The sequence below is a fragment of the Pinus tabuliformis genome, chromosome 1_2 (genome assembly GCF_031772625.1).
Source record: "Pinus tabuliformis cultivar Carrire ecotype Pingquan chromosome 1_2, CPIR1, whole genome shotgun sequence".
Classification (NCBI taxonomy): Eukaryota; Viridiplantae; Streptophyta; class Pinopsida; order Pinales; family Pinaceae; genus Pinus; species Pinus tabuliformis.
This window is the reverse complement of record NC_142298.1, coordinates 846030059-846102147: the sequence shown is the minus strand read 5'-3', so window position 1 is coordinate 846102147 and position 72089 is coordinate 846030059. Positions and strand designations below refer to the sequence as shown.

Sequence of the window (72089 nt, the reverse complement as noted above, 5' to 3'; positions counted from 1 at the left end):
GATTAAGTTAATCCATTATATGTTGGTCTTTAATCAGTGCATTAGAACTTAATTAACCATATAAACAGTAAACGGGAGCAATAAAACAGAACAGATCATCACACATAAGAAACACACATGAACACCATGATATAAGGTGGAAACCCAATGCGAGACAAAAACCACCTGCTACCGTCTTCCTTTAGTATAAGAAAAACCTGTTTAGAATCTTGCACTAGCACAGACTCATACCAGTACGCAGGCACCCACCTGCAGAAGGCTACAACCTTCTCTCGTTCTCCAACTACTACTAGAAGGGAGCTACAACCCCCTGGCTCTTGTACTAGCCGATATGTTTACTAGTACATAGGCGCCAGCCTACTGAAGGCTCCAACCTTCACTCGTTTTCCAGCTGCTACTGGAAGGGAGCTCCAACCCCCTGGCTCTTGTACTGGCCAATACGTTTACCAGTACATAGGCGCCGGCCTACAGAAGGCTACGACCTTCTCTCTTCCTCCAGGGACCACATTTCATAAATTTTCATACTGGACCCATCAACAACATTGAAGCACAAAATTAATCACCAATGCAATACACCCATCAACTACATCTGCATCATCAATCTCTGAATCACCCAACATTGAAACCTTGTCAACAAAACACAATCACCAGAATAAAGAGCAGACCACAGAATTCTGCAACAACCTGATCCAATTGCAACTTCAAATATCATACTTCATACTGTATACGCTACTCTGATGAGTTGATCTAGCGTGTATACGCGCTTTTACCAAAGTGAACCCGCGTACAAATCTGCAAATATTTACTCATAACTTTGCAGCTATTCCAGACATCAGTCATACCCAGATCATAACATTTATACAATAAAAAATGCGTCAATAATTCAGATCTAGTCTATCCATGATCAAACCACATAATGATAATACATTCCAAGCCTTATGATCCCGATCCATCATCCATCATCAACCGCATAGGTACATCCTTGGTTCAGATCAAGCAAAGCATCACAAACACATAACCAGCATACTAGATTTCACACTTCATCAGATATTCATCACTTGCACATTTGCCCTTTGGCCTAATGATCTTATTCTCCTTATATAGGTTTAGGCCTCTCTCAATACCATGGTCCAAAACCACGTAGGACCGATACCTTGGACCCAATACTTGGGGTCAATACCTCAGACCAAATACCATGGATCAATACCAAAATACCATGGACCAAATACCACGAACCAAAACTTAGTTTTCCAACATGTACACGTCTTTCCTTCTGTGAAAGTGCGTGTGTACATTATATGAGCCTTTGTATATAGTGATCCTGTGTGTATACGCGACTTGGTATATAGTGAACCTGCGTATACTTTTTCATATACACGACTTCGTATACAGTGAACCTGCGTGTATACGCGGCTTGATATATAGTGAACCTGCATATACCTTTCTTTTTTCATTCTTGTTGTTTACCTGCTATACTGTGATCTTTCATCTGAGAGAGTTGCCATCAAAGACAACACTTGTGTCATACCTGTATCATAATGCCAACAATCTCCCCCTTTGGACTTGATGGAAACAACCATACCAAGTCACTCTCCCCCTTTAACATCAAGGGCAAAGGGCAGACCAAGATATTCTCTCCCTTGATATACATTCTGCTATCCATACTCCCCCTGAGTACATGTTGAAATCTCTTATTGAACTCCCCTTTGTACATGCCAAGATGTACCAATCTGCCCATGCTCCCCTTGAGCACATGCAAAGTTTGCAAAAATATCTTTCAAAAGAATAACATGACTCTACAACTCAACTAAGTGAGTATGACCTTCCTATCACCAATGACTCATCAATCTCCCGATCAAGTGGGGATACACCATTTTTTACTCATCCACCCAACCAAGTGGGGATATACCAAGTGTTTATACATGACTGGAATAGACATTATTACATCATCCTTCCCATGCAAAGTGGGGTCAAAAATTGTTAAGTTATGGTATGTTCTATGCTTATAACAGTTTACTTATTTTTCTTATAATATTCCACCGATTAGCAATCACATGTACATAAAGTAAAGTGCAGATACAACATCAAACAATCGACAGAAAACAAGCCAAGACAAGAGACGCAAGATGTGGTGGCTAGCCAGGGACAAACCCCACAATGTGTGGGGAAACCCTTTGATCAAATCTTCTTTTATTTTCAATAATTCAGCAGAGAGAAATAGTACAATAAATCTGATTCATATCAGCAGTAGCAAACCCTAGATCAGTAGCATCAACATTAGCGGCTTCATTATCAAAATAGGGCAGACCATATCTCACAAACCGACAATCGGATTGACTTCATTCCACCACCAAAAGTTTCGGCTTCCAGAGGAGGTTCAGATGAACCTACAGTGCAGTTCAGATGAGGAGATCTTCTAGGCCACCAACTTCAGATGGAGCTTCCTTGCTCATCAACTTACCATATCCCAGATGATGTCTATCTGCTAGAGCAATTGACGAATACGGGATTTCTCAATAATTGAATCCCACCTCTGGTTGTTATAGAGAATCACAGTGGTATCCAATGTAAATACAAACAACTCACTGAAGAGCTTTCGCAACCAGACTGCCTCACACGAGGTTATGCTAGCAACAATATATCCTGCTTCGGCGGTGCTCAAAGCTACCGACTTATGTTTCCTGCTCATCCAGGATATCGAAGTAGATCCCAAGGAGAAACAACACCCGGAAGTGCTCTTACGGTCCTCCAGATTGCCTGCCCAGTCAGCATCTGTGTATCCAAATAATCTCACATCTCTAGCAATGTATCTTAACCCATAAGTGATAGTGCCACGAAGATATCTCACCAGATTCTTGGCACCAATCCAGTGAGGCTCAACCAAATATGAGCTCACAATGCTAACTGCAAAACATATGTTCCGACGGAGGTTCACCAAGAACATCAATGCGAATGAGTTTTTGAAATTCAGAGGCATTTCCCAAGTCTGGTCCGACATCACTACCATATAACTTCTAAAAGTTAAGATCCTCGAGGTAGTCACAGGCTTGCAATCCATCATACCGAATCTTTCCAATATATTTACCACATATTTTCCTTGAGATAGGAAAATTTCCCTTGGCTTCTGCCACACTTCAAGTCCTTGGTCCTTCATTTCAAATTCAAAAGCCATCTCCCTCTAACATTTGTGAATGAGAGGGTTTGCACCTGTTAGAAAGAGGTCATCCACATACAATACCAATATAAGAGGCTTGTCATCTTCAACCTTAAAGTAAAGGTTAGGATCGGCTTCACTCCTAGTGAATCCCAGCTTCATCAAGTAGCTATCGGTCCTCTCATACCATGCTCGGGGTGCTTGCTTCAGCCCATAGAGAGCTTTCTTCAACCTGCATACATGAGATTTTCGATCATAAATCTCAAATCCTTCGGGTTGCTCCACATAGACCTCTTCTTTGATCGAGCCATGCAAGAGCGCTGTCTTGACATCCATCTGATGTAGGTTCCATCCTAGTGAATGTCGTGTATCTGGCAACAGGTGCAAATATCATAGTCTATACCTCCCTTCTGGGATAAACCACGAGCAACAAAATGAACCTTATACTTTTCCATACTTCTATTTGCTGCATGCTTTATCTTTTAAAGCCATTTTGAAGTAACAATTGTCTTGTCCAGGGTCTGGGAACTACTTCCCAGACATCATTCTCCATAATAGACTCATATTCTATGGTCATAGCATCCTTCCATAGTTAATGCTTGATGACATCTGAGAATGATGAAGGTTCATTTTGTATGATCGTGCTCATGATGGTCAGGTATCCCTGATAACTGTTAAGTTTCTTACTTTGATGGAAGGTTCCTCAGGGTGCAGCATGTCCTTCAGCATCATCAAGTATCCCCCTAAGCCACGAAGGCCTCTTCCTAGAAGAGGAAGGCTCATGTGAATGAGGATCAATCGGATCCATGGGTTCTTCTACATCAGGCATTGATTCATCATCCTTTTCTTTCGGTTCCCTGGTGTCGGCTTCTTGAGAGCTCCTCAAAGTCAGAAGATTGATCACCTTACGGTGAATTTTTCTTCAGGAGTCTTGGAACCCAATGCTTGATGAGGGCATCGATTTTGTACATATACGGCAGTGTTTGCAGCTTCAGCCCATAGAAACTTAGGAAGACTTTGATCATGTAGCATGGCCCGGACAACTTCCATCATCATGTGGTTCTTCCTTCCTGCCACACCATTCTGCTCAAGAGTATGTGGTGTAGTAGTCTCCCTCTTAATGCCAGCCTCAGATATGCCCGAGTGAACCTACTGTAATACATCGGAGGTCTTGCTTTGGCTTGAGGGGAACGGTCCCCTTTTGAGCTTTCCTTCGACACATCCCAGACATACACCTTCTTTCTCTACTTGGAATTCGGGCATCCCTGTCACCATTTGATTTACACCAAGTAGAGCTTTGTAATGAAGGTGGGCAAACCTCTGATGCCAAAGTTCGGACTGAAGAGTTGTGTCACAAGACATGACACCTAGCGGACTTCCATCGACCTGATATGATGAATCAACACTAAACCCAAGAGTAAAAGCATCTTTAATATTATTTTTCCATATGCGTACCTTACCATCGCTGAAGGTTACCTTATAGCCTTTGTCTTCCATTGCCGAGAAGTGAAGTGTCTTGAGGCACCACTATCAATGAGCCAAATTCCCATTGAGTCCAAAGGAGCGGAGGTAGATAGAGCAGCTGGTAGATAATATTCAGCCTGCTTATCGTCAACAGTGTTAGATTCATACATGGAATTTCTAGCCTTCTTGAATGGTTGCCCTCTTCCTTGATTTCCCGCATTCCTTTTTCCTTTGTTGTTGAATTAACTATTCCTTCGATTACCATGAGAGGGATTTTGATCATAGTCATGGTGAGAGTCCTTTCTACCAGGGCATTCCCTTGCATAGTGACCTGCTTTAATGCAAATGAAGCATCGTCCTTTTCTTCCACCCTTAAATCTAGACTTTCTTTTCGATTTAGACCCAGAATTATTTCTTTTCTTAGCATGAGAAGAAAAAGCAGTAGGAGGACCTTTAGGCAAGGGCATTTCCTGCTCTTCTACCCTTGTTTGTTCTTGAATGCATCTAGCCATTAATTCCTCGAAACTAGGAATTACATTATTGTTCAGAAGAGTAGTCCTGAACACATACCATTCAGATGGTAATCCTCCGAGAGTTGTGAGTGTCATTTCTCTGTCAATAATGGTTTCCCCAATAGATAGGAGATCGTTCTTGATCTCAGTGATTCTTAAGAAGTATGCTTGCATACTATCATCTTTACCCTTCTTGATTTCCCTCAACTTATTTCTAAGAAACAAAACTTGATTTGCATCATTAACTTTAAATAAACTCACCAGTCTGTCGTAGATTTCCTTGGAGGTGTCTAGATCAGAGATGTAGGCCACCAAGCGCTTGTCGATAGAGTCCCGGATGATCTTCTTTGTTTTGACTTCTCCATTTTTCCATTTGTTCCAGGCAGCAGCAGATGCATTTGATGAAGGCTCAACAATATTGCCTCTTACATGGTCCAGCACTCCTTGATCTTCAAGGGTTAGATCGATAGAGATCTTCCATCCGTGATAGTCAGCTTTCTCACGGAGCTTGCCTTCAGCAGGAAAGAGTGTTGAGGACCCCATAGTTCTTTTAGGATAGCCTTGCCAATCTTCTCTTCAATGATTGCTCTTGCTCTTGCTTGGGCTTTGTCTTCACCTCAGCTCCGATACCATGTTAAGTTATGGTATGTTCTATGCTTATAACAGTTTACTTCTTTTTCTTATTATATTCCACCAATTAGCAATCACATGTACATAAAGTAAAGTGCAGATAGAACATTAAACGATCGACAGAAAACAAGCCAAGACAAGAGACACAAGATGTGGCGGCTAGCCAGGAACAAACCCCACAATGTGTGGGGAAACCCTTTGATCAAATCTTCTTTTATCTTCAATAATTCAGCAGAGAGAAATAGTACAATAAATCTGATTCATATCAGCAGTAGAAAACCCTAGATCAGTAGCATCAGCATTAGCGGCTTCATTATCAAACTAGGGCAGACCATATCTCACAAACCGACAGTCAGATTGACTTCATTCCACCACCAAAAGTTTCGGCTTCCAAAGGAGGTTCAGATGAACCTACAGCGCAGTTCAGATGAGGAGATCTTCTAGGCCACGCAAGTCAATCTTTGCTTCTGCAGTTGCAGCTTCAGTTTCAGTAGTTTCCGGCTTCAAACTAGGGCAGTCGATATCTTGCAAACCGTTCGTCGGATTGAATTCATTCCACCACCAAAAGTTGCGGCTTTCAGAGGAGGTTCAGATGAACCTACAACGCAGTTCCAAAGAGGAGATCTTCTAGGCCACGCAAGTCAATCTTTACTTCTACAGTTGCAGCTTCAAATTCAACAACTTTTGGCTTCACATGTGTGAGAGAGAGAGACCCATTTCAGCACAGTAGAGAAGAGACTCATATCTGCGCAGTAGAGAGAGAGAGATGTGATGAAATGAGTGAGTCTAAATGAGGAAAAGTCCTCTTATATTTATACAGAACATTGGTGGGTGAATAGATGCGACTGTTGGGCTTTTGAGCCTACATGAGTTGTAGGTCGGCTTGATAATAATTCCATAATCAAAATAAATTCATATCTCCATGAATACTTATCGAAATTGGATGATCTTTATATCAATCCTACACCTCTCGACGAGAGGAATCTAATAAAAATATTATTATCCATGAATAAGATGACCCACATGAAGTTTTGCCCTGGTTGCCAATTTTAACAAAAATTAGGCCTTTTCATGACCTTTACATCAAATGATATACATGACTTTTATAACAAGGACCAACAATCTAAACAAGACCATGATAGTCATCAACAACTATCATACATCATATATGATCTGCACCTTAGGCATTTGTCAACAGCATCCAGACCTGTAACCTGCAATACCATTCTCTTGACCAACCAACAATAAGTAGCAAGATGTATCATTTAGCCACATAAGAATCATTACCAAAGACTTCTAACCATAATGCCAACAATGCATTATTCGAAGCATATCCTCCCCCTGAACCTGTTCCATTTGTTCACTGTCAGATCTGATCATGCATAAAAGAAGTATCAAGGCATCATCATCAATTAGATAAACATCAAGTTAAGCACTTCTAAATAATCATCTTATGAGTACCAACACATTTCTACACATTATCAGCAAATTGTAACCACCATATAACAGAGCAAATAAATGACTAAACCATATCAGACCCTTTTTCCTGAGTCTGTCCCATTGCTTTTCCTCAAACTAACATATACGCGACTGTGCAGCTTCGAACTCGCATATACACGCGACTTGTCTTTATGAAACTTGCTTATGATATTTAGAACACTGAGGTTCCACACCATCAGCTCCCTCTGAGTCTATCATGTCTGTATACTCTGCTATGCCAAATCTTTCTGACTGTACTTCCTTTTTCTTCCATATCTTCGACTGTGATGATGTTTTCTCCTTTTGGTATGGTGCCCAAAATCTTCTCCTGCATTCCTTTGCTATATGTCCAAGCTTGTTACATGCATAACATCTTACATGTTTCATATTCCTTCTGTAGCAGTGAATGGCTTTGTGACCAAACATATTGCAAGAAAAAAATATCCCTTGAAGTACTTGGAACGTGATGATCTTTCTATGTGACAGTCTTGCACCATTCTACTTCTGCATCTCGCTGCAACATGTCCAAGATTATGACATACATAACACTCAACATTATTCATCTAAGAAAATAACCATCATTTCCATAGTTTGGAGTAAAAGATTTTCTTTAACAGATTTCTTTCCTTGGTTGTTGATGTGGTTGACCTCTTATCTCCTTATTGAGCATTTCAGGTTTTGCATTAGAGTTCCTTGCCTCACCCTGAGAGCTAGATTCACCTTCAATAGATTCATGAAAACCAAGACTAGTTTTGATAGCAGGGGATCTTTGACTGCTAAGGATATTATCCAAAATCTTAGTACTGTCTTGAAATCGTAACAGTTATCCTTTTCTTCTAATTTACCTTTTAAGATATTTACCTCAACCTGATGTTGCTCTTCCTTTTCCAGATGTTGTTTCTTCAAGATTTTTGCAGCCTTTCTCCCTTCTTCCACTTGTTGCCTTAATTTGAGAATCTCATTTTCCTTTTCTTTATCTGCTTCATTCTGCTTATTTTTCAGTGATATCACTTCATCCTGCAGCATTTAACGTACTTTGAAGGCACACTTCAGCTGAGCATTTAATCTGGCAACTTCTTCTTTGAGGGCACACTCCCTTTTGTTAAACAGATCTTGTTGATCTATGATTTTACCTCATGCTTCATTTGCTTGTTCATCTTCAATCTGAGGTGATTTAGAATCTGAATACTTGCTTCCATCTAATGGCAAGTTGTCATTGTTCCTTTGAGTTGTCTTCTTCTTCTGACGCGCTTTCTTTCCCATTGTTCTACGGATCTCCTTCAAGCGATCAAGCTTCTACCAAAGGACCTGCTCTGATACCAATTGTTGGAAATAATACCTGGAGGGGGAAGGGGGGGTGAATCAGTGTTAGCAAATCACTAACTTTTTCATTTCCATAATCAGATTCATATACACTACTTCAGTTAAGGGAACCCGCGTGTACACGCAACTGTGTTTAATGCAACTAGCGTATATCCAGTAAACTTATGATTCAGTTAATCCATTATATGTTGATCTTTAATCAGTGCATCAGAACTTCATTAACCATATAAACAATAAACAGGTGCAGCAAAACATAATAGATCATCACACATAAGAAACACATATGAACACCATGATATAAGGTGGAAACCCAATGCGGGACAAAAACCACCTATTGCCATCTTCCTTTAATATAAGAAAAACCTGTTTACAATCTTGTACTGGCGCAAACTCATACCAGTACGCAGGCACCCACCTGCAGAAGGCTACAACCTTCTCTCGTTCTCCAGCTACTACTGGAAGGGAGCTACAACCCCCTGGCTCTTGTACTAGCCGATATGTTTACTAGTACATAGGCGTCGGCCTACTGAAGGCTCCAACCTTCACTCGTTTTCCAACTGCTACTAGAAGGGAGCTCCAACCCCCTAGCTCTTGTGCTGGCCAATATGTTTACCAATACGTAGGCGCCGGCCTACAGAAGGCTACGACCTTCTCTCTTCCTCCAGGGACCACGTTTCATAAATTTTCATACTGGACCCATCAACAACATTGAAGCACAAAATTAAATCACCACTGCAATACACCCATCAACTAGATCTGCATCATCAATCTCTGAATCACCCAACACTGAAACACTGAAACCCTGTCAACAAAACACAGTCACCAGAATACAGAGCAGACCACAGAATTCTACAACAATAACCAGATCCAACTGCAACTTCAAATATCATACTTCATATTGTATACGCTACTCTGATGCGATGAACTAGCGTGTATACGCGCTTTTACCAAAGTGAACCCGCGTACAGATCTGCAAATATTTACTCATAACTTTGCAGCTATTCTAGACATCAGTCATACCAAGATCATAACATTTATACAATAAAACATGCGTCAGTAATTCAGATCTAGTCTATCCATGATCAAACCACATAATGATAATACATTCCAAGCCTTATGATCCCGATCCATCATCCATCATCAACTGCATAGGTGCATCCTTGGTTCAGATCAAGCAAAGCATCACAAACACATAACCAGCATACTAGATCTCACACTTCATCAGATATTCATCACTTGCATACTTGCCCTTTGGCCTAATGATCTTATTCTCCTTATATAGGTTTAGGCCTCTCTCAATACCATGGTCCAAAATCACGTAGGACCGATACCTTGGACCCAATACATGGGGTCAATACCTCAGACCAAATACCATGGATCAATACCAAAATACCATGGACCAAATAACGCGGACCAAAACTTAGTTTTCCAACATGTACGCACCTTTCCTTTTGTGAAAGTGTGTGTGTACGTTATACGCACCTTTGTATATAGTGATCCTGCGTGTATACGCGACTTGGTATATAGTGAACCTGCGTATACCTTTTCGTATACGCGACTTTGTATACAGTGAACCTGCATGTATACGCAACATGGTATATAGTGAACCTGCGTATACCTTTCTTTCTTCATTCTTGCTGTTTACCTGCTATACTGTGATCTTTCATCTAAGAGAGTTGCCATCAAGACCAACACTTGTGTCATACCTGTATCATAATGCCAACACTTGGAGCAGAAGTTGAGATCTGCTCAATTGCAGAAGGGGGAGTGAGTGGATCCGTTCCTCACAAAGCTGAAAGAGACCTGTGATGATTTGTCAGTCGCAGGGCATACACCTCAGGATTCAGAGTTAGTGAGACTAGCTCTAAATTTTGTCTCGGATGAAGTGTATCCTGGGCAGAGCAGCATTGCCAAATTGGGATGAGATGTGGGCAACTCTAAAACAAGAAGAGCTTAGGAGAGACCTGGTCAAGGTCAAACTTGAAGGGAGCAGCAACAACAGTGGGTCGAAAGCCCAAATTGGAGGAAGAGGATAACGCAGCCCTTCCATCGAAGGGACAGCTGGGGCAACAGAGCAGCATTGCCAAATTGGGATGAGATGTGGGCAACTCTAAAACAAGAAGAGCTTAGGAGAGACCTGGTCAAGGTCAAACTTGAAGGGAGCAGCAACAACAGTGGGTCGAAAGCCCAAATTGGAGGAAGAGGATAACGCAGCCCTTCCATCGAAGGGACAGTTGGGGCAACATAGACATAAGAAGAAAGTTTCCAAGGTGAAGTGCTTCAGATGTGGCGAGATGGGCCACTATGCGTCGTAGCGTCCTTTGAAGAAAAAGGACAAGGATGAGAAGCATGATCCAAAGGTTGTAGCTGCAAAGATTGACGAGGAGGAGTTCACCATGACAGTTGAGATACCTCCAAGAGGGAGGTGGGTTGATATAGAGTTGTAGTCGGGAGGACCGCAAATGGGCAGGATCCTTGAGGAGCCCACCTCTTGGATCATCACCTTGCTACGAGAGCCCATGATCAGTAGTAGCAGGATGGTGGAGTTTCAATTGGTGCCATGGAGTGTTGATTCGACAGATGCAGTAGCTAGGAGAGCCAGAGACTAAGCAGCACAAAGCAGAGAGGCAACAGTGCGAGGAGGCACAGTGCAGAGCTTCAGCAGTGCAGTGGCTTCAAAGGCAGAATGGGACTAGCAGCAAGCAGGATATCAACATCGAGGAGTATCCACTGGATACTTGCCCAATTTTGGGTGTTTTCAGTTGCTTCTCTCAGCAACTAAGTTGTAGTGCAGATGCAGTGTTGGGAGGAATGACCAGCAACAACACAGATGCAGAGGGAGCTGCAATACAAATGTAGCATTGGTAGTGGCAGTGCCAAAGGCAACAATACAGTAGCAGCAGCAACGCAGTGGTTGGTGGACAACAGGTCAGACATCAACAACGCAAAGACGATGCTTCAAAGTCAGAGCATATGCAGAGAGGCAGTGTATTGCTAGAGCACATTCCTCGCTAAGAGGGAGCGCTGATTTGGGGTAGCTCAGATCTGCTCTAAACCTCAAATTTTGCAAGGAGGCTTGGGCATAGGTATTCCAAAGAACCCAGAAATCGTTTTGGGAAATTCCACCCAGAAGTGATTTTATTAAAATAATTAATATTTTTAATGGGGTTCCTAAAAGTCTAAACTTAGGAAAATTAAAACATTAATGGGTATTAATCTAATCAGGGGTGAAACTTCTAGAAAAAGCCATGGATCAAGTCAAAACGATCTGAGCCTTTGATTATGTTTTAATCTAGGTTGTTGGTTGTCCAATAGGAAGATATAAGAAAGGGCTTGAGGGTCATTTGGAAAACACACTGAGAGATTGAGGAAATCGATTTTCTGAAGTGAGAATTTCTCAGGAGGAAAAATCGATTGAAGAGATCTCTTGCAGTTGAGGGGCAGAGATAGCAGCTTCTGGAAGGGCCACGCAGAAGTGACGCAGAGGTTGACGCAGGGCCAAAAGGGCCATGCAGAAGTGATGCAGAGGTAGAGAGAGAAAATCAAAAGTTAGAGCAGAGGGTTAGTTTCAGCAGCCGGAAGCCTGGGTGTAAGACCAGGAGGCTGAGAGCAGTGAGTCTGGGCTACTGATCGATTCCCTAGTTGGGTGACGCTATGCTTGAGAGGGTTGATGCTAGGACAACATAGAGGCAGCGCAGGGATAGCCCAGTGCCTGCTAGGGGCACTTCATCCAACAACCGAATCAGCCAGGACTTTTTTCTCAATGATTGTGTGAGGTAAACTCACAAAGCTTCTGTCAGTATTTCTCTCTGGAACTGAATAACCCTGTGAGGTATTCAGTGATGTATTCAGAATTTGCTATTACTTAATAATAATAAACCCTCAAAGCTGCTGCACTGGTTTTCCCGCATTAGGTTTTTCCGGGGACTTTTGTCCAAAAATAACTGTGTCATATGTGTTTCTATTTTCCTTGCTCTGTTTCTATGTGTCAGAATCATATTTAATTGGTGTAGGCTGCCTCAGTAACTTGCTTTGATATTTCATGAAGAAATCTGAAATAAGTTTGTAACTTAATTTACAATCTAGGAGAAGTAGATTCAGTTGGTTGCAGTAAGATTCCTGAGATTGTTAGATCTAGGAATTTTCACAAGAACCATTAGAAATTGAACCAGGGACCATCTAGAAAAGTATGTCCCATCCAAGGCAATAGAAACATTCTCTTACGGCTTGCACATCTGATTTATTTTTTCAACAAAGCTAGTTGCATTAGGAAATCCTCAAGAAAGACCCAACATAGAAATTTGCTAGAACTGTAGCAGTCCATGTTTTGCACACGGAGAAACTGACCTAACCTTCATTCTTCAGTGTAGCAGAAGCAATACAATAATCTGTTGGATCAATTGACAGAATAGTTCTAATAGGTGATAAGGATGATGATGTGAATCTTTAAAACTCTCTCATATACACCATGTATATGGCTGTTGTGGCTTGAAAATAGTTGCATGTAGCAATTTCGACTTTTTCCAATACTCCTCTGATGGTGAACCACAGATCTTAAATATTTTGTGCTACTGTTCTGCCTCTGTGCATTCATGAATTATTGGTTTCCCTGCCAATAATTCTACTAGGAGGAAACAAACACTCCAAAGATAAATAGTTGCATCATACTCTGTAGCCCCAACAACAGTTCTGGGGATCGATACCAAAGTGTAACTATACTACTAATCATAGGTTGCTTCTGATTGGGATAGTAAAATGTAGCCAATCCAAAATCAGCAATTTTCAAGATGCGTCCATAGTAAAGAAGCAGATTGGAACCCTTCATATTATGATGCAAGACACCTCTATCGCAATATTGTTCAAGCCGTGAAAGCAACTATTGCAAATAGCATTTTACCTGAGGTTTACTAAAAATACTTATTGGAGAAGCTGCAAGATCTACAAGGCCATGCTCCATGTATTCAAATACAAGGTACAAACTACAAGGCATTTTCGAGCTTACCAGTTTCTCCAGTTTGACCAAATTATGATGTTCAAGCCATTGCAAGACCAAAATCTCCCTTGCCATAAACTTTACACTTCCAGATTCCAAATTGTCAAAACGAACCTTCTTTAGGGCAACAATTTTCCCAGTATCTATATATTGAACCTTGTAAATGTTGTTGTATTTCCCCAGTTTTCCCAGTATCTACTATTTTCCCACTATCTATATCTCAATCCTTGTAAATGTTGGTATTTGTCCCTTAACCAATCTTATTGAGTTTCCCAAAGGTGTTAGCTCTACATGGAAACCAGGCTTTAATTACTTCTCTATAAATCGTAGAAAGCCATGTAGGCCACCCGACCACAACTTGTTCACCCTCAATATGCTTTGGAATGTTTCCTGATCTTGTAATCAAGTCCCATAGCACAAACCACCCTTCTCGCTTTTCTTCTCCAATAACCCATCTCCATTTTCAGCTGCCATGTGGCCATCCTACCCATTCTTTTGGTCAATTCCCTCTTTCTAATTCTTAGTATTCTCAAGGTTAAGGGACACATTATCAAATTCCATGATAATCTTGACCCTTGCACTAATAACAATTTGAAAAATAGTATGAGTTTATAATCAATCATATCATAACAGTGCAGAAAGCTCGCTGTATTTGTGGATGATAGCCTCGTCGATATACAATATGATTTACATTAAAAAAAACAACTGAAATACACAGAAACTCCATTCCATGATTTTCATCACTACAAATACAAAACAGCCACAACCATAGTTTCATAAGGTTTGTCCCTGGGTCTTCTTTTTTTCGAACAAAAGACTATCACTAATGGTGCATTCTCTGTCAAATTCAAATCCCATTCATATATGTGGCCTAGTGTTTGCGTGAAGTAGCTTACTCTCGATGAAAATGTGTTTACAATCAGCTGGCTTCCTGTGGATCATGTTAATCAGTCTCCTCCTTTGCCTTACACTGTGCTCTATGTTTTTTATAACCATTGCCTATGACTCTAGTAAATTTGAAGTTAAGATTCCAACAAGACGTGACAAGTTCCCTTTCACCACCAATGCTTGCATGGTTGCATGTAGATAGAACGTGTATGAAAGATATATGATTTGGCATGAAACCTACTTGCAGCACTTTGGCAAATTGTGTAATGGTACTTGAGCAAAATAAAAAGCCTGCCTTATCACTGTCCAGAATCCATTTATAACGTATTTTGCAGTGAAACAGAAAGAGGTTTAAGGAATTGGCACACTGATTATACAGGCAATGGACCAGCGAACAACAGAGGGATGATTGGGCTGCTGTAGGGGATGCTTACGACACACTGCTGGAGGTGTGTACAGTCTGTGTGGCTTGCATATGACTTCATACAATTCTGGTGCAGCTTCAGAAATTACATTTGGTTTGGGGGATGTTTACAGGCTCATGGATGATTGGGCTGTTGTAGGGGATGCTTACGACACACTACTGGAGGTGTGTACAGTCTGTGTGGTTTGCATATGACTTCATACAATTCTGGTGCAGCTTCAGAAATTACATTTGGTTTGGGGGATGTTTACAAGCTCATGGACGTCCAACTATAACCTTGAATTTGCCCAGCAGAAAAAACATTGCTAAGAGGAGAGGGAACCAAACTAGGCAAAATGAAAAACACCCAGCAATTCTAAATATGCCCAACAGTCCACTAGACTCAAGTAAACTGATTTGGAAACCTCCTATGTAAGCACAACGGCTCTGAGATGATTGCCATTGATCTTCAAACTCAGAGTATAATGGATGGAGGAAAATAGTGAGCCGTTGAAATTTATTAAATACTAGTGGGGATTATAGGATGAAACTATTTATCATAACCATGTGTGCAAATGGCACCAACAATACACCATAAATAACAACAATAATCTCACAGAGTACATAACATTAAAACACAGATATGGAGAGATGTTCCTGGAAACCCAACTGGGAAGAAAACTGGCTTGATTGAAGATTTTATTAAGCAGGCAATTAATTACAAAAGGGTGAGCTATACACACATTTAGTGTATTATTACTCATTGACTGGAAATTTGCAGATGGCTATGGCTCAACAACAATCTTCACCCATCACAGGACAGAATCTTCTTTGAGCTCTCATCTCTGCTATTCTCCATTTCCTTGTCATCTCTTCTCTCTATTGAATGCCCTTCTTCTCTAGAGCCTTCATTTTTAACGGACTACCTTTGAAGGCCAACCATTACAATGGTTTGTTTCAACTTCCAAGTGAATTATAGACATTTCCTCAACTTTGCCAAAATAAAAACAATTAAATGCTTGTTACAAAATTTACAAAGAGATTTTGGTAAAGATCCAATTCGGTCAACTTTCCTCTTTCTCCATCTGATCTTGTTTAGTTTTTGCTTGTGGTCTAGGACTTCGCTACTAAGTCAGTTGTAATTTTGTAGCATCTTCTATAACCACTATTTATGCTCTCAACACCTGTAGAACATCGTAATTTTTTAGCTACCCCAATGGTTTCCATCCCCATAGCTTTTGCTTCTTTTAAAATTTGGAGGTAGAGCTCAAATGCTTATCCCCGCGTTCTTTTCCAGAAGCCTTTCCTAATTGCAGAGCTTCAAATGCCATCATTACCAATCATGAAACCCCTTGTAAAATCCACCAAATATATTTCAATATCTAAGAGACCTCGTGCCATGTTGATGTAAGGATACCTTCTATGTTAAAAATTTCATGTACAATTGATGATGTCATGCAGATTAAAGGGTCCCTTGATGCTTTGTTGATGGCTAGATTTTTCCATCCTATTTTAATTTGATATTTGATGACAGAGTTGTTTTCCTGCTTCAAGTTTGGTAAGATTAAAGCTAATGTAGCTTTCTGATGTGTTTCGTTGCTAGCCTAGACAGCATAGACTTATTAATACTACCAAAACACTTTTCATTACACATTACATTGTGGGTACTGTTGACCACTGGAGTGGCACCTGATGATTATATGAAGACTCCATGCCCAAGGATGATCCAAAGGACATTTGTACTATGAGATATCGTTAGTCAACAGAGTTTTTTAACTCTACTTCTATCTTCTCATCATCTTTCTCGTACTCAGATTCCACACCCTACAGGGAATTGTAATAAGTGATACTAGTAATCATGAGTTTTGAGTCTGTAATAGGCCTAGGATGTTAGGACTCGATCAGCAAACAATTACACCTTGGAGTGTTTTTTTATCTGGTTAATTATCCCTTCTTTTTTAGAGGCGGATAATTTTCTAGGTTTTTTCACTCACGTTTTACCCCAAAGCCGAGGTGACGGTTTGAAGATTAAGCCCCTGACACATCGTAGCCTCGTAGCGGTAACTGATATTATTTCTTCTACTTATTATTTCATAAATAAGTTATTCACAATGTTTCTACAACAAATATTAAATTAAATTCTACTGCAGCCTTCACAGTTAAAATACTGCGAAAAGTAAATGCAAGGAAAAATACTAACACAAGTATAATCACAATGACACAGTTATTTTTGGACAATTGTCCCCAGAAAAAGCCAATGTGGGAAAACCGATGCAGTAGATGAGGCTTTCTTTATTGATCTTCAACAAAAATATCATGTACAAGATACAACCAGCAAAATAGAAGAGGAATTTTTGTGAGAAATATTACAGATGATATTCTCAGCTAAATTCTGACTCTAGAGAGGCCCTGTTGCCCCTCTACATTTCACTACGTCGGGACTGCGCAGTCCCAACGTCAATCCCAGCGTCACAACCTCAGCATTGTCCCTCCTTCGCTCTGCGTCTTCTTTCTGCTCCTGCACCTCTCACCTTGATGCCCTCTCTCCTTCTCACCTACAACTCTCCCTCTGATTCAATTTCCTCTCGCCGAACTTTGACCAGTGAGAAAATTGATCTTACTTGAGTAACTGAGTATCTGCCCAGTGTATTTTCCAAATGCCCATCGAAGTCCTTCTTATAATCCTTTAGTTGAGCAATCAACAACCCAAATTAAATTCTAATCAACAGCTTAGATCATATTGACTTCATTCTCGTCTTCTTCTAGAAGTTTCACCTATAGTTTGATTAATACCCTTTAATTATTTTAATTTCCTAAGTTTAGACTTAGGCACCCATTAAAAATAATTAATTATTTTAATAAAATTGTCTCCGGGTGGAAGTTCCCAAAATGATTTTTGGGTATTCTGGAATACATGTGTCCAAGCCTCCCTACAAATTTTGAGGCTTAGAGCACATCCGATGCTACCATAAATCAACATTGTTGGTAGATGTTGTCATAATTATCATGTTAGATGATTGATGGATGAACCTGCATTGTTGAACTTCTCCCATCTTCACAAACAAATCCTAATTTTTTGTAGCTCAATGCAATATAACACCACAAGCAGAGCATTCTTCATGTTGTTTCATTAGATATGGCATTTTCATGGGCTTATATTATAGCCTGAAATATAAAGTAGTCGAGAAAGTGTTTCCTTCAAGCATTACTTCTTGAAATGACATCCATAGTAATCTCTTCCATGTTGGGAGAGCCTTTTCAACATGGGATCAAAACTATCCACAACACTAATATTCCAAAAGCAGTGTCTACATTCTAGATTTACAACCACCAATTTCTTAAGGATATAATTGACAGTTGAAGGTATATCTAATTTTGTACACTAGCTCATGATGTAGTTGGAGAAAATAATGGTACATTGCACTGTCGGAAATGAGAGAACTAAAGAAACAAGTTGAAAAGTTCATGCCCATTTATGGAACTAGAATTCCAAGAACATCTTCATGCAAAGAACATTTAACATCTAATTCTAAAGAGTTGCACGGGCAAGATGGCCTTCTAGATTTGGGAAATACCAATGCTAAAGGAAACTACTCTTTCATCAGGATGATGTAAAATTTGAGCAAACTCAGAAACAAGTATGTAATACAAAGGACCCTGTTGTGAATCCAAGTATTTTAGAAGTAGTTATGGAAACTTGCAATGTCGGCAATGAAGCTTTACTTTCTACACTGCTTTAGCACGATAAAAAATAAATGGCTGAAAATTCCCATATTAAAAAGTAAAGTGCATTTAAAGTGGCAAAGTTGATGAAAAAACTATGAAGATAAGAGGTACCTATGCCCACACGAAGCTACAAAGACTAGTGTAGCGCCAAATGCAGGTTATAAGCCCAAAAACATGGTAAGGTTGTTCTCGTACAAATAAACTCCCTCAACCAAGCAACTGTCTGGCCTTAGAAGTTCAAACATCCACATGTGTGAAGTGAAAAGGGGCTAAATAGGTGGACAACTCCTCCAAAAATGTTCATAAGTCCAATAGAGGGGTTTCCAAGGTAAGAATATATCCTCATAATCATCCAAGCGACCTCGTCAAAATAGATAGAAAAAAACATCTAAAGTGACAAAGTTCATGAAATAGCTATGAAACTACTAGATAGTTATGCCCACTTGTAGCTACCTAGGGTGCAAGAGATATGAAGACTGGTGAAGCACCAATGAAGGCAAGATTTGGAAATACAATCACCATGGTAGCTCTAGCATGAGAAGAAGTGACTTTAGAGAGGCAAAAGCAAAGGATACATCAGACAATGCTAGCACAAAACAAGCAAAGGTGTGAGTTGCAATGAGCTAGTGACATACTAGTGAAGACAAAAAATCTAACATGAGTACGTAGATGCTAAGAGAATGAGACAAGAAGAATGAAAATTATAGAAAAAGGTCGATATAGAATGAGAGAAAATTGGTTACGACAATAGGGTGGTAATAGCTAAGTAAGGGAGCAAAATATTAGAGGAAGGATGTGTTGGATAAATGATTAAGAAATCCCATAGCTATAGTCTACATGATGCAACAACCAAAACCAAGGTTCTAAGGAAGTAACAAGGGAGGAAGGAGCATGTTGACTAGAGCCATCTAGGAAGAAGTATGTTAAGTTGGGCCCTACTCATTGTTAAAATTAAGCAACTACGGTCAAATTCCACCTTGGAAAACTCAGATGACATAGATGATTATTCAATTGAATTCCTCTTTTCGAGAGGACCAAAATTGACCTAAAGATCACCTCATTTGGACAAGCAGAAGTTGGTTTTCGAATTTATGTACCCACTCATGTATATTGGATTAGGTCGGCCCTATGCACATGTACCAATGGACAGGTCGGCCTCAACATCAAGTGGAACCTCATGGAAGCCTATAAATAGAAGAGACCTCAATCTCATTTGGACATAATTGATCAAGCTCTCTTCTCCTCTTCTATTTTGTCTTGGCTTGCACAGGTCTAACGGAAGAAGCTCGCACAAGGGCCCGAAGCTACAAGGTTGATGCTCGCATGAATCTAGGGTTTCTAATTTTCGGATGCTGGCACAAAACTAGGAAATTTCATCCTTGGATGTTGGCATCCTATGGTCAAGACAATGTCCAGGAAGCTATAGATGCTCGCATGCTAACTTGGAGGGAGCATCTAGGACCTCAGAAGGCAAATTGGGCATTTCGGTCCCTGGATGCACGCACAGAGTGGCCCACGTAGCATCCGGGGAGCCTTGGACGCATGCACAACAACTTTAAGGGTGCGTCTAGGGGTTTAAGGCAAAACAAAGAATATTTGTCCCTACATGCACGCACAAAGTCCACTAGGGAGCGTCCAACACTGCTATAGACGCTCGCTCATCTCTTCCTCCATGCGTCCGAGACACAAAGATGAAACTGCAGTACTCCGAAAATTTCGCTCAGTGACAGCAGTGATCAATAGTAGGCTACAGGCAGTGATAGTACATTACAGTTATCAAAATCAGATTTTTGATGTTTAGATGCATTTCATGGATATTCTAGTTGTTGTGAAGATATGGATCATTGTACTCTCTTTTGCTGAATCATTTGATGACAATCTATTAGAAGAAGAATTTGCAAGGGTTTTCCCCATAATGGGTTTTACCTTGGTCTCCGATCAATCCTGGTGTCTCTATGTATGCATGCTTTTCTTCCTGTGTTCCTTTATGTTCCGCTGCATTGATGATGATGTTATTTTTCTTTCTACATATTTGCATATGCTGATGAGTAATGATGTAAATCTGTATAATGTTATGATGCTATAAGGTGAAATTAATGTGTTAATAGAGAAATGCAATTATGAAAGCAAAGAACAATATAGCCCTATGGAAAATATAACGCTCATGACAATGACTTAGAGGGAATCAATCACTAGTGAGGCGACCAAAAATAGAGTTGACAAAACGAGAAAATATAGAGAGACTGGCAAAAAGAGTTAGTTTTTGTAGCATTGGATGTGCTCTAGCCACGAAACTTGGTGGGGAGGCAAGAATACATGAGATCTCTATAACCCAAAAATCGTTTCTGGAAATTCCACTTAGAGATTACTTAATTAGATTATTAACCTATTTTTTAATGTTTCGTAAGTCTTAACTTAGGAAAACTGGTTAATTAATCAAAATTAATTAAGTCAAGGCGAGAATTCTATAGAAACTCAAACGAATCGACAAAAGATTAATTTTAACCCTTGATTAAGATCTAATCTTGGTCATTGGTGGTCCAACCGAGGATTATAAGAGGTCGATGGGAATTTGGAGAAGACATTTGAGAAATTCGATTTCCTTGGCAAATAGATCTCCAGAGAGCAGCAGCAGTTGTCGGAGAGCTAGAGATCGAAGCAGAGACAATGAGGGGCAGGGGCAGTGATCTAGAGGAAGTTTTTCAGATCTAGAGAGACAACAACAAGTGACAGAATGGATCCATGCAGAAGCAGCGCAAGGACTACGCAATAGCTGAAGCAGAGCAGTTTGATTTAGCTAGGGAGGAAGTCGATTCAGCTTCCAAAGGCTGGGAAAGTCTTCTAGAGGGTCGGAGAGTCATTTCCAGTAGCAGAGACATGCAAGACAACTTGTTCAGAGGCTGATCTATGCCACACATGTGAGAGGCAGCGCAATGACTATGCAGAGGGTATACGAAGGGTTTGGAAGGCTAGTTATTCTCGAGGAGCCAGTGCCGAGATTTCTTGTTCTATAATTATTTTTTTTAGATACTTGTTGTTTGGATTTCCAATTGGGCATCCATAGATTGTACTCAGATTTCACTGTTGCATAATGTTAATTTTAGATAACAATGGTATGTTCTATGCTTAAGAGCAATTTTACTTCAATTTTCTTATTAGCCCAGTATTAATATCCAGATTAGCAATCACATCAACATGACAGTAAAATGCAGATAGAACATAAACAACACTAATAGAAGACAAGCCACAACAAGAAGACACAAGATATGGCACCAGAGAGGGACAAACCCCAATGTAAGGAAACTCTTTGATCAATTCTTCTTATTATTCTTCAAGAGTTCAGCAGAGAGAGAGAGTACAATATGCAATATTCACTTGCCGAATCACAGTGAAATATGTCCCAACAAACAACAACTACAGAAAGCCCTAACTAGAAAGTCAACACTGGTCAATAGGGCAGACTTTGACCTCCACAACAGCTCAGTCAAACTTGGTCAACTCAACCTCCAACAACAAATCAAATTAGCCTAAAAATAGTCTGTAAATATCCAGTCAAACCTAGTCAATGAAAGTCAATGCTATAGTCAAACCCTTATGTAGTCAACGTTGGTTAAACAATACGATCTGCTTCGATTTCTGTGCCCAGAAATGCGGCCTGCCCAAACAGAGATAACCCTCACAAAACCGCAATCAAACAGGTCAACATTGCTGGTCAAAAACCCTTCCTGCAACTTCAATCAACATTGGTCAATGCAGGAACAAAACTGCCCTTCTTCGCACGTGTGGAGAGCTACTTCAGAAATCCATACCCAATCAATGAAGGAGAGAGAGATATGTGAGTAAGTGAAGTGTTTAAAAGAGGAGGAGGCACCTTGTATTTATATGCAAACATTGAGGATGAATAGACGTCACTGTTGGGCTTCTGAGCCTACATTAGTTTGTTGGCCGACCTTGACAATTTGTCCATAAACAAAATAAATTCATAATTCCATTTGTACACGTTAGAATGAGATGATCTTTAGATCAATCCTACACCTCTTGGAGAGAGGAATCCAATAAAAATATTAGCTGCCTCATATGAGCTGTCCAAGGTGAAGTTTGGCCCAAGTTGCCAAATTTAACACTCCCTCTCAACTAGGGAGGACTTCACCTGCCAAATTGTTTGACAATCTACACCATCCCTGTCTCTGCTTTGCTTTGCTCTGCTCTACTGAACCATGAAGAAAGAAGAAATGATCGAGAATGTATCATAACATTCTCCATTGACCCAAATTCAGTCTCCAATAATCGGGAGTGTGTCATACCACTCTTAACTGACCCAAAGTCAGTTTCCATTGATCCCATATCAATATCAAACATCTTAGCATAGGGAGTATGGTAGTACACGATGTGTCCATGGTCCCTATCTTCATTTCCCTACTCATTGGCTAGATGAGAGGTACTTCCCATGAGTCCCAAACTGCATGGGTAGGATGTGTTGGCATGAGAAGGTGAACCACTCATCCTGCTCATATGCCATAGGAGAAGGTGAACCACTCATCCTATGCATATCTCAACATGGGGTATCACAGGGGAAGGTGAACCACTCACCCTATACATCGTGCACCATTTGGGGAAGGTGAACCACTCACCCTATGGTCGCTCATCGCTCCAAGAAGTACCCCAAGCCCCTTAGAGCTCCCAGAGCTCAACATCCATCTCATACAGGAAACTCATAAGAGGGTCTCTCCATGACTCCAAGTTGTTCACGGAAGGTTAAGAATTTGACCTTCCCCAGGGGCTTCGTAAGAATATCAACAACCTGATCATTAGTCCCAATATGACGGAGCCTTATTGCTCCCCGTTGTACCATGTCCCTGATAAAGTGGTACCTGATATCAATATGCTTGGAGCAGTCATGAAACACAAGATTCTCAGAAAGACGAATCCCACTTTGGTTGTTACAGTGGATCATGGTGATATCCATCACATGTCCAAACAACTCACTAAAGAGCTTCCTCAACCAAATAGCTTCACAGGAGTCCATACTAGCAGCAATGTATTCAACCTCAGCGATGCTCAAAGAAACCGAATTTTGCTTCCTGCTCATCTAGGATATCGAAGCAGAACCTAGAGAGAAGCAACATCCAGATGTTCTTTTACGATCCACCACACTGCCAGCCCAGTCTGCATCAAAGTAACCATGGAGCCTCACATTCCCGACAATGTATCTCAGTCCATAAGTGATTGTGCCCCAAAGATATCTCAAGAGATTCTTGGCAACAATCCAATGTATGTGATGAGGCGCGACCATAAACTAACTCAAAGTATTCACTGCAAAACATATGTCCAGACAGGCGTTCACCAAGAACATCAAGACCCCCACGAGTTGACGATAGTCAAAAGGATTTCCCAAATCCGTCCCAACAACACTTCCACATAACTTCTTGAAGTTAATTTCCATCGGAGTAGTCACGGACTTGCAGTCCACCATCCCAAATCTTTCGAGTAGCTTCACGATGTATTTTCCTTGAGAAAGGAAAATCTCACCTGGCTTTTGCCAGACCTCTAACCCTAGGAAGTAATGCATCAATCCTAGGTCCTTCATCTCGAATTCAAAAGCCAACTCCCTCTTACATTGTTGAATAAGAGGGTTTGCACCCGTCAGAAAGAGATCGTCCACATAAAGTACCAAGACGAGAGGTCTACTATTCTCAACATTAAAATAAAGATTCAGATCAATGTCACTTCTTATAAATCCCAACTTCATCAGCTAGCTGTCGATCCTCTCATACCAAGCTCAGGGAGCTTGCTTCAACCCATAGAGGGATTTCTTCAATCTGCATACATGTGTCTGACGATCTTGAACTTCGAACCCCTTGGGTTGTTCTACATAGACTTCCTCCTTAATTGAACCATGTAAGAATGCGGTCTTGACATCCATCTGGTGTAGATTCCATCCTTGCGAGGCAGCAAGAGCTATAATCGAACAGATGGTGGTATATCGAGCAACATCTACAAATATCTCATCGCAGTCCACACCTTCCTTTTGAGAGAAGAATCAAGCAACAAATCTAGCCTTGAATTTTTCAGCACTTCCGTCGGCTCCATGCTTGATCTTGTAGAGCCATTTTGAGGTGACAATGGGTTTGTCCTTGGGTCTAGGGACCACATCCCAAACATCATTCTTCAAAATCAACTCATACTCTTCATTCATTGCATCCTTCCAAACTTGGTGCTTTACAGCTTCTTCAAAAGTGCAAGGCTCAGATTGAACAATGGTGCTCATTGCAGTTAAGTACCCTTGGTACCTATTCAACTTCTTACTTTCACGAAATGTCCCCCTAGGTGCAACATGTCTCTCGGCATCTTCGAGAGTTTCCCTAAGCCATGAGGGTCTCCTTTTTTAGGAGGAGGGCTCATGAGGGGGTGGATCAATGGGATCCATTGGTCCTTCAGCATCGAGCATCAGCTCATCCTAGGGTTCTCCCTACTTTCCTGAATCTGCTTCTTTGTCCATCCTTGGAATAAGAAGGTTACTAATCTTCCTAAGGGCAACATCCTCATCAAAGATGACATCATGACTTATCTCCACTTCTCTTTGACCAGGCACATAGATTCTATATGCCTTAGAAGTTTCACTATAGCCCACAAATGTTCCCTTCTTCCCAGAGGCATCCAATTTGCTTCTCTTTTCTTTCGGCACATGAAAATATACAGGGCTACTAGAAATTCTAAAGTGAGAAGCATCAAGTTTCATACTGGTGAAAACTTCTTCGAGAGTTTTGGAGTCCAACACTTGATGAGGGTATCTATTTTAAACATACACAGCAATGTTTGCAGCGTCGGCCCATAAGAACTTCGGAAGGCTTTGATCATGAAGCATGGCACAAGTGGCTTCTATGGTAGAATAGTTCTTCCTTTCAACAAAACCATTTTTCTCAAGAGTATATGCAGTGGTAGTCTCCCTCTTAATGCTAGCTTCTCTACAATAATTATTAAACTCATTTGATTCATATTCGGTTCCATTTTCGGTCCTCAATATTTTGATTTTCTTCCCGAATTGATTTTTGACCAAAGCTTTGAAAGAACGGAACCATGAGAATATTTTGTTCTTCTTCAAGAAATATATCAAAGTCTTGCGAGAGAAATCATCCATAAAGATAGCATAATATAAATATCCTCCCAATGAGTTCATGGGCATCATACCATATAGATCAAAATGAACCAATTGCAATATTTCGGTAGTCTTCCTATCACTTGAGGATAATGGTCCCCTTGTACACTTTCCTTTGGCACACCCCTGACAAACAACTTCATGGTTTGCAGATTACTGTGGTGTGGTTTTTGAATGGAGTTCGGATTTTCCACAGTGTTCATGTTTTTTGGTCGACGTTTCGAGTCTGAAACTAGACTCATCATCAGGACAAAAAGTGAGGAGAAAAGAAGAGAATGTTAGGGCTTTTCTCCTTAACGTTTCGAGTCTGAAACTAGACTCATCATCAGGACAAAAAGTGAGGAGAAAAGAAGAGAATGTTAGGGCTTTTCTCCTTAACGTTTCGAGTCTGAAACTAGACTCATCATCAGGACAAAAAGTGAGGAGAAAAGAAGAGAATGTTAGGGCTTTTCTCCTTAACGTTTCGAGTCTGAAACTAGACTCATCATCAGGACAAAAAGTGAGGAGAAAAGAAGAGAATGTTAGGGCTTTTCTCCTTAACGTTTCGAGTCTGAAAGAGATACGTAATCTCGAAAAAACTAGGGTAAAAATAAGGAGAAAAGAAGCTGTACCTAACATTCCCTTCTTTTCTCCTCACTTTTTGTCCTGATGATGAGTCTAGTTTCAGACTCGAAACGTCGACCAAAAAACATGAACACTGTGGAAAATCCGAACTCCATTCAAAAACAACTTCATGTTCTACTTTAAATTCAGGCATACTTGTCACCATCTTCCTCAGATCGGGTAGAGCCTTATAATGTAGATGAGCAAACCTTCGGTGCCATAATTTGGCTTAAGTGATGTGTCGCAAGACATAGCTCCCAATGGACTTCCTCCAAGTGTAAATGCATCTTTGAAATTTTTATTCCACACACGTACCTTTCCATTGATGAATGCCACCTTGAATCCTTTGTCCTCCATCGCCGAGATAGATACCAGGGTCTTCTTTAAATCGGGTACATATAGTACTTTTTGTAGATGAATGGTGTTACCTTGATTCAATTGAAGAGTAACATTCCCAACTCCCTTCACGGGATAGGTGGCATTGTCTCCAAGGATAACTTCCAAATTTGTATCCTTTTCAATTAAAATTGAAAAAGCTTCCTTATACCCAGTGAAGTGCCTTGAGGCACCAATATCAATCAACCAATTTCCCAAAGTGTCAGAAGGAGATGAAGTAGAGAGGGAAGATATAAGATAAAATTCTTTTTGCTTGTTATCAACAACATTAGATTCATCATACCTAGTGTTTCTTGATCTCTTGGGAGGGCGACCATTTCCTTGATGAGGAGCAGGAGCATTCCTTTTTCCTTGGTTGTTGAATCTGCCATACCTTTGACTGTTGTTGCCCCTGAAAATGTTGTTGTTGTGGTTGTCATCATCATGAGGTGTATCCCTTCTATTAGGACACATTCCTTAGCATAGTGGCCAAACTTGTTGCAAATGAAGCATCTTCCATTCCTTCCATTCTTGAAACCCAGTCTTCCTTGACATTGCTTCTTTGAACCTGCATTGTTCTTCTTTTTAGCATGAGCGGAGAATGCAGTAGGATCAGTCCTATTTGAAGGCATATCTAGTTCCATCATCCTTGTTTCTTCTTGAGAACATCTAGTCAACAATTCTTCAAAATCTGGAATCCTGTCGTTGTTAAGAATAGTAGTGTTGAACACGTGCCATTCACGAGGGAGTCCTCCAAGGGCAATGAGAGTAAGCACTCTACCAGCGATGGCTTCTCCAATCGAAAGAAGATCATTTATGAAATCAGTAATCCTCATGAAGTAGGATTGAATGTCTTCACCTCTTCCCTTATTTATATCCTTCAGCTTGTTTTTGAGAAAGAGAACTTGGTTTGCATTACTAGATTTGAACATGCCAACCAACCTGTCATATATCTCCTTTGATATGTTCAAATCGGAGATGTAAGCAACTAAATGCTTATGAATAAAATCCCAAATTATCTTCTTCGCTTTGACTTCACCCTTCTTGTACTTTGTCTTAGCAGGAGTCGATGCATTAGAAGGAGGTTCCAAAATCTTTCCCTACAAATAGTCCATAACATCTTGATCTTGTTAAGTTATGGTATGTTCTATGCTTATAACAGTTTACTTCCTTTTCATATTATATTCCATCGATTAGCAATCACATGTACATAAAGTAAAGTGCAGATAGAACATTAAACGATCGACAGAAAACAAGCCAAGACAAGAGACACAAGATGTGGCGGCTAGCCAGGGACAAACCCCACAATGTGTGGGGAAACCCTTTGATCAAATCTTCTTTTATCTTCAATAATTCAGCAGAGAGAAATAGTACAATAAATCTGATTCATATCAGCAGTAGCAAACCCTAGATCAGTAGCATCAGCATTAGCGGCTTCAATTATCAAACTAGGGCAGACCATATCTAACAAACCGACAGTCGGATTGACTTCATTCCACCACCAAAAGTAGCATCACAAACCTACAGCGCAGTTCAGATGAGGAGATCTTCTAGGCCACGCAAGTCAATCTTTGTTTCTGCAATTGCAGCTTCAGTTTTAGCAGTTTTTGGCTTCAAACTAGGGCAGTCGATATCTTGCAAACTGTTCGTCGGATTGACTTCATTCCACCACCAAAAGTTGCGGCTTTCAGAGGAGGTTCAGATTAACTTACAACACAGTTCCAAAGAGAAGATCTTCTAGGCCACACAAGTCAATCTTTACTTCTGCAGTTGCAGCTTCAAATTCAACAGCTTCCGGCTTCACATGTGTGAGAGAGAGAGACCCATTTCAGCGCAGTAGAGAAGAGACTCATATCTGCGCAATAGAGAGAGAGAGATGTGATGAGATGAGTCTAAATGAGGAAAAGTCCTCTTATATTTATACACAATGTTGGTGGGTGAATAGATGCGACTGTTGGGCTTCTGAGCCTACATGAGTTGTAGGTCGGCTTGATAATAATTCCATAATCAAAATAAATTCATATCTCCATGAATACTTATCGGAATTGGATGATCTTTATATCAATCCTACACCTCTCGATGAAAGGAATCTAATAAAAATATTATTAGCCATGAATAAGATGACCCACATGAAGTTTTGCCCTGGTTGCCAATTTTAACAGATCTTCTAAAGTCAAATCAAGAGACATCTTCCATGCATGATAATCAAACTTATCATGAAGTTTGTCATTAGACTTGAAGTAGGATGTGGAGGCCATTGAATCTTGTCCTTGATCAAAGGATCTCAGTGGTTTCTCTTCTTAGTGATTGCTCTTTTCACTCTTGCTTGGGCTTTGTCTTCGCCTCAGCTCTGATACCATGTTAATTTTAGATAACAATGGTATGTTCTACACTTAAGAGCAATTTCACTTCAATTTTCTTATTAGCCCAATATCAATATCTAGATTAGCAATCACATCAACATGACAGTAAAATGCAGATATAACATAAACAACAATAGTAGAAGACAAGCCAAGACAAGAGGACACGAGATATGGTACTAGTCAAGGACAAACCACAATGTCGAGAAACCCTTCGATCAATTCTTCTTCTTATTCTTCAAGAGTTCAACAGAGAGAGAGAGTACAATATGCAATATTCACTTGCCCAATCATAGTGAAATCTATCCCAACAAACAACAGCTATAGAAAGTCCTAACCAAAAAGTCAACGTTGGTCAACAGGGCAGAATTTGACCTCCAAAACAGCTCGATAAAACTTGGTCAACTCGGCCTCCAACAGCAAATCAAATCACCACAAATATCCAGACAAACTTGGTCAACAAAAGTCAACGCTACAGTCAAACCCTTTGTAGTCAACGTTGGTCAAATAGTACAGTCTACCTCAATTTCTGTGCCCAAAAATGTGGCCTGACCAAACAGAGATAACACTCACAAAACCACAGTCGAACAAGTCAACGTTGCTGGTCAACACTAGTCAAAAACCCTTCCTGCAACTTCGGTCAACGCTGGAACAAAACTGCCCTTCTTCGCACATGTGGAGAGCTACCTCAGAAATCTGTACCCAATCAATGAAGGAGAGAGAGATATGTGAGTGAGTGAAGTGTCTAAATGAGGAGGAGGGACCTTGTATTTATGTGCAAACATTGAGGATGAATAGATGTGATTGTTGGGCTTTTGAGCCTACATTAGTTCCCTCGCTGACCTTGACAATTTGTCCATAAACAAAATAAATTCATAATTCCATTTGTACATGTCAGAATGAGATGATCTTTAGATCAATCCTACACCTCTCGGAGAGAGGAACCCAATAAAAATATTAGCTTCCTCATATGAGTTGTCCAAGGTGAAATTTGGCCCAAGTTGCCAAATTTAACACTCCCTCTCAACTAGGGAGGACTTAACCTGCCAAACTATCTAACACTCTGTACCATCCCTGTCTTTTCTCTGCTTTGCTCTAATGAACCATGAAGAAAGAAGAAATAATCAAGAATGTATCATACCATTCTCCACAGACCCGAAGTCAGTCTCCAATAATCGGGAGTGTGTCATACCACTCTTAACTGACCCAAATTTAGTTTCCATTGATCCCAGATCAATATCAAACATCCTAGCATAGGGAGTACGATAGTACACGATACGTCCATCGGTAGTACTATGGTCCCTATCCTCATTTCCCTACTCATTGGCCAGCAGGCAACATCCGCGGAAATAAACAAGCTTTCCTCTAGGCCAGAGGAAAAGTTTGCTATGTTCGCAGATATACCTCCAAGAGTGAGGTGGGGTGATTTGGTGTTGTAGCCCCAGAGAGCTACAAAGATGGGCAGGGTCCTTGAGGAGTCCACCTCATGGATCATCGATTAGCTACGAGGGCCCATAGTATTCAGTAGCAGGATGGATCAATGGAAGTTGATGCAATCAGTACTAGAGTGACAGTTGCAGACTAGCAGTAGGCAAATACTAAGGAGTGCAGTGCAGTATTGATAGTAGAGCAAGTGGCTCAATACAGAGTTGGCAGCAACGCGAATTCTTCAATAGCAGTGCAGAGGCTAGTAGTAGCCAGGACTCGGGAGATAGATGCATTATACTGAACACAATTGATACAGTATTTCGGGTGTTGCTTAGTTACAGTTGTTGCAGTTGCAACAACAACAGATGAAAGGGAGTTGCAATTCACATGCAGAGTTAGGAGCAGTATGTCAGTGTCAGCAGCAATACAGGTGCAATGTTAGAGTCACGCAGTAGCTCGTGGGCATCAACAGCGTGACAGAGGACGATACAGAGATAAAGTGTTGTCGGAGGGTGTGCAACACTAGAACCAATGTGGAAAAAGTGGGCAAAAAGTCCCAATTAATCGCCAAAATCCGATTTTTTGGGTTGGCCGATTTAATCGGCCGACTTTGTGTTGACTATTTCACTGCTGAAGAACTCAAGTTTTAATCGTAAAAGTCGTGTCTTTATCGAGGGTCGACCTACAAAGTTGTTGAGCCCGCCCAGGCCGTGAATAAGTGGTGGAAAAAGGAAAAAAATAGTCATTTCTCACTCTTTTTGCTGCCATTCATCCCTATGGAGAGGGGAGGTGTTTTCCAAGGTTGAAGAGGAGGAGATTTGCTAGTTTTGTGGTGTGGATTTAGAGATTTGTCCACTGCTCAACGTGAGAGATTCAAGGTGTCGATTTGTTGCTGCCAGGTATCTACTTTAATTTCTCTCTTAGTCTTTGTTACACAAATGGCTTGTTAAATCTTTCTATAATTCTATTAGCTTGTTTTTATCTTATTTTTGCTTTAGAAATTTGAATCAAAACATTGTTTAGAATCTAGATTGAATAAAAACTTCAACTTTCAAGAATCAAATGACAAAAATTCAAACCCTTGTTTAGTGAATTTGAGTTTGTTCAAGCAAGTGAGAAGAGGCATTTAAAATTTAAAATCAACAATTACATTTGTGTTTGCTTCTTATGTGATGGGAAATTTTAATTTTTTGAAGTTTTTTTGTGCCCGGGTTCAAATTCAAGTTCAAAGTTTCAAACAAAATGCCAAGGATTTTGGACCCTATGTAGGAATATGGTGAACCTGATACTATACCCGAATTTGGGGGGGTCAATAGAATGTATTTGATTTGCAAGTTGTGTGGCAAGCATATGTAACGAGGTGTCAACAGATTAAAATTCCAATTGGGGAAAATTCTGGGGTAAAATATAGAACTTTTCCCAAATCCGACTCCAGAAATCATCTGACAGGCCATTAAATCGTTGATGGATAAAGAGGTGGGAAAAAACACTAGGAAAGCACTAAAAAATGAAATTGTAGGGGCCTAAAGTGTGGGGGGAAGTGAGAGTTGTTCTTCAGCATCTCCTTCCACACCATCATGTCCCAACCCCTCATCTTTCTCATATTTATTTGTTCCTAGAACCACACCTGGTTCACAACCTGGCATCAAATCGACACTTTAAAAAGAAAAGGAAAAGGTAGAAGCTGACAGGCTGGTCAGTAAGTGTCTTCTACGAAGTGATGTTCCTTTCAACATTGCCAAGAAAAACCCATTCTACCAAACTATGTTTGATGTTGTTGTTCTCGTTGGCCCTGGGTACAAAGACTCTACCTTTGCAGAGTTGAGAGGGCCTCTTCTTCAAGATGAAAAAATTGATTGCACTGCTAGATTGGAGGAGTTTAGGGCATCATGGGAACACACTGGATGCACAGTCATGTCAAATGGTTGGACTAACTAGAAGGGTAGGACCCTTCTTAACTTCTTGGTTAGTTGTCCCAAGGAGAAAATGTTTATGAAATCTGTTGATGCATTTGCACACATTAAAGATGCACATTTATTATGTGAGTTGTCGAACATCTTCATTTAGGAAGTAGGCCCAAAAAATATTGTCCAAGTCATAACAAACAACGCTGCAAATTATATTGCAGCTGGCAGGTTGCTTATGGAGAGGTATCCTAACTTGTTTTGGACAACTTGTGTTGCTCATTGTATTGACTTCATGTTGGAGGATATACGTAATATTCCTCTTGTGAGGGATATTGTTGAGTCATCCAAGAGCATAACAAAATTTATATATAATCATTCATTTGTGCTTAGCTTGATGAGAAGATTCACCAACAACAAAGAGTTGGTGCATCCTGCCATTACACGATTTGCCACTACTTTCATCTCTCTTCAATCCCTGTTGAATTCTATGTGGGATGTGAAGAGCATGTTTCTTTCATAGGATTGGTGTGCTTTATCTATTAGCTGCAAACCAAATGGAGAGGGCATATGCAAACTAGTTTCATATGATCAGAGCAGGAGTAGAGGTGTGTGCCATTTCAGAACCTTTGGCAAGGGTTCTTCATTTGGTTGATGGATACAAGCCCGCAATGAGCTACTCGTATGAGGCCATTGATAGGGCCAAAGAAGCAATTCATGCTTATTATGAAGATAAGGGAGGCAAGGGGTTAGAGAAATAATAGGCCATATGGAGAGTGATTGATGAGCGATGGAATAATAACCTCCATTGCCCCATTCATGCTGCAGGTGTCTACCTCAACCCCACATTTTCTTACTCCCGTGGTTTCAGATTTCATGCCGAGGTGATGGATGGATTCTTCACTTGTGTTGAGAGGATGGTGTCATCTGAGCAAGAACGTGAAGATATTTCTAAAGAAATGGAGATATATAGGATGGCAGGTATCACATTTGGTTTTACCATGGCTATTAAGAATAGGAAAACCAAAATGCAAGGTAAGCTTCAATTTGTTTCAACCTTCAACTTTCAAATTTCATAATTCATTGCCTCTTCATAATTTGCTTCAAGTTTAGAATTTCAATGTTTTAACTTTTTCTTTTTTATGTTTCTCATTTTTCTTTTAACTTGTAGATGCTTGGGGGACAAGCTATGGTGGCAGAGTACCCAATCTCCAAAAGCTTTCCATTCGACTGCTCAGCGAAACATGCAGTTCCTTTGGGTGTGAGCACAACAGCAGTGTATTTGACAAAATACACAGCAAAAAGCGCAACCGGTAAAAAACTTTAAAATTAAATATTGAATTCAATTGATTATTTTTAATATTTAAATTTTCTATGTACTAATTTACAATCTATGACCCTAATACAGATTGGAGTCCCAACGCCTCAATGACATCGTCTACGTCTACAACAATCTTCGATTGTGGGTGAGACAACTTCAGAAAACTCCTGATGTGGAAGCCATCTCATTGGACAATAGTGATACCACCGATGCATGGAGGGTCGAGACTAAGAGGCCGACCATGGACTCGATCCCTGATTGGTTAGATGTGGATCCAGAGGCACTAGCGACAAAGGAGGTAGCAGTTGCAGGGGAGGGAGAGTCAGAGGTCGAGGAGGAGGTAGCAGTTCTAGGGGAAGGGAGAGCAAGAGGAGGAGAAGGAGGAGGAGGAGGTGACACCATCTAGTATGGGCAACAATAGAGGACAGAGGCCACCTCTTTTATTGGCTTCTAGAGGACGACTGAGTCCATTTGTATCCCCAGGGGCAGGGCCTTCTTCCTCTAGAGGAAAAGGCAAAGCCATTCCCTATTCCAGAAAAAGGGGCAGAGGATCTCAGTGACTGATTACTTTATGACATGTACATGACTCATGCTATACGTTTATTATATTTTTTGTTGATATTTTGACTCTTGAGAGTTGAGACTGAGACAGGACTCAAGATTCAGGACTTGATTCACTATTTTGATATGTGATGTAGCACTAGACTTCATATAAATATTATATATTAGTTTTCTTTATATGTTTATGTGGAAATGCATTTATTTGATGTTGTGGACACTTTAGATGCTAATTTTTTTTCTTTAAATGAACATTTTTGTATTTTTTTAATTTTTCCAACTTTTTCAAAAACCTTCGTACTTTAATGAGTTTTTCAATTTCTGGACCCTTGTCAATTTAATCTCGACTTCGACTTTTTCCACATTGACTAGAACACAGTGCTCGCTAATAGGGGGTGTTATTTTCTGTGGCATCAGATGTGTTCTAGTCACGAAACTTGGTGGAGAGGCTAGAATACATGAGATCTCCATAATCCAAAAGTCATTTCCGGAAATTCCACCTACAGATGACTCAATTAGATTATTAGCCTATTTTTTAATGTTTCCTAAGTCTAAACTTAGGAAAACTGGTTAATTAATCAGAATTAATTAAGTCAAGGTGAGAATTCTCAAGAAACTCACACGGATTGACAGAAGATTAATTTGGGCCCTTGATTAAGAACTAATCTTGGTCGTTGGTGCCCCAACAGAGGATTATAAGAAGAAGTCAATGCGCACTTGGAGAGGGCACTTGGAGAAGGCACTTGAGCAGTTCGATTTCCTTGGCAGATCAATATCCAGAGAGCAGTAGCAGTTATAGTGAGGGGTAGGGACAGTGATCTGAAGGAATTTTTCCAAATTTGGAGAGGCTACAGCAACTAACAAAAGTGATCCACGCAAAAGTAGCGCAAGGACTGTGCAGTAGCTAAAGTAGAGCAGTTCAATTTAACTCTGGAGGGAGTCGATTCAACTTCCATAGGTCGGGAAAGTCTTCCAGAGGGCAGGAGAGTCACTTCAAGTAACAGAGATCAGCAAGACGACTTGTTCAGAGGCTGATCTAAGCTACACATGTGAGAGGCAGTGCAAACACTGCGCAAAGGGCCTACAAAAGGGTTTGGATGGCTAGTTTTTCTGGAGGAGCCAATGTCAGGATTGCTTGTGGAGTGTGAGAATTTCTTCTCTCTAATTATTTTTCTCAAATACTTGTTTGGATTGCCAGTTGGGCATCCATAGATTGCACTTACATTTCATTGTTGCATAATAATACAAAACCCTCAGCTACTACACTAGTTTTCCCAAGTTGGGTTTTTTCGAGGACTATTGTCCAAAATAACTTTGTAAATTTTGAGTGTGTGCTAGATTTTCTTAGTTTCCAGCGCTATTTTCTTTTGTAGTTTTATTTGTGAAGTTTGCAGTAGTGATTAATTCATTGTTGCCGTAAGAAATAAACTACATAAATAAATTATAGTTAGAATAAGTAATTCCAGTCACTGCAATAACAATTCGCAGCGAAATTTTCTCAGCTGCAGAATAATTTCGTAGCGCGAAATTTTCACAAAAAGAAAAAAATGGAAAAGACTAATTCCCATGGCCATGAATGATTCATAGGTGGGAGATTATTATTGCATGCTAAAAAATCAAACATGCTAATCTCATTGTCCAAGCAAGCTATATACCTCCACTGATAATATTTTTGGGCTGGCTCAAGTTGAGGGAAAGGCAACACCAACTTAGCCTAGAAAATTTACAAGAAAGTCACATGTCATCCACAATGTAAAGGAGACTTATGACAATAAGCAAAGTATGCCAAATGTAAACAAAACCATCGAAGATAAAGGGTTGTCCCCCAAAGGATGAAATCTTTTAGGATCAAGAGGTCCAATATCCCTCCCGAAGGCATGGTAGAAGCCTAAAAACATGGTGAGGTTTCCCTCTTAGAAATAACCTCCCTCAGGCAAGCCAATGTCTAGCCTAAAAAACATGGTGAGGTTTCCCCCCTACAAATAACTTCCCTTAGGCAAGCCAATGTCTAGCCTCAAAATCAGGGTGTCAATCCACCTAGGTGCACCTCTATGAGCTTCCTGAGTCCCCAAAGGTGAGTGGCACTGATGCGCTTTCTCCTCAACGATGAAACCAACTTGAGTTTACTAATGCTCATACTATGCCTCTAGCTCATGTACCTATACCAAGACAAATATCTTATACTTGCGAAATTGGTGTTCAATCAAATCTCACAACAATAGCCACTTTAAAACTTAACTTAAATTATAGTTTACTTCAATTAACTTAAGTTCAACAATAATCACATTCATTCATAAACAACACAAATCATGTACATAAATAACACTTTAATAAATGAGAGGGGGAACTCCCAAAACAATTTCCCAACTTCTCTTTGACTAAAACTTCAATATACAAAACCACGGTTTATAATGGACTTTGGTTCGGCTGGGAGGAACTCCAAACAATTTGCTGCCAGAACCCTTCACAGATACAAATATACAATAACAGAGATACAACCTTAATACACAAATAGCCCACGGTGTACCACCCTCGACAATACTTCGTTCCACAAGCTTTCCCAACTTCCTTCCACAACTTGCTTTAGAGAGTGAGCTCCTTCGTGAGACCCAACTCTATTCTTCCTTCATTGTCTCCTCCTTTTATTGCGATGACAGGTTGTTGATCTTCGGTTGATTGGAATTCTAACTCCTCTCCTATCATCTTATATATATGAGTCACCCTCCATGAACAGTCGTGTCTCTTCCAAGGGACATGTCGGTTGGGCATCCGAGTCGACCTTCCTTCATTTGATCCGACCATAAACTCCAAATTATGTTGCATCATTTGTTGTATACAAACTTTCCTTTACTTCACCATCAATCGTGTCCCTTCGCATCTCATCCTCATTTGTGTACCTTCACAACTCGGGCGGGCACGTCTCAGCTTGGTATGCCTTACATTCGGTTCGTCTCGTCTCGGCTGGGCGCACCTTGTCTTTGATCGGGTGCTCCTCGTCTAGCAAACCTTTTCGTGCAAACTGTCAACATTGTTCCAATAAATCCACCAAACTCATCTCAGGCGCATTCTTCGTGCACTCGTCTCACCAAAGTCTTTCCATCGAACTCGTCTCAAGCACGCACTTCGTGCCAACCAACTTGTTCCATCGAACTCGATTTGGCCTAACTCAGGTATGCCCATGTGCCTAGCCAAAGGGCTTGACAACCTCCCCCACATCAAAAATGGTTTTCATCCTTGACACTACACCCATCGGTAAACTTCTTAACCAAATCTTGAAGACTTTCCTCATCTTGAACAACCTTTGCAGCAACTGTCTTCATCAATACAAAATAATCTCGTCTCTAACATATATCCCATGTCTATGCATGTACCGCAACATGTAAGAATGACATGTGTTGGATCCCCTCGTGCAATCGACTAGTAAGTAGCTAATCTAACCATAGCATCAACTCCACAAGAACACATGCACCAAAAATGTGCAAACATTGTCACCTCTTTCCATGTCACACAATCTTTCCTCTGATTATGCTCATCATGAGGCACCATTCAATAGCATCTAAACCTGCCAGGGATCTCACCATCTCGTGTGAAAATTCCTAGATCTAACAATCTTTGGAATCCTACTGCAACCAGCTAAATCCACTTCACCTAGATCGTAAATTACATTACAAACTTATTTCAGATTTCTTCCTAAAATATTGAAGTAAATTACTAAAGCAACCTACACCATATTAAATATGATTCTGAAACATAAAAACTGAGCAAGGAAATGCAAACACATAGGACACTGTTATTTTGGACAAATGTCCCCGAAAAAACCCAATGCGGGAAAACCGGTACAACAATGCTGAGGATTTCATTATTATGTAGGAGATATTTTGAGTATAATTCTAGGATGCTCAACAAGCAAATCCAATACAAAGAGAATACTGGACAAAAGAATGGTGAAATGATCTCACTCTGTCACTGGGAGAATCAATGACTAATCTTGTTGAATTGGAGGCTCTATGTCACCCTCTGCGCAGAACTTCGTCACTCCCGACATTTTCTGCGTCACCCCTGTTGGGTATTATGCTACCCCTCTTCCAGATCCTCTGTTGGTTGAGAAAATCGATCTTCTGCATCCTGGACTCACATCCCAGCTCCTAGCAACTGAAACTCGACTTCCCTTAGCAGAAAACTCGACTTCCCCTCAAGGACTATGCTGCCTCTGTGTCAACACTGCGTGGGCCAGCGTCAACCTTTCTCTGGAAGTCTTTTTATCCTCCCTCTGCCTTGTACTATCTGGAAATTCCTTCCTCCGGATTCTCACTGGCCCTCTGCTGCAAGAATTCTCTTCAATCGATTTTTCCTCTTGAGAACTCCTCACTTCAGAAAATCAATTTCTTGATCTCTCTTGGTGTGTTTTCCAAATGATGCTCAAGCCCCTTCTTATATCTTCCTGTTGGAGAACCAACGACCTAAATTAACTCCTAATCGAAGGCTCAAATCGTTTTGACTTGATCTCTGTCTTTATCTAGAAGATTCACCCACAATTAGATTAATACCCATTAATATTTTAATTTTCCTAAGTTTAGACTTAGGAACCCCATTAAAATATTAATTATTTTCATAAAATCGTCTCTAGGTAGAATTTCCCAAAACAGTTTATGGGTTCTTTGGAATGCATTTTGCCCAAGCCTCCCTGCAAAATTTGAGGCATAGAGCACATCCGATGCTACCCCAAATCAACACTCCATCTTAGCAAGGAATGTGCTTTAGCAATATACTGCTACTGCATACTGCTCTGACTCTGAAGCATCGTGCTCTACACAGTTGATGTTCGACATGTTGTCCACCAACTACTGCACTGCTGCTGCAACTGTACTGCTACCTTTGACACAACCACTGCCAGTGCTACATATGTACTACAACTCCCTCCCGAATGTTGCATCTGCTATGCTGCTAGCTTTGCCACTGCTAACACTACATCCGTACTGCAACTCAGTTGCTGAGAGAAGCAAATGAAAACACCCAAAAACTGGACAAGTATCTAGTGGATACACCTTGCTGTTGAAAGCCTGACTACTACTAGTCCCACGCTATTTTTTGAAGCCACTACGCTGTTGAAGCTCTGCACTGGGCCTCCACGCATTGTTGCCTCTTTGCTCTTCACTGCTCAAGTTTTGGCGTTGCTAACTGTTGCATCTGTCGCTCCAACACTCCATGGCACCAACTGAAAACTCCTCTATCTCGCAACTACTGATCAAGGGCTCTCGTAGCAATGTGATGATCCAAGAGGTGGGCTCCTCAAGGATCCTGCCCATCTGTAGCTCTATCAAACTACAGTTCTATATCAGCTCACCTCCCTCCTGGAGGTATCTTGGCTGACATGGCAAACTCCTCCTCTTGTTCGATCTTTGTGGCTATAACCTTAGGATTGTGCTTCTCATCCTTGTCCTTTTTCTTCAAAGGACATTGGGATGCATAGTGGCCCATCTCGCCACATCTGAGACACTTCACCTTGGAGATGTCCTTCTTTCATCTTTGTTGCCCCTACTGCCCCTTCGATGCAAGGGCTGCATTATCCTCCTCCTCAACTTTGGGCTTCGAACCATTGTTGTTGCTGCTTTCGTCAAGTTTGACCTTCACTAGGTCTCTCCTCAACTCTTCTTGTTTTAAACATGCCCACATCTCATCCCAATTTGGCAATGCTGCTCTGCCCAGGATACTCTAGACAAAGACTTGGGATTCATCCAAGATAGAATTTAGAGTCAGTCTCACTAACTCTGAATCCTGAGGTGTATGCCCCGCAGCCGACAACTCATCACAGGTCTCTTTCAGCTTCGTGAGGAATGGATCCACACGTTCTCCCTTTTACATCTAAGTAGATCTCAGCTTCTATTCCAAATACACCTTTTGCTGCTCAGAAGATCCTTGATACAACGTGGCCAAGGCATCCCACATTTCCTTCGCAGTTCCTATATTAGCAACGTGACACACCACATGATCCTTGACTCCATCCAAGATCTTCCTCTTGGCCTTTGCCATCTCAGCCTTGTACTTCTTCAGCGGATCTGCATCTGTAGGTTCAACTACCACACTATCAACATACGTCTTAAGTTGCAACAACAACAGATGAAAGGGAGTTGCAGTGCAGATGCAGAGTTCAATATACAAAACTACGATTTATAATGGACTTCAGTTCAGTTGGGAGGAACTCCAAACAATTTGCTGCCAAAACCCTTCACAGATACAAATATACAATAATTGAGATACAAACCTTCAACTAGTAACCCACAACCAAACCTAATAAATAACCATGTTGAGGCCCTTCGACCCACACACAACCTCAATACACAAATACCCCATGGTGTACCACCATCGACAATACTTCGTTCCACAAGATTTCCCAACTTCCTTCCACAGCTTGCTTTAGAGAGAGCTTGTTCGTGAGACCCAGCTTTGTTCTTCCTTCGTTGTCTCCTCCTTTCATTGCGACGACAGGTTCTTGATCTTCAGTTGATTGGAGTTCTAACTCCTCTCATATCATCTTATATATATGAGTCACCCTCCATGACCAGTTGTGTCTCTTCCAAGGGACGTGTCGGTTGGGCATTCGAGTCAACCTTCTTTTGTTCGATCTGACCATAAACTCCAAATTATATTGCATCATCTGCGTATACAAACTTTCCTTTACTTCACCATCAATCGTGTCCCTTCGCATCTCATCCTCGTCTGTGTACCTTCACAACTCGGGCGAGCGTGTCTCAACTTGGCATGCCTTACCTTCGATCCGTCTCGTCTCAGCTGGGCGCACCTTGTCTTCGATTGGGTGCACCTTGGCTAGCAAACCTTTTCATGCAGACTGTCAACATTGTTCCAATAAATCCACCAAACTCATCTCAAGTGCATTCTTCATGCGCTCGTCTCACCAAAGTCTTTCCATCGAACTCGTCTCAGGCACGCACTTCGTGCCAACCAAGTTGTTCCACCGAACTCGATTTGGTCTAACTCAGGCATGCTCGTGTGCCTAGCCAAAGGGCTTGACAACCTCCCCCACATCAAAAATGGTTTTCGTCCTTGACACTACACCCATCGGTAAACTTCTTAACCAAATCTTGAAGACTTTCCTCATCATGAACAACCTTTGTATCAACTGTATTCATCAATACAAAAGAATCTCGTCTCTAACATATATCCCATGTTTATGCATGTATCGCAACATGTAAGAATGATGTGTTGGATCCCCTCGTGCAATCGACTAGTCAGGTAGCTAATCTAACCGTAGCATCAACTCCACAAGAACACATGCACCCAAAAATGTGCAAACATTTTCACCTCTTTCCATGTCACACAATCTTTCCTCTGATTATGCTCATCGTGAGGCACCATTCAATATCATCTAAACCTCCCAGGGGTCTCACCATCTCGTGTGGAAACTCCTAGATCTAAAAATCTTTGGAATCCTACTGCAACCAACTGAATCCACTTCACCTAGATCGTAAATTACATTACAAACTTATTTCAGATTTCTTCTTGAAATATTGAAGTAAATTACTGAAGCAGCCTACACCAAATTAAATATGATTCTGAAACATAGAAACTGAGCAAGGAAATGCAAACACATAGGACACTATTATTTTTGGACAAATGTCCCCAGAAAAACCCAATGCGGGAAAACCTATACAGCAGCGCTAAGGGTTTTATTATTATGCAAGAGAAATTCTAAGTACAATTCTAGGGTGCTCAACTAGCAATCCAATACAGAGAGAATACTGGACAAAAGAATGGTGAAATGATCTCACCCTGTCACTGGGAGAATCAATGACTAATCTTGCTGAACTGGAGGCTCTGTTTCACCCTATGCGTGGCCTCTGCGCAGAATTGCATCACTCCCGGTAGTTTCTGCGTCACCCCTGTCGGGTATTACGCTGCCCCTCTTTCGGATCCTCTGTTCGCTGAGAAAATCGATCTTCTGCCCCCCGGACTCACACCCTGGCTCCCGGTAACTGAAACTTGACTTCCCTTAGCAGAAAACTCGACTTCCCCTCAAGGATTGTGCTGCCTTTGCGTCAGCACTGCGTGGGCCAGCATCATCCTTTCTCTGGACGTCTTTCTGTCCTCCCTCTGCCTTGTACTCTTTGGAAATTCCTTCTTCTGAATTCTCATTGCCCCTCCGCTGCAAGAAATCTCCGTAATCGATTTTTCCTCCTGAGAACTTCTCACTTCAGAAAATCAATTTCGTGATCTCTCTTGGTGTGTTTTCTAAATGACCCTCAAGCCCCTTCTTATATCTTCATGTTGAAGAATCAATGACCTCAATTAACTCCTAATCGAAGGCTCAAACCGTTTTGACTTGATATCTGTCTTTATCTAGAAGATTCACCCACAATTAGATTAATACCCATCAATATTTTAATTTTCATAAGTTTAGACTTAGGAACCCCATTAAAAATATTAATTATTTTAATAAAATCATCTCTATGTGGAATTTCCCAAAACGGTTTTTGGGTTCTTTGGAATGCATTTGCCCAAGCCTCCCTGCAAAATTTGAGGCTTAGATCACATCCGATGCTACCCCAAATCAACACTCCATCTTAGCGAGGAATGTGCTCTAGCAATATACTGCTACTGCACACTGCTCTGACTCCGAATCATCGTCCTCTGGGATGTTGATGTCCAACATGCTGTCCACCAACTACTACGCTGTTGCTGCAACTATACTGCTGCCTTTGACACTGCCACTGCCAATGCTACATCTGTACTACAACTCCTTCTCAAATGTTGCATCTGCTATGCTGCTAACACTGCATCCGTACTGCAACTCAGTCACTGAGAGAAGCAACTGAAAACACCCAAAAACTGGACAAGTATCCAGTGGATACACCTTGGTGTTGAAATCCTGACTGTTGCTAGTCCCACGCTGTCTTCTGAAGCCACTGCGCTACTGAAGCTCTACATTGTGCCTCCACGCACTGTTGCCTCTCTGCTCTGCGTTGCTAACTGTTGCATCTGTCGCTCCAACACTCCATGGCACCAACTTAAAACTCCTCCATCTCGCTACTACTGATCATGGGCTCCTAAGAGGTGGGTTCCTGAAGGATATTGCCCATTTCTAGCTCTATCGAACTACAATTTTATATCAGCCCACCTCCCTCCTAGAGGTATCTTGGCTGACATGGCGAACTCCTCCTCTTGTTCATCTTTGTCGCTACAACCTTAGGATCGTGCTTCTCATCCTTGTCCTTTTTCTTCAAAGTACACTGGGATGCATAGTGGCCCATCTCGCCACATCTGAAACACTTCACCTTGGAGACGTCCTTCTTTCGTCTTTGTTGCCCCTTCGATGCAAGAGCTACATTATCCTCTTCCTCAACTTTGGGCTTTGACCCACTGTCGCTGCTACTTCCGTCAAGTTTGACCTTGACCAGGTCTCTCCTCAACTCTTCTTTTTTTAGAGTTGCGAACATCTCATCCCAATTTTGCAATGTTGCTCTGCCTAGGATACTCTGGACAAAGACTTGCCATTCATCCGAGACAGAATTTAGAGCCAGTCTCACTAACTCCGAATCCTGAGCTGTATGCCCCGCAGCAGACAACTCATCACGGGTCTCTTTCAACTTCGCGAGGAATGGATCCACACGTACTCCCTTTTGCTTTGGAGTGGATCTTAGCTTCTGTTCCAAGTACATCTTTTGCTGCTCGGAAGATACCTGATACAACGTGGCCAAGGCATCCCACATTTCCTTAGCAGTTCCTTTGCTAGCAACGTGACACACCACATGATCCTTGACTCCATCTAAGATCATCCTCCTAGCCTTCGCCATCTCAGCCTTGTACTTCTTCAGCAGATCTGCATCCGTAGGTTCAACTACCACAATATCAACAGATGTCTTGAGTTGCAACAACAACAGATGAAAGGGAGTTGAAGTGCAGATGCAAAGTTAGCAGCAGTATGGCAGTGTCAGCAGCAACACAGGTGCAATGTAGAGTCGCGCAGTAGTTGGTGGGCTGCAACAGCTAAACATCAGCAGGGTGACAGAGGATGATACAGAGACAAAGTGTTCTCGCAAGGTATGAAACACTAGAACCAGTGTGGAAAAAGTCGGCAAAAAGTCCCAATTAAATCGCCAAAATCCAATTCTGCTGAAGAAGTCAAGATTTAATCATAAAAGCCCTGACTTTATCGGGGTCAACCCAAAAAGTTGTTGAGACCACCCAGTCCGTGAATAAGTGGCGGAAAAAGGAAAAAAATAGTCATTTCTCACTCTTTTTGTTGCCATTCATCCCTATGGAGAGTGAAGGTCTTTTCCAAGGTTGAAGAAGAGGAGATTTGCTAGTTTTGTGGTGTGTGTTGTCACGCAGATTGACACGACAACCCTCAGACCGGGGGCTGTCACTCTGATCCCCGATCTCTCCGTTTAAGCCTGTCTCCCGCGGCTAAGGGGGGTAGACCCTATAATATAACGATGACCAACTGTCGACCAGTTGGTTGGGAGACACGATATGAAAAGCGCTGAATGGATTTAGAAGTTAAAAGACCAGTGCCTTGTGGGTTTGAATTTTAAACGATCACTTAGTAAATAAAAATGTAAACCATGTGTAGCAATCATTTATCATCAAATGACTAGAACAGATGCAGGATATTCGATAAACACACAGAGTTCTTATAATGACCAGAGCTTCAATAACGATATCCAGTGATTTTAAAAAAAAATTGAAGAGATGAATGCTTTTGCAAAATCATGAATCATTAACCAGATACTATGTGTAGCGAATCTTTAAGACGATCATTCATGTGCAGACTTAAAAATGACAAACATTTATTCCACATCGGATAATTCCCCGAGAACCACTGGATCTGGCCAAAAGAAAATTTCCACAATATTTTTTTTTATCCCTTTTTCAAATTTATTTATTTATTCATTTATTTTATTTTTATTTTTTTTTTATTTTTAAATATTAAATATTAAACAAAACCCAAAATTAAAAAAAAATAAATAAATAAAAAAAAATATATCTAAATTTAATTTAATCTAAAACCTAACTATAAAAAATTAAAACTAAATCTAAAATCTAAAGAAATATTATAAATGAATCTTTTTATTTTTATTTTTCATAACAAAATCTAAAAATAAAAATCTACTCTAAAGGAAAACTAAAATTACAAAAATTTCGAAAAATATTAAAACTAAAATCAAAACTTTGAAAAGCTAATAAAACTAAAAAAAATTTAAAGTAAAATATAAACATTAAATCTAAATCTAAAATCTAAAGATAACCTATGTCTGACCCTTAGCTTAAATCCCAAAAGCCTGACTATGCAAACGAATATATCATAAGACAAAATTTAAAATAATCGAAAATAAATATAACTAAACGTTGATTAACAAGATCTAATCCTATCGAAGAAAGGAATATCCTAACCCTAGCTTAACAGAAAATGAAAAAAACTGAACGCGTGAGTAAACCGGACTTCGCCGCGAAATCGATTCGAAGCTTGCTGAAGGGGACCAAAATTTCAACTGAGCTTGGGTTTTGTTTTGTTACCTGGCGTTCGATGCAGAGAAAGCTGAACGCTCATTTCATGAATCACCTTACCAAAACTTGTAAATCACTTGGCCCGAAAAGATCGAGCATACGCAGGGAGAAACCTTGGGACCACAGCTCGACGGAGGATGACAGTTACATAAATCAGCTTGATACTTACCTGTCAGCGGCTCGAAATCAATTTTGAGCTTTAACGCAGACGTGTGAAAGAATTTACCTCACGCGTGTTAGAAACCCTGCTCTGCGTGTGGATAGATTCGACCTGAGATTTTCCGATTATTTTCCCGCAGGTAATGTGAGCTAAGTACTATGCAAAAGGACGCGGGTTCAACAGATCTACGCAGGTGTACTGATCCGCAGGCTCATGTCAACGTTTGTAAATGGAACGAACAAATCTGGAGATGATGAATAAAAATGTCCAGGCTTAAGCGCAGTTGATGGCGACCAAAAATCGTAACTCTGTCTGCGGGTTGGATATTCTCAACAGCGGCGCATTGATAAGCTGGATTTGTGACGACAGATCCTTCTGTGGCAACGTTTTAGATAGAAAGCTTATGCCAGATTTGTGACTGTGCTGAATGCTTTTAATTCTCAACCCGCAGATTAACTGTATCTATTTGCTGCCGCTGGGGAGTACTTGGTAAGACCAATGCAGTGATCTGGAGGAATTGACGTGGGTTTCTAACACCAGACAGCAGCAAAAACGCCTTTGCAGTCATGTTTCTCCAACGGTGATTAATAAGACGCATCGATATTTTTCTTTCCTCATGATTTTGACCCGTATATGAGTGTTCTCACTGTCTCTGTACAAGATCAGGCAGCTGGATGCTATGTAGTGCAGGCTTAAACAGTGTATAACCCCAGAAAGGAGTTCTCGTTTTATTAGTCGCTCACCAAATAACAGATCATCACAATATGTAATGCCCTAGGGCATCTAAAACCTCGAGCTGAGTGTGGAAGGACTGCTGGCGAAATAAGGTGTGGGTGAGGGCCTTAGAAATTTTTAACAATCCTGCAACCTGAAAAGGACAGATCATCCAAAAATGATATATACATAAAACCAAAACTGAAAACCCTAATTAAAGCTGTATAAAGCAAAAATTTGAAACCCTAGATCAGCTTGATTAATTTACAGAATTTTGGCCCCTTAACAGCCAGATTTAGCAATAAGAACAGAAATATTTTTAAAGAATAAAAATTTTAGGTTTTCACTGTGAAGAACTTCAGAAAATCTCTCATGCAAATTAGAAAAAATAAACTGAATGATAGACCCAGGATCAAATCCAACTGGGCTCAGCAAAAAAAATGCTTGCCGGAGTTGGCTGGTTCAGCCGAGAACTTCCCCAAACGCCCACCAATTCTTCTTCAGTAAGAGTTTTCCTGCACAGCTCACTTCAACCATCAATAAAGAGGGCAAAAATGCTGCTAGATCTCAAAAAGTAATGGAGATACCTGCCATTACTTCAGAAACCCTAACAACACTCAAACCCTAGCAAGTGAACAAGATCCCTGTGCTCACAATACTCTACAATATGCTATTATTAATGGCTGAAAAATAAAATATGCAGAAACTAAATTAGCTCACAGCACTTCCAGAGAGTAACACCAGCAAGATTTGGACCCCAAAGTCTTCTTTTATTAACCAGAAAACAGATTACAAGAGAGCTTCTTCAGTACCAGACTCACAGATCCTATGATCTGAAATGACCCCTAGCACCCTATTTAAAGGAAATGATCCCAACGGCTAGTTCGGGTGATCCATGTCGGGATGATCTCGACTGTCGATGAGGATCAAGACATCTCTTAATCTCATCCGTCGATTTATTAAAAAATGATATTTTGCATGCATTCACAAAAAATATTATTATTTTATTATTTAGGGTTTTTGCTTTATTTTATAATTTTTTATTTATTTCATTTTTTAATTTTTTAATTTTTTTAATTTTTATTTATTTTATTATTTTATTTATTTTCTTAAATGGATCATCGAACTAAGCCTTTGGAAACATCACCTAGGACCTAGGACTTAGGACTCATGAGGGGACTAAAACATTTTTCAACCCTCAAGACACATTACATCATGACTTTTACAATTTACATCTTAAGGGGACAAACCCACTTTAACATAGACCCTCATAAACCACCCAGTTCTGCGACACAACTATAATCTAGCAGATTAACACACTAGGATTCTCCTAAAGTTCTAATAACAAAATGCATCCCGGCTTTGGGGTCAGGTTGAAGGAAAACTCTGCCGATCGTAGATCGGTGAGACGAAAAACCTTCCGGGACGTAGATTATCATTAGAAAGTTAGGTCCACCTAGGCAATTTACATACATGACTCAGGTCTGCTAAGATTATTTACAATTCATACATGCAGACTGGGTTTACAATTGAATTGATCAAGCTGCTGATGACTGCAGGATGGCTCGGACATGTCGATCAAGTGCTACCCTTTTTCTTGGCAAAAAGGGGGTGTACTGCATGGGTAGTTGACCGGTAGTGGTCAACATCTGGCTCTACTTGGGGACACGTTGCTGCTCTGTAGGAATGTGAGAATCCAGAATCTGCTTCCACGCAACACACAAATAAGTAGCGTCCATCCAAAAATCATCATATACATTAAGCACAGGAAAGATAAAAGCTCTTCCTTTATTAACTATCTAGAAAAGTAAATCTAATCCTAAAACAAAAATGAAATGCGGAAAAAACAAGGAGTAGGGTTAGAAATACGATACAAAGGATGCCCCATGGCATTAGATGTGTTCAATATAGTGCATACTGAGCATTTGCCTGCTTTCAGGCAAATCTGTCGGCTGCTTATCGGATGTGCCATGTCCAATTCTGCATATGGTAGGACTTTTTCCTATCCGAAAATCAAGCTGCTCGCGGCCGTCTGATGCATCAAATCTTCGTCTCATTTTCTTTCTTTTGCGCTTCTTCTTTCTGGCAGGTTGAATTACTGATGACCTGGAACTTTCTGTTTCAAAACTATCAGATGAAGTATGCGTGATATGTTTTTCTTTATCCTGTATCTGATCTTTGTCGTTTTTAAGTCTATCTGGATCACCTTCAATTAACCATCTTTCAATTGAACCAATGACCTCCTCATAATAAGATGGAACTTGTTGTGACAAATGAGAAGGCTCCTGATCTGTTGATGTCCCCTGGTTTCTCTTATCCTCTGACCATTGTTGAAACTTTTGAACCTGTATTTTAATGGCATCCATCTGACTAGAGTGTTCAACCTTTATAGCACTGATTTGTCTGGCATGATGTTCTTCCATGTCTTTTATTACTTTATCGTTCTTTTCCTTCATGTTCATCAAGCAATGCTGCATGGAATTTATTTCTTCTCTATGATTTGCTTGCATGTTAGCCAACTGATTATTATGATTGAACGTCATGATAGTCATTTCTTCATCCATAGTTAATAACTTGTTTTGCATGGAATCAATTTCCCTATCATGATCAGCTTTCATGGTCATCATATTTTCTTCTAAGCCTGACATTTTGCTGTGCATGAATCTAATTTCTGTTTCATGATTAGTCTTCATGGCCTCAATTTCTTTAGTATGCTGATTTTGCATGATCTCCATCTCCCTATTACGTTTTTCCAGGTGGGTGCATAAAGTTTTGACATCATTAACGTAATTATTTTGATTGCTCTCCATATTTTTCACTAGCGTCATTAGATCTTGCATAATTTGCTTTTGCTCCTCCTTTTCATTGTCATTTGCCCTTGATTTTCCACTATCATGAACTTGGTCTGCGATATTTCCGGTGGATGACACATTCTGATCTTGAAAACTTTCTTCAACAGCTGGACCTTTTATAAGATTACTTTCTTTCTTTTGCACAATTTTAGGGGCAGAAGGCACGCTGTTTGGATAACCATATCTATCTTTAAAAGCTTCGACAATGTCTTGTAAAGAAGTGAAAGAATCCTTAGGAAAATTGTTAAACCAATTCAAAGCATCATCTTCTAAAGAAAGGACAAATAGACGCATTTTGATATCTTCATGATTAAACTGAGGGGGTCTACAATATATGACCATTATGCGAGTAAACAAGCCTAGATGCCTTCTAACAGCGATTGAATCACCACCCGAGAAAATAGGTAATTTAGAAATGGCCTCTTCCGGAAAATCATGGAGACGTTCAGTAAAACGACATGGCTTAAATGAATAATCCATGATGAATGATAAGGGATTAAAAGGATGATAGAACTAGATATCTGCTCAAGAAAATCAATAGATGAAAACAGTGGAGTCGCCACTTGAACAATGAATCTGATTCTAAGATCCAAAAAGGAATCACAAGCAGATATGAGGAAGGCTTCTTGTCTGGGAAAAATGAGAAAATGGAGTCGCCACCCAAACAAGAAACACACCGAAGAGATACTGATGATATGACGAAAAATAAGGCAATGAAAGATCCAAATGATAACCCCAAAGGTCGAATCTGCCAGCTCAAATGAGAGATGAGAAAGATGAGAAGATGAATGTCGATGAAACTCCAGGAACAGAAAAACTCTGTCCCCGGCAACGGCGCCAAAAAATGTCGTCACGCAGATTGACACGACAACCCTCAGATCGGGGGCTGTCACTCTGATCCCCAATCTCTCCGTTTAAGCCTGTCTCCCGTGGCTAAGGGGGGTAGACCCTATAATATAACGATGACCAACTGTCGATCAGTTGGTTGGGAGACACAATATGAAAAGCGCTGAATGGATTTAGAAGTTAAAAGACCAGTGCCTTGTGGGTTTGAATTTTAAACGATCACTTAGTAAATAACAATGTAAACCATTTGTAGCAATAATTTATCATCAAATGACTAGAACAGATGCAGGATATTCGATAAACACACAGAGTTCTTATAATGACAAGAGCTTCAATAACGATATCCAGTGATTTTAAAAAAAAAATGAAGAGATGAATTCTTTTGCAAAATCATGAATCATTAACCAGATACTATGTGCAGCGAATCTTTAAGACGATCATTCATGTGCAGACTTAAAAATGACAAACATTTATTCCACATCGGATAATTCCCCGAGAACCACTGGATTTGGCCAAAAGAAAATTTCCACAATATTTTTTTTTATCCCTTTTTCAATTTTTTTTTTTAATATTAAATATTAAACAAAACCCAAAATTAAAAAAAAAAAAAATATATATATATATATATATATATATCTAAATTTAATTTAATCTAAAACCTAACTATAAAAATTTAAAACTAAATCTAAAATCTAAAGAAATATTATAAATGAATCTTTTTATTTTTATTTTTCATAACAAAATCTAAAAATAAAAATCTACTCTAAACGCAAACTAAAATTACAAAAATTTCGAAAAATATTAAAACTAAAATCAAAACTTTGAAAAGCTAATAAAACTAAAAAAAATTTAAAGTAAAATATAAACATTAAATCTAAATCTAAAATCTAAAGATAACCTATGTCTGACCCTTAGCTTAAATCCCAAAAGCCTGACTATGCAAACGAATATATCATAAGACTGAATTTAAAATAATCGAAAATAAATATAACTAAACGCTGGTTAACAAGATCTAATCCTATCAAAGAAAGGAATATCCTAACCCTAGCTTAACAGAAAATGGAAAAGACTGAACGCGTGAGTAAACCGGACTTCGCCGCGAGAGCAGGTGACGGTGGTAGAAATTGAAATCGATTCGAAGCTTGCTGAAGGGGACCAAAATTTCGACTGAGCTTGGGTTTTGTTTTGTTACCTGGCGTTCGATGCAGAGAAAGTTGAACGCTCATTTCATGAATCACCTTACCAAAACTTGTAAATCACTTGGCCCGAAAAGATCGAGCATACGCAGGGAGAAACCTTGGGATCACAGCTCGACGAAGGATGACAGTTACATAAATCAGCTTGATACTTACCTATCAGCGGTTCGAAATCGATTTTGAGCTTTAACGCAGACGTGTGAAAGAATTTACCTCACGCGTGTTAGAAACCCTGCTCTGCGTGTGGATAGATTCGACCTGAGATTTTCCGATTATTTTCCTGCAGGTAATGTGAGCTAAGTACTATGCAAAAGGACGCGGGTTCAACAGATCTACGCAGGTGTGCTGATCCGCAAGCTCATGTCAACATTTGTAAATGGAACGATCAAATCTGGAGATGATGAATACGAATGTCCAGGCTTAAGCGCAGTTGATGGCGACCAAAAATCGTAACTCTGTCTGCGGGTTGGATATTCTCAACAGCGACGCATTGATAAGCTGGATTTGTGACGGCGGATCTTTCTGCGGCAACGTTTTAGATAGAAAGCTTATGCCGGATTTGTGACTGTGCTGAATGCTTTTAATTCTCAACCCGCAGATTAACTGTATCTATTTGCTGCCGCTGCAGAGTACTTGGTAAGACCAATGCAGTGATCTGGAGGAATTGACGCGGGTTTCTAACACCAGACAGCAGCAAAAACGCCTTTGCAGTCACGTTTCTCCAGCGGTGATTAATAAAACGCGTCGATATTTTTCTTTCTTCATTGGTTTGTAAATGATTTTGACCCGTATATGAGTTTTCTCACTGTCTTTATACAAGATCTGGCAGCTGGATGCTATGTAGTGCAGGCTTAAACAGTGTATAACCCCAGAAAGGAGTTCTCGTTTTATTAGTCGCTCACCAAATAACAGATCAGCACAATATGTAATGCCCTAGGGCATCTGAAACCTCGAGCTGAGTGTGGAAGGACTGCTGGCGAAATAAGGTGTGGGTGAGGGCCTTAGAAATTTTTAACAATCCTGCAACCTGAAAAGGACAGATAATCCAAAAATGATATATACATAAAACCAAAACTGAAAACCCTAATTAAAGCTGTATAAAGCAAAAATTTGAAACCCTCGATCAGCTTGATTAATTTACAGAATTTTGGCCCCTTAACAGCCAGATTTAGCAATAAGAACAGAAATATTTTTAAAGAATAAAAATTTCAAGTTTTCACTGTGAAGAACTTCAGAAAATCTCTCATGCAAATTAGAAAAAATAAACTGAATGATAGACCCAGGATCAAATCCAACTGGGCTCAGCAAAAAAAATGCTTGCGGGAGTTGGCTGGTTCAGCCGAGAACTTCCCCAAACGCCCACCAATTCTTCTTCAGTAAGAGTTTTCCTGCACAGCTCACTTCAACCATCAGTAAAGAGGGCAAAAATGTTGCTAGAACTCAAAAAGTAATGGAGATACCTGCCATTACTTCAGAAACCCTAACAACACTCAAACCCTAGCAAGTGAACAAGATACCTGTGCTCACAATACTCTACAATACGCTATTATTAATGGCTGAAAAAAAAATATGCAGAAACTAAATTAGCTCACAACACTTCCAGAGAGTAACACCAGCAAGATTTGGACCCCAAAGTCTTCTTTTATTAACCAGAAAACAGATTACAAGAGAGCTTCTTCAGTACCAGACTCACAGATCCTATGATCTGAAATGACCCCTAGCACCCTATTTAAAGGAAATGATCCCAACGGCTAGTTCGAGTGATCCATGTCGAAATGATCTCGACCGTCGATGAGGATCAAGACATCTCTTAATCTCATCCGTCGATTTATTAAAAAATGATATTTTGCATGCATTCACAAAAAATATTATTATTTTATTATTTAGGGTTTTTGCTTTATTTTATAATTTTTTATTATTTTTTATTTATTTCATTTTTTAATTTTTTAATTTTTTAATTTTTATTTATTTTATTATTTTATTTATTTTCTTAAATGGATCATCGAACTAAGCCTTTGGAAACATCACCTAGGACCTAGGACTTAGGACTCATGAGGGGACTAAAACATTTTTCAACCCTCAAGACACATTACATCATGACTTTTACAATTTACATCTTAAGGGGACAAACCCACTTTAACATAGACCCTCATAAACCACCCAGTTCTGCGACACAACTATAATCTAGCAGATTAACACACTAGGATTCTCCTAAAGTTCTAATAACAAAATGCATCCCGGCTTTGGGGTCAGGTTGAAGGAAAACTCTGTCGATCGTAGATCGGTGAGACGAAAAACCTTTCGAGACGTAGATTATCATTAGAAAGTTAGGTCCACCTAGGCAATTTACATACGTGACTCAGGTCTACTAAGATTATTTACAATTCATACATGCAGACTGGGTTTACAATTGAATCGATCAAGCTGCTGATGACTGCAGGATGGCTCAGACATGTCGATCAAGTGCTACCCTTTTTCTTGGCAAAAAGGAGGTGTACTGCATGGGTAGTTGACTGGTAGTGGTCAACAGTGTGGATTTAGGGATTTGTCCACTGCTCAACATGAGAGATTCAAGGTGTCGATTTGCTGCTGCCAGGTATGTACTTTAATTTCTGTCTTCGTCTTTGTTGCACAAATGGCTTCTTAAATCTTTCTATGATTCTATTAGCTTGTTTTTATCTTATTTTTGCTTAGAAATTTGAATCAAAACATTGTTTATAATCTAGATTGAATCAAAACTTCAAGTTTCAAGAATCAAATGACAAAAATTCAAACCCTTGTTTAGTGAATCTGAGTGTGTTCAAGTGAGTGAGAAGAGGCATTTAAAATTTAAAATCAACAATTACATTTGTGTTTGCTTCTTATGTGATGGGAAATTTTTTATTTTTTTCAATTTTTTTTGTGCCCAAGTTCAAATTCAAGTTCAAAGTATCAAACAAAATGCCAAGGCTTTTGGACCCTGTTGACCACTACGTATCAACGACCCATAGCAGTACACCCCCTTTTTTCACAAAAGGGATAGCACCTGATCGATATGTTCGTGTCGTCCAGCTATCATCATCAGCTTGATTGTCATGTTATAATGTAAACCCATTCTGCATATATGTGATGTAAATAATCTCAGCAGATCTGTGTCATGTATGTAATTGCCTACGTAAACCTATTTTTCTGATAACAATCTACATTCCGGGAGGCTTTTTGTCTTACCGATCCATTCTCGGATGGTCAACAGAGTTTTCCTTTAACCCTACCCCAAAGCCAAAATGAATTTTGTCACCAAGATCCTAGGCAAGTCCTAGTGTTATAGATTGAGTCTATGTAAAAGTGATTTGGGAATAATTCTAAATATTTGGTTATTTTATTTTATTACAAATTGCTTAGTTTGTGGGATTATATTTGTGTCACAGAAATGGGTAGTCTGTGAAGGTCCTTTTCAGATGGGTTTTCCCCCTTGAGATGTAAAAAATGTAAAAATCATGATGTAAAGTGTTTTGAGGGTTAGAAAAATAATTTATCCCCTTATAGGTTAATTAATTAAATTTTCTGGACAAAACTAATTAAAATCCTAAGCCAGAAATTTAATTAATTATAGGTCTTAGGTAGATTTAAATTTTCCAAAGGCAAAATTTGGGGGTCCTTTAAAAAATTAAATTTTAAGAGGTCCAGAGACTAAGGTTAATTGATTATTTTGCTAAATTTTAAGCCTTTGGTCCCTGGGGTTAAGTCAAAGTCAAAATTTTGAGGAAATTAATTCAAAAATTTAATTTTTGAATTAGTTAAAATGCATTTAATTGAAAAATTCGAAATTTCCTCAATATTTAAAATTTCGACGGATGAGATTAAAATAAATTTTGATCATCATCAACGATCGAGATTACTTTGACAAGGATCACTCGAACTAGCTGTTGGAAGATTTATCTTTAAATAGGAGGTCAGTTGTCAGTAGATATCATCCGATCTCTGAATCGTGTAATAAGCTCTCAAGCTCTCTTGTATACTTTTTTGAATTAATGCAAAAGTCTTTGGGGTTTCAACGTGCTGTAGTGTTCCTCTTCATGAATTTATGGTAACATTGTTTTAATTTTTTCTTAATATTATGTGAAAGCTATCAATCAATAGCTCCCTTAGAATAATCTGAATGCAGGTATCTTATTTAGTTTGTTGGATCTAAAGTAACATTTTTAATTTTGATTGAAGTAGTAGTTATCTCTATTTCTTCATAATTTTATTGTTGTTCTATTTCTCTACTTGATTTGATGGTTGATATAGTGTTTGCATAAGATCTCTCAGGCTCTCATTGAGCGTTTGGGGATAGTCTTCGGTTGGACCAGCCAACTCTCAACACATATTTTCTGAAGAGCCTATTTCATATAGGCCTCAAGATTTTTCTAATGATAATCTTTTTTCTGCAGTGTGTTTTTGGGCTAGTACCTCTAAAATTTCAAAATCTTTTAAACATTTTGTGGAAATTTTGATAGATCTGGCTATTAAGAGCCTTAGATTATCAGATCTGGGAGCGGAGTTGGACTCATACTCCTCAGATCTGATAGATCTATACATTATTTGTATAGATCTGTTATTTACTTGTATAGATTTGAAATTTTGTAACATAATTCTGAATTTTAACACTTGGGCTTTTGGGATTTTCTCTATTTTTGTACATATTGGGTATTGGGTTTTTTTCTTTTCACTTGTGCAGAAATAGATCTGAGAAATCAGCCAAGAAAATCTTCAGATCTGAGCTAGATCTAGATCCTGGAGGGCAAGATCTGGACTCAAAGATTGTTTGCGAGATAGATATGAGAAATCAGCCAAGTAAATCTTCAAATCTGAGCTAGATATAGACCCTAGAGGGCAAGATCTGGGCTCAAAGATTGTTTGCAGTAATAGATTTAAGAAATCAGCCAAGTAATTCTTCAGATCTGAGATTTTTCAAGCATATCTAGGGGTTTTGAGACAGATCTAGGCCCTGGAGGGTAATATCTTATCCCAAATATTTTTACAAAGCCAGTCATTAAAGATTTTGCAATAAATCTGAATATCTAAAGCAAAATAATTTTTTTCAAAACAAGGGTTTCAAGTTTTGGGGCTCTTAAGCCCAGATCTACCTTCTCCTAGCCCAATGCTAGTTCTATTGGCCCTAGTGCTAGCTCTCATTGGCCCAAGATTTCCCTTGCTCCATTTCTGATCTAAATATTTAATTTTCTGAAGCTAATCATTGGTGGGCTTTTGTAGAAAATTTGCTAAAAATTTGTGTTTCAAGTATTGAATTTTTTTTTACAACTTGGGCAAGTGATCTTCAAGCCCTAGGGCCTAAGGGTTTGATCTCTAAACCATCTTTTTCCTCACTATTTGCTACAACAGTCATATACCTTTCTAATAGTGGTGAAAAACACATCTAAGTGATTTGAAATTAACTAAAAAATTGCTAAATATATTAATAAGTCATTTATGTTTGATGTGTGTCAAGAATTTGGCCTAGATCTACATTTTGGGTCATTGTTATCATTAAATAATTCTGTTTCTAAAGTCTAAAATATAACAGTGGAAACATTTCATGTGGGTTAGCCTAAAATCAGTTCCTAAGTTGCCTAATACATTAAGGAATTAATTTCTTGAGTTGGGCATTCATCGTTACGCTTATTTCATGTTTTAATTGATGGTTGTAATAAGTATATCAAATCTGATATAATTCCAAAAATCACATCACAACAGGCTGAAAATTTCTGATACTTCATGTGGGCAAGTTTGGAAAAATTTCGGTAAATTTTTGGCATAAAGATATCATTGATAGCTTACTGTTTTCATTGTCATATTGCTATTGTCATAAAGTTTTTCTTACTGCTGTCCTAAAAATTAATTTCTGAAAATTAAGTACTCTGTCATGGAATTGTGATAAAATGCATATCCTTTGTTTCATAAACTGAGTATTTTTTTTTAGCATCTGTTGACATTGATATCAAATTGCAAAGTTGTTTTTGTTCTCTTTGAGCTAAATTGTATCAAGAAGATTTGAAATAAGCTGGTGTTTTAACTATAGTATCTTCAAAAGTTTATTTTCCAAGTCTTCATCTAAAAAAAGGTGAGCATTCCATTTGGGTAATTGAGGGCTTTCACGGTGTAAGTGTTTTCCCATTCTCGAGTCTAACTTCATCTCATATTCCGATGCATTTGCATATAAGTTAACTTTGCATAGATAAAATTTACTTCCAAGCATAAGCTTGGTCAATAGACAGATAGATCTTCATCCGTTTTTTCTTGAGAAACCTGTTTTAATAGTACTTAAAACGGTGACCTTGCAGTCGTCAGAGCCACAATTCTCTGCAGCCCCAGAAGCACCGGGTATGTTAGAATTTCAAAAAGGGTATCGTTAATCACACCTTAGTGTGCTTCTCCTGATCTTCTCTCTACCAATTATTATGAAATCAGGCTCAACACGGAAAGGATTGAAGGGTTCACATTTAAATAAGCATTTAACTAAAATTAACCAAGATTCTTGCATCTCACATTAGTTTTAAGATCTGCATTTCATATAAAATAGTTATTCATCTAAGCAACAGTTGTTAATCGATTACTTGGTCTTAATTTCCCTAGCAAGATCGTTGACTCCAAAAGGCACTGGTATCAATCATTTAAAATCTAATCAAATCCTATAAGTCTTGTTAAATCTTAATCAAGTACTTGATCGCTTCACTGTGTCTCCCGAACTAGCTGGTTCCATAGTTTTTAAAACCGTTTTGAAAAACCGGTAACCGGTCAAACCGGCCGGTTAGATAGCTGGCCGGTCCGAACCGGCCAAAAAACCCGGTCCAACCTTGCATTTCGCCAGATTTGATGCCCTAACCGGTGAAAACCGGCCGGTTTAGGACAAAACCGGCTGGTTTGTATCAAACCGGCCGGTTTTGTCCTAAACCGGCCGGTTTTAGGCACGCCCAGTGAAACATGCAAAAAGGTGGATTTTGACTGTGGTTTAGGGGTTTTGGGGGGGAAGTAAAGGTGTTTTCCCTCCAAAAGGCTATATAAATCAATGTAAGGGTATATAAATGAATGTAGGCTATTTGAAAATAGAACCAGCCCAAAACACCATAGAACCAAGAAATTTTAGCTGTGATTGTTGGCTTAAACAAAAAGAAAGATATGGTGCACCTTAGAAGAGCAGCAAAAGAATACTTGTAGATTCCACCAGTACCCATAACTGTATAGACATCAACTAAGCTAAGCAACTGAACCTAATTGTGTACCCCACTCCATAGTTAAAATCATTGATCGATAAAAGGTCAAGACAGTAAAAAGATTCCATAAAGTCATGGTTCAAATACAAGAATTGGAACATTTAACACAACTCTATGCTCTTCAGCTCAATGAGATGGGTAGGGTACTAGGTGTTGAATAGTTGATGCAGTGGGGTGCTTATAACATTAACCTTGAAGAATAGTTCAAGTAATTTAACTGGAAAAGACAACATTATGAACTATATGGGTTGAAAGTTCCCATCACAAATGATCTACAACTAATAGAAAGGGGGCAAGAAACACAGACAAACATATAACCACAAAGAAAGTATGTTACCATGGATTATCAAGGTTTCACATTGAATAACTAGGCCAAAAGACTTTAGAATATGATGTGCACACTGCAAAGGAACCTCACCATCACTCAAATCAAGAACTGAGTCAAACTCCCACAACCAAATAAAGATGATGCTACCAAGAAAGCATGTTCAGCAAGAGAAAATCTCATTTACTATGCTTTGAGAACAAAACATTCTTAAGAGGGTGGCAATGTAGTAGGAACAGTACTAATTATGCCAATGAAAGGTCAAAGGCCACACACCTCGAGACCAATCACTGTATATCTAGATTCTATACACAGTCAAGAGGCCCAATGTTGATATCATTCTTAATAAATTCTTATCAATCAATCATTATCCAGTATTTTAATTTACAATTGCAGATATACTCTATCAATCTTAGTAATAAACATGGACTATTTATTCCAGTCTCCATCCATGAGGTACATGGACTATTTATTCCAGTCTCCATCCATGAGGTGGTTATGGGACCCCACATCAGTGCTTACAGCAACCTTAGTAACCTAAACTAATTTAAAATAATGGTCAGCTCTTAAACCATAGCAATACAAGTAATGACGGTGCAAAAAGGCGGATTTTGACTGTGGTTTAGGGGTTTTGGGGGGGAAGTAAAGGTGTTTTGATATATTCACCTTTACATGGTATATAAATGAGCAAACTTTGCATATTTTGTCTCTATTGGCTTGGAATCATGGTTTTACATCTTAAAAATAGTTTTGTTTCATTAAAAATTAATTATTTAATGTATTTTTTTAAAACCGGTTCGTTTAGACCAAACCAGTCCCGGTTAGACCGGTTCCGGTCGGTAAACCGGTTCATTAGGTGGACCGGTCCGGTCACCGGTTCCGGTTTTAAAAACACAAGCTGGTTCCCAACTAGTTCTTCTTCATTCCACTTTTCCATAGGGTCTACCCCCTTAGCCTGCTATAGGGAGACAGCTTAAACAGAGAGATTGGGGATCAGGGTGACAGCCCCCGATCTGAGTCGTTGTCGCGGTGCCTATACATTATGTGCAACAACAGACCCTATGTGGGAATATGGTGAACCTGATACTATACCCAAATCTAGGGTGCTCAATAGAATGCATTTGACTTGCAAGTTGTGTGGCAAGCATATGCAATGGGGTGTCAACAGATTAAAATTCCATTTGGGGGAAATTCTGGGGCAAAATATAGAACTTTTCCCAGATCCAACTGCAGAAATCATCCGACGGGCCATTAAATCGTTGATGGATAAAGAGGTGGGCAAAGACACCAGGGCAGCACTAAAAACAAACTTGTAGGGGCCTAAAGAGTAAGGGGAAGTGAGAGTGGTTCTTCAGCATCTCCTTCCACACCCTCATGTCCCAACCCCTCAGCTTTCTCATATTTATTTGTTCCTAGAACCACACCTGGTGCATAACTTGGCATCAAATCAACACTTAAGAAAAAAAAAAGGAAACGGCAAAAGTTGATAGGTTGGTCAGTAAGTGTCTTCTATGGAGTGATGTTCCTTTCAACATTGCCAAGACAAACCCATTCTACCAACCTATGTTTAATGTTCTTGTTGTTGTTGGCCGGGGTACAAAAACTCTACCTTTGCAGAGTTGAGAGGGACTCATCTTCAAGATGAAAAAAATGATTGCACTGCTAGATTGGAGGAGTTTAAGGCATGATGGGAACACACTGGATACACAATTATGTCAGATGGTTGGACTGACCAGAAGGGTAGGACTCTTCTTAACTTCTTGGTTAGTTGTCCCAAGGGGACAATGTTTATGAAATCTATTGATGCATCTACACACATTAAAGATGCACATTTATTATGTGAGTTGTTGGACATCTTCATTTAGGAAGTAGGCCCAAAAAATGTTGTCCAAGTCATAACGGACAATGCTGCAAATTATGTTGCAACTGGCAGGTTGCTTATGGAGAGGTATCCTAACTTGTTTCGGACACCTTGTGCTTCTCATTGTATTGACTTCATGTTGCAGATATACGTAAGATTCCTCTTGTGAGGGATATTGTTGAATCATCCAAGAGCATAACAAAATTTATATATAATCATGCATTTGTGCTTAGCTTGATGAGAAGATTCACCAACAACAAAGAGTTGGTGCATCCTGCCATTACACGATTTGCCACTACTTTCATATCTCTTCAGTGTCTGTTGAATTATATGTGGGATGTGAAGACCATGTTTCTTTCATAGGATTGGCGTGCTTTATCTATTAGCCGCAAACCAAATGGAGAGGGCATATGCAGACTAGTTTCATTATTTCATATGATCAGAGCTTTTGGGCATGAGTAGAGGAGGTGTGTGCCATTGATGGAGATGGGCCCGCAATGGGCTAATCGTATGAGGCCATTGATAGGGCCAAAGAAGCCATTCATGCTTATTATGAAGATAAGGGAGACAAGGGGTTGGAGAAACAACAAGTCATATGGAGAGTGATTGATGAGCGATGGAACAATACCCTCCATCGCCCCATTCATGCTGCAAGTATCTACCTCAACCCCACATTTTCTTACTCCTGTGGTTTCAAATTTCATGGCGAGGTGATGGATGGATTCTTCACTTGTGTTGAGAGGATGGTGTCATCTGAGCAAGAATGTGAAGATATTTCTAAAGAAATGGAGATATATAGGATGGCAGGTATCACATTTGGTTTTACCATGGCTATTAAGAATAGGACAACCAAAATGCCAGGTAACCTTCAATTTGTTTCATCCTTCAACTTTCAAATTTCATAATTCATTGCATCTTCATAATTTGCTTCAAGTTAAGAATTTCAATGTTTTAACTTCTTCTTTTTTATGTTTCTCATTTTTCTTTAGTTCAAATTGGCAACCAGGGCAAAACTTCATGTGGGTCATTTTATTCATGGCTGATAATATTTTTATTAGATTCCTCTCGTCGAGAGGTGTAGGATTGATATAAAGATCATCCGATTCCGATAAGTATTCATGGAGATATGAATTTATTTTGATTATGGAATTATTATCAAGCCGACCTACAACTCATGTAGGCTCAAAAGCCCAATACTCGCATCTATTCACCCACCAACGTTGTGTATAAATATAAGAGGACTTTTCCTCATTTGGACTCACTCATCTCATCACCTCTCTCTCTCTACTACGCAGAAATGAGTCTCTTCTCTACTACACTGAAATGGGTCTCTCTCTCACACATGTAAAGCCGGAAGCTGTTGAATTTGAAGCTGCAACTGCAGAAGTAAAGATTGACTGGCGTGGCCTAGAAGATCTCCTCTTTGGAACTGCGTTGTAGGTTCATCTAAACCTCCTCTGAAAGCCACAACTTTTGGTGGTGGAATGAAGTCAATCCGATGAACGGTTTGCAAGATATCGACTGCCCTAGTTTGAAGCTGGAAACTGCTGAAACCGACGCTGCAACTGCAGAAGTAAATATTGCCCTGCGTGGCCTAAAAGATCTCCTCTTTGGAACTGCACTGTAGGTTCATCTAAACCTCCTCTGAAAGCCGCAACTTTTGGTGGTGGAATGAAGTCAATCCGATGAACGGTTTGCAAGATATCGACTGCCCTAGTTTGAAGCCGGAAACTGCTGAAAATGAAGCTGCAACTGCAGAAGTAAAGATTGACCTGCGTGGCCTAGAAGATCTCCTCTTTGGAACTGCACTGTAGGTTCATTGGAACCTCCTCTGAAAGCTGCAACTTTTGGTGGTGGAATGAAGTCAATCCGACGAACGGTTTGCAAGATATCGTCTACCCTAGTTTGATAATGAAGCCGCTAATGCTGATGCTATTGATCTAGGGTTTGCTACTGCTGATATGAATCAAATTTATTGTACTATTTCTCTCTGCTGAATTATTGATGATAAAAGAAGATTTGATCAAAGGGTTTCCTCACACATTGTGGGGTTTGTCCCTGGCTAGCCGCCACATCTTGTGTCTCTTGTCTTGGCTTGTTTTCTGTCGATCGTTTAATGTTCTATCTGCACTTTACTTTATGTACGTGTGATTGCTAATCTTTGGAATATAATAAGGAAAAGAAGTAAATTGTTATAAGCATATAACATACCATAACTTAACATCTTTTAACTTGTAGATGTTTGGGGGACAAGCTATGGTGGCAGAGTATCCCATCTCCAAAAGCTTGCCATTCGAGTGCTCAGCCAAACATGCAGTTCCTTTGGGTGTGAGTGCAACTGGAGTGTATTTGACAAAATACACAGCGAAAAGCGAAACAGGTAAAAAAACTTTCAGATTAAATTTTTGAATTCATTTGATTATTTTTAATATTTAATTTTTCCAAGTACTAATTTACAATCCATGACCCTAATACAGATTGGAGTCCCAACGCCTCAATGACATGGTCTACGTCTACTACAATCTTCGATTGTGGGGGAGACAAATTCAAAAACTCCTGATGTGGAAGCCATCTCATTGGACAATATTGATACCACTAATGCATGGAGGGTCGAGACTAAGAGGCCGGCCATGGACTCGATCCCTGATTGGTTAGATGTGGATCCAGAGACACTAGTGACAAAGGAGGTAGCGGTTGCAGGGGAGGGAGAGCTAGAGGTAGAGGAGGAGGTAGCAGTTGCAAGGGAGGGAGAGCAGGAGGAAGACGAGGAGGAGGAGGTGACACCATCTAGTATGGGCAAGGACAGAGGACAGAGGCCACCTCTTTTATTGGCTTCTAGAGGACGATTGAGTCCATTTGTATCCCCAGGGGCAGGGCCTTCTTCCTGTAGAGGGAAAGGCAAAGACATTCCCTATTCCATTAAAAGGGGTAGAGGATCTCAGTGACTAATTACTTTATGACATGTAGATGACTCATGATATACGTTTATTATATTTTTTGTTGATATTTTGACTCTTGAGAGTTGAGACTGAGACAGGGCTCAAGATTCAAACTTGATTCACTATTTTGATATGTTTATGTGGAAATGCATTTATTTGATGTTGTGGATACTTTAGATGCTAAATTTTTTTTTAAATGAACATTTTTTAATTTTTTAATTTTTCCAACTTTTTCAAAAATCTCCGGACTTAACAACTTTTTCAATTTCTGGACCCATGTCGATTTAATCTCTACTTCAACTTTTTCCACATTGACTAGAACACAGTCCTTGCTAATGGGGAGTGTTATTTCCTGTGGCGTCGGATGTATTCTAGTCACGAAACTTGGTGGAAAGGCTAGAATACATGAGATCTCCATAATCCAAAAATGATTTCCGGAAATTCCACCTAGAGATGACTCAATTAGATGATTAGCCTATTTTTTAATGTTTCCTAAGTCTAAACATAGGAAAACTAGTTAATTAATCAGAATTAATTAAGTCAAGGTGAGAATTCTCTAGAAACTCACAGAGGATTATAAGAAGAAGTCGATGGGCACTTGGAGAAGGCACTTGAGCAGTTCGATTTCCTTGGCAGATCGATTTCAAGAGAGCTGTAGCAGTTATAGTGAGGGGTAGGGACAGTAATCAGAAGGAATTTTTCCAGATTTGGAGAGGCAGCAACAAGTGACAAAAGTGATCCACGCAAAAGCAACGCAAGGACTGTGCAGTAGCTAAAGCAAAGCAGTTCGATTTCGCTAGGGAGGGAGCCGATTCAGCTTCCATAGGTCGGAAAAGTTTTCTAGAGGGCAGGAGAGTCACTTCAAGCAACAGAGACCAGAAAGACGGCTTGTTTAGAGGCTGATCTAAGCCACACGTGTGAGAGGCAGTGCAAGGACTGCGCAGAGGGCCTACACAAGGGTTTGGACGACTAGTTTTTCCGGAGGAGCCAGTGTCAGGATTGCTTGTGGAGTGTGAGAATTTCTTCTCTCTAATTATTTTTCTCAAATACTTGTTTGGATTGCCAGTTGGGCATCCATAGATTGTACTCAAATTTCATTGTTGCATAATAATATAAAACCCTTAGTTGCTACACTGGTTTTCCCAAGTTGGCTTTTTCCGAGGACTATTGTCCAAAAATAACTTTGTAAATTTTGTGTGTGCTATAGATTTTCTTAGTTTCCAACGCTATTTCCTTGTGTAGTTTTATTTGTGAAGTTTGCAGTAGTGATTAATTCATTGTTGACGTAAGCAATAAACTACGTAATTAAATTATAGTTAGAATAATTAATTCCAGTCGCTGCAATAAAAATTCGTAGCAAATTTTTCTCAACTGCAGAATAATTTCGTAGTGCGAAATTTTCACAAAAAGAAAAAAATGGAAAAGACTAATTACCGCCATGGCCATGAATGATTCAGAAGTGGGAGATTATTATTGCATGCTAAAAATTCAAACACGGTAATCTCATTGTCCAAGCAAGCTATATATCTCCACTGATAATATTTTTGGGTTGGTTCAAGTAGAGGGAAAGGCAACACCAACTTAGCCTAGAAAATTTACAAGAAAGTCATATGTCATCCACAAGGTAAAGGAGACTTATGACAATAAGCAAAGTATGCCAAATGTAAACAAAACCAACGAAGATAAAGGATTGTCCCCCAAAGGATGAAATATTTTAAGATCAAGAGGTTCAATATCCCTCCCGAAGGCATGGTAGAAGCCTCAAAACATGGTGAGGTTTCCCTCCTAGAAATAACTTCCCTCAGGAAGCCAATGTCTAGCCTGAAAAACATGGTGAGGTTTCCCTCCTAGAAATAACTTCCCTCAAGCAAGCCAATGTCTAGCCTCAAAATCAAGGTGTCAATCCACCTAGGTGCACTTCTATGAGCTTCCCGAGTCCCCAAAGGTGAGTGGCACTGATGCGCTTTCTCCTCAATAGTGCAACCAACTTGAGTTTACTAATGCTCATACTATGCCTCTAGCTCATGTACCTATACCAAGACAAATATCTTATACTTGTGAAATTGGTGTTCAATCAAATCTCACTACAATGGCCACTTTAAAACTTAACTTAAATTATATTTTACTTCAATTAACTTAAGTTCAGCAATAATCACATTCATTCATAAACAACACAAATCATGTACATAGATAACACTTTAATAAATGAGAGGGGAAACTCCCAAAACAATTTCCCAACTTCTCTTTGACTATAAAACTTCAATATACAAAACTATGGCTTATAATGGACTTCGGTTCGGCTGGGAGGGACTCTGAACAATTTGCTGCAAAAACCCTTCATAGATACAAATATACAATAACTGAGATACAACCCTTCAACTAGTAACCCACAACCAAACCTAATAAATAACCATGTTGAGGCCCTTCGACCCACACACAACCTCAATACACAAACACCCCACGGTGTACCACCCTCGACAATACTTCGTTCCACCAGCTTTCCCAACTTCCTTCCGCGGCTTGCTTTAGAGAGTGAGCTCCTTCGTGAGACCAAACTCTCTTCTTCCTTCATTGTCTCCTCCTTTTATTGCGATGACAGGTTGTTGATCTTCAGTTGATTGGAGTTCTAACTCCTCTCCTATCATCTTATATATATGAGTCACCCTCCATGAACAGTCATGTCTCTTCCAAGGGACGTGTCGGTTGGGCATTCGAGTCGACCTTCCTTCGTTTGATCCGACCATAAACTCCAAATTATGTTGCATCATTTGTCGTATACAAACTTTACTTTAGTTCACCATCAATCGTGTCCCTTCGCATCTCATCCTCGTTTGTGTACCTTCACAACTCGGGAGGGCGCGTCTCAGCTTGGTACGCCTTACCTTCTGTCAGTCTCGTCTCGGCTGGGCGCACCATGTCTTTAGTCGGGTGCACCTTGGCTAGCAAACCTTTTCGTGCAAACTGTCAACATTGTTCCAGTAAATCCACCAAACTCATCTCAAGCGCATTCTTCGTGCATTCGTCTCACCAAAGTCTTTCCATCAAACTCGTCTCAGGCACGCACTTCATGCCAGCCAAGTTCTTCTACCGAAGTCAGTTTGGCCTAACTCAACCATGCTTGTGTGCCTAGCCAAAGGGCTTCACAACCTCCCCCACATCAAAAATGGCTTTCGTCCTTGACATTGCACCCATCGGTAAACTTCTTAACCAAATCTTGAAGACTTTCCTCATCATGAACAACCTTCACATCAACTGTCTTCATTAATACAAAAGAATCTCGTCTCTAACATATATTCCATGTCTATGCATGTATCGCAACATGTAATAATGACATGTGTTGGATCCCCTCGTGCAATCGACTAGTCAGGTAGCTAATCTAACCGTAGCATCAACTCCACAAGAACACATGCACCCAAAAATGTGCAAACATTGTCACCTCTTTCCATGTCACACAATCTTTCCCCTGATTATGCTCATCATGAGGCACCATTCAATAGCATCTAAACCTCCCAAGGGTCTCACCGTCTTGTGTGAAAATTCCTAGATCTAACAATCTCTGGAATCCTACTACAACCATCAGAATCCACTTCACCTAGATCATAAATTACATTACAAACTTATTTCAAATTTCTTCTTGAAATATTGAAGTAAATTACTGAAGCAACCTACACCAAATTAAATATGATTATGAAACATAGAAACTGAGCAAGGATATGCAAACATATAGGACACCGTTATTTTTGGACAAATGTCCCCAGAAAAACCCAATGCGGGAAAACCAGTACAACAAGGCTGAGGGTTTGATTATTATGCAGGAGAAATTCTGAGTATAATTCTAGGATGGTCAACTAGCAATCCAATACAGAGAGAATACTAGACAAAATAGTGGTGAAATGATCTCACCCTGTCACTGGGAGAATCAGGGACTAATCTTGCTAAACTGGAGGCTCTGTTTCACCCTCTGTGTGGCCTCTGTGCAGAATTGCATCACTCCCGGCAGTTTATGCATCACCCTTGCAGGGTATTACGCTGTCCCTCTTCCGGATCCTTTGTTGGTGGAGAAAATCGATCTTCTGCCTCCCGGACTCACACCCTGGCTCCTGACAACTGAAACTCGACTTCCCTTAGCAGAAAACTCGACTTCCCTCAAGGACTGCGCTGCCTCTGCGTCAGCACTGCGTGGGCCAGTGTCAGCCTTTCTCTATACGTCTTTCTGTCCTCCCTCTGTGTCGTACTATCTGAAAATTCCTTCTCCTAGATTCTCACTACCCCTCTGCTGCAAGAAATCTCCTTAATCGATTTTTCCTCCTAAGAACTTCTCACTTCAGAAAATCAATTTCTTGATCTCTCTTTGTGTATTTTCCAAATGCCCCTCAAGCCCCTTCTTCTATCTTCCTATTGGAGAACCAACGACCTATATTAGCTCCTAATCGAAGGCTCAAATCGTTTTGACTTGATCTCCGTCTTTATCTAGAAGATTCACCCACAATTAGATTAATACCCATTAATATTTTAATTTTCCTAAGTTTAGACTTGGGAACCCCATTAAAAATACTAATTATTTTAATAAAATCGTCTATGGGTGGAATTTCTCAAAACATTTTCTGGGTTCTTTGAAATGCATGTGCCCAAGCCTCCCTGCAAAATTTGAGGCATAGAGCACATCCAATGCTACCCCAAATCAACACTCCCTCTTAGCGAGGAATGTGCTCTAACAATATACTGCTACTGCATACTGCTCTGAGTCAGAAGCATCGTCCTCTGCGCTGCTGATGTCCGACATGCTGTCCACCAACTATTGTGCTACTGCTACAACTGTACTGCTGCCTTTGACACTGCCACTACCACTGCCAATGCTACATCTCCCTCTCAAATGTTGCATCTTCTATGCTGCTAGCACTGCCACTACTAACACTGCATTTGTACTACAACTCAGTCGTTGAGAGAAGCAAATGAAAACACCCAAAAACTGGACAAGTATCCAATGGATACACCTTGGCGCTGAAAGCCTGACTACTGCTAGTCCCACACTGTCTTCTGAAGCTGTGTTGCCGAAGCTCTGCACTGTGCCTCCACGCACTGCTGCCTCTCTACTCTGTGCTGCTCAAATTTTAGCGTTGTTAACTGCTGCATCTGTTGCTCCAACACTCCATGGCATCAATTGAAAACTCCTCCATCTTGCTACTACTGATCATGGGCTCCCATAGAAATGTGATGATCCAAGAGGTGGGCTCCTGAAGGATCCTGCCCATTTGTAGCTCTATCGAACTACAGTTCTATATCAGCCCACTTCCCTCCTGGAGGTATCTTGGCTGACATGGCGAACTCCTCCTCTTGTTCAATCTTTGTCGCTGCAACCTTAGGATCGTGCTTCTCATCCTTGTCCATTTTCTTCAAAGTACACTAGGATGCATAGTGGCCCATCTCGCCACATCTGAAACACTTCACCTTAGAGACATCCTTCTTTCATCTTTGTTGCCCCTGCTGCCCCTTCGATGCAAGGACTGCATTATTCTCCTCCTCAACTTTGGGCTTCGACCCACTATTGTTGCTGCTTCCATCAAATTTGACCTTGTCCAGGTCTCTCCTCAGCTCTTTTGTCTTTAGAGCTGCCCACATCTCATCCCAATTTGGCGATGCTGCTCTGCCCAGGATACTCTGGACAAAGACTTGCCATTCATCCAAGACAAAATTTAGAGCCAACCTCACTAACTCCGAATCCTGAGGTGTATGCCCCGCAGCCGACAACTCATCATGGGTCTCTTTCAACTTTGTGAGGAATGGATCCACACGTTCCCCTTTTGCATCTAAGTACTCCATTTTGCATCTAAGTAGATCTCAGCTTCTATTCCAAGTACATCTTTTATTGCTCGGAAGATCCCTGATACAACGTGGCCAAGGCATCCCACATTTCCTTAGCAGTTCCTCTGCTAGCAATGTGACACACCACATGATCCTTGATTCCATCCAGGATCATCATCTTCGCCTTTTCCATGCCAGCCTTTTACTTCTTCAGCGGATCTGCATCCGCAAGTTTAGCTACCACACTATCAACATACGTCTTGAAGGCATGCTCATCTAGAAGGAAAGATATTCTAGCCTTCCAGATGATGTAGTTGGAAGCTCCATCCAACTTTTCTTGATCCCTCAAGCCATTGGTTTCCATATCCTCCGAAAATTGTCGAACAACTCCCTCTTTCTCCCTACTGCGTAGCTTCTAGGTTGGCTTACGTACTCCCTGATGGAGGTGGTAAGTCTGTTGCTCCTCTCCTGCCCAACAAATGAGAAATACTAATTTCCTCGTCAAGAAATCACCAAGGAAGTATTCCCTCACTATGCGATCTGCGTCCTTTTTCCAACGGCTTTTCTGCCCATCACTTAGCTTGCAAAAACTGCGTCCCTCTAACTCTGCGTTGAGGCTTTGCCTGGCTCCCTCTACCTTGGCAAATTCTCGATCTGGTAGTCTTACCCCTCTGTCCGCTCATTCAGAGAGAGACAACCCCGAAAATATAGCCCTCCTAACTAGAACTGCGCAATCCCTCAGGGGACTCGAATTGCAGCAAGTTGGCCCTTGCTTCAGTGCTAGATCTTCTCTTCCTGTTTCACATCAACAACTCTAATACCATGTGAAAATTCCTAGATCTAACAATATCTGGAATCCTACTGCAACTAGCTGAATCTAATTCACCTAAATCGTAAATTACATTACAAACTTATTTCAGATTTCTTCTTGAAATATTGAAGTAAATTATTGAAGCAGCCTACACCAAATTAAATATGATTCTGAAACATAGAAACTGAGCAAGGAAATACAAACACATAGGACAGTGTTATTTTTAGACAAATGTCCCTGGAAAAACCTAATGCGGAAAAACCGATGCAGTAGCTCTAAGGGTTTTATGATTATGCACAAGAAATTCTTAGTACAAGTCTAGGATGCTCCACTAGCAATCCAATACAAAGAGAATAATGGACAAAAGAATTGTGAAATTATCTCGCCTTGTCACCGGGAGAATCAGTGACTGATCTTGCTGAACTGCCTCACTTCCGACAGTTTTTGCGTCACCCTCTCCGTGGCCTCTGCACAAGACTGCGTCACTTCCGACAGTTTTTGTGTCACCCTCTACGTGGCCTCTGTGCAAAATTGCGTCACTTCCGTAGTTTCTGCGTCACCCCTGCTGGGTATTACGCTGCCCCTCTTTCGGATCCTTTACTAGCTGAGAAAATCGATCTTCTGCCTCCCGAACTCACACCTCGGCTCCTGGCAATTGAAACTTGACTTCCCCTCAAGGACTGCACTACCTCTGCTTCAGCACTGCATGGGCAAGCGTCAACCTTTCTCTAGATGTCTTTCTGTCCTCCCTCTGCCCCATACTCTCTGGAAATTCCGTCTTTCGAATTCTCACTGCCCCTCTGCTGCAAGAAATATCCTCAATCAATTTATAATCTTGAGAACTTCTCACTTCAGAAAATCGATTTCTTGATCTCTCTTGGTGTGTTTTCCAAATGACCCTCAAGCCCCTTCTTATATCTTCATGTTGGTCAACCAACGACCTAAATTAACTCTTAATCGAAGGCTCAGATCGTTTTGACTTGATCTCCGTCTTTATTTAGAAGATTCACCCACAATTAGATTAATACCCATTAATATTTTAATTTTCCTAAGTTTAGACTTAAGAACCCCATTAAAAATATTAATTATTTTAATAAAATCGTCTCTAGGTGGAATTTCCCAAAATGGTTTCTGGGTTCTTTGGGATGCATGTGCCTAAGCCTCCCTGCAAAATTTGAGGCATAGAGCACATCTAATGCTACCCCAAATCAACATCTCGAGCAAGTGACAGTAAGCCCATCTCCTTCATGACCTTCAAAATGATGATGGTGTGGGGAAGTCATACGAATTCCCTTTCTACATCAAAAGGCCATCTCTCCTCATCTTCGATAAGAATCCACCCATACCTCCTATGAAATCTCCATACTTCTTTGCAGTATACTCTTCTTCAAGTTGATCCTCGGTCGTGCGTGTTGTCGCCTGGATTGTACAGTCACTGCGACGACCGCTCAGGGTGGGGGTTGTCACTCTGATCCCCGCCCACTCCGTTCTAGTTGTCTCCAAACAAAAGAGTATGGGGGGTAGTCCCTACGGAATGAGGTGAAGGAAAAC

General features: G+C 40.1%; 1 pseudogene; it reads right to left on the bottom strand.

Moving 5' to 3' along the window:
• Positions 1 to 12909: 12909 nt before the first annotated feature.
• LOC149208591 (putative serine/threonine-protein kinase At1g54610) lies at positions 12910 to 44086 on the bottom strand (annotated as a pseudogene).
• Positions 44087 to 72089: the final 28003 nt, after the last annotated feature.